The 72,089-nt window shown below is 43.2% G+C and overlaps 1 protein-coding gene across 1 annotated transcript; it reads left to right on the top strand.

Moving 5' to 3' along the window:
• Positions 1-32,766: 32,766 nt before the first annotated feature.
• FMOD (fibromodulin) lies at positions 32,767-59,809 on the top strand. The gene is made up of 3 exons (XM_056845120.1): positions 32,767-32,973; positions 38,688-39,683; positions 59,637-59,809. Exons 2-3 carry the CDS (start codon positions 38,711-38,713, stop codon positions 59,786-59,788), a joined length of 1,125 nt encoding a protein of 374 aa, XP_056701098.1. The 5' UTR covers positions 32,767-32,973; positions 38,688-38,710; the 3' UTR covers positions 59,789-59,809.
• The last annotated feature ends 12,280 nt before the right edge of the window (positions 59,810-72,089 follow it).

Raw genomic sequence — 72,089 nt, 5'->3', positions numbered from 1 at the left:
GTGTGTGGTATTTTGGAAACTATAACTTGCCAATTATTCAGAGAAGTCACATTTCCATTTAAATTTCACACATTCATTTCTTTTCAAATGACATCTAGCTCCCAAATTCTGTGATTTGTAGTTTCATAATTCAGTGCACGGTACCCCTATTGTTCATCTGCTTAATGAAGAAAACTGACACTGAACCAACTATCCAAGTATAACTGGATGGTATTTATAACAGGTATTTATACATGCCAACCACTGATACACGTAATGAGAAAATCGGCACAATTAGAAGTCCTGGGAAGGATGAATACAGAGACAGCCAGGTGATAATTTACCACAATGCACATTAGCAAACATGTGTTCTACATCATCCTACCAAAAGGTGAGGAGACTTTCACATTAGCCTACTTGAGATCTGGTACAGAAATGACAGAACTCTCCACTCAGCTTGATAGCATCATATAGACAACATCCACATCATTTGTAAGCAGAGTCAGACAGTAGCAGGGGGGAGGGAGTGGATATGTAATAGATCCTTGGGGTGGGTGCTGCAAATGGGGCCGCTTGGCTCAACTTGTTCCTGGACCTCTTTTATGAGCCAATCTGCTCCTGGGCTGAGAAGTGGAGTGCCACTATGAAGCTTTCTTTCCAGAGCTGTTTCAGCCTGCCTGAACACCACCATAGATCCAAGCTGCACTGGGCTTCTCTAGCCTATCATGAACTTCTAATTAATTGTGTCATTTGGAGACTCTTGGCTTCAACTGTAATTTTCCCACAAACCTGATTTTCACTCTTGTTTGGCCCTTTCAAGTAACCTATGATCCAGATCCTGTACACCAGTGTGGTACAGGATGGTAGGTGTGGTGTAATGATTTAATGTCAGGCTAGGACCAGGCAGAACCAGGTTCAAATCCCTGCTCATCCACAAAGTTTCTTGAGTGACCTTGGGCCAGTCACCTTTCCTCAATATAATCTACCTCATGGTGTTTTTGTGGGGGCAAAAGGGACAACCATGTGGGCTGCCCTGAGCTAAAAAGGCAACAGGCAGATAGATTTTGTCCAGGTATGATTCTGCATGCCTATTTTAAGCCCTGGAACCTTCTCTGTATTGCCTCAGGTGCAAGGCAGACTGCACCTTGGACCTGAACTGAATAGCTGAGGCATGGGTGCGGGAAGGCACATGCCTCTTCCTATCTCACCCCTGCCAATGTGGTGCCCCAAGTAGTTGCACTGGCATTGAACTGGTCTGCCTGTCACAGATGTACATGTCTTTATTCTGTAACGGAGGATGCAGGCAGACATGATTGTCCAAAGCAAAATGTAAAAACAAAAAACAGAATCACTATTATTGTATGTGTTAAGTGCCGTCAGGTCGCTTTCGACTCATGGCGACCCTATGAATCAAAGTCCTCCAAAATGTCCTATCTTTGACAGCCTTGCTCAGATCTTGCAAATTGAGGGCTGTGGCTTCCTTTATTGAGTCAATCCATCTCTTGTTGGGTCTTCCTCTTTTCCTGCTGCCCTCAACTTTTCCTAGCATGACTGTCTTTTCCGGTGACTCTTGTCATCTCATGATGTGACCAAAATACGATCACCTCAGTTTAGTAATTTTAGCTTCTAAGGTCAGTTTACGGTATCCGTAACACTCTCCTCCAACACCACATTCAAAGGAATCCACTTTCTTCCTATCAGCTTTCTTCCATGTCCAGCTTTCACACCCATACATAGTAATAGGGAATACAATGGCATGAATTAACTTAATCTTGGTGGCCAGTGACACATCTTTACACTTCAGAATCAAGCCAAAATAAAATCATTGAGCACGTTTTGGAGTTCTTCAGAACTCATCATCAGACTGGATGTAGGAGGGGGGAAAAACAGATGTTTCAGGACTGAAATATCTGCTTTCCCCACAACTACTTCTTTTGTTGTTATTTTTTAACATCCAGCCTAATGAAGTGTTGTGGAGAAGTCAAAATCTTGCACCCTGTTCTGTGTTATTTTGGTTAGTCCTAATAAAAGTTATTTTTGCTGTTGTTTTTCAATTGTACTGGTTATGGCTTTGGTTATCCATTTTGATATTTCCCTTCAAGTTCCGGTCAGTGCAAATAAAGATATTTTGGTCCACAAGCTACATTTGCCTTAGCAATGTGATATGTGAGGAATGTTTTCTGCCATTGTATTTGGCTTCTATAAAACATCTTGTTATTCAACTGGAGTTTTCCTATATTCGTTGTCATGAATATTGCTCACAAATGCCTTTGATCATCAGACTTCATGCTGCAGGCATTTTGGCAGCACCTGTAATGCTATCAACACATAGGAGGAAAGAAACAATCCCTGCTTCTATGCCTACATAAGGTAAGAATTTCAAAACATTACAGGATACCAGTAGTTGGTATAAGTCAAAACAGCCAGAATCATGGAATTAACAATCCAGTCATTGGAAAATATATAATTGTGAGACTATATGAGGGACATACACTTTCAGACCCCTAGCAGTTCTGTAAACTTGGATTATTGGTGCTGTCAATCTGAGATGTTTTGCACACCATCACAAACACACATGTAGATGGGCTTTCTGTAGTGAACAAATATACTTCCACTGATGTAGAATAGAATCTGTACCTTGATATTTTCTGGTCTATGACTGCAATACATTTTATTATTATTATTACTTCAGCTGAGGGCACTTCATAGATGCTTCATACATCTGGCTTGCAACAGACGAGGAGTTTCCATATGCTTAAGCTGAAAACAGTGTGCCCAATGGTCATGTAAATCAGCCTAAATGGAGACAGAGGTGAACTTGTTAAAACCACTTTATCAGAATTTCCCTGGACCAGGGAACTTTCACCATAATGCTGTTATGGAGCACCCCAGTGGGTCAAGAGAAGGGCATGCAGTGTATCAAAGAAGGTACATCAGCTACCCTGTGTGTGTGTTGCTAGACAAAGGTCTGAGCCAGGAAAGGAACTGTTTCCATCCGGATGCTTTTCAAAACACCACAACCCTGTCTGGGGGAAAAAATCTGTTAAATCTAATATGGCTGAAACCAATATTGACTCAAGTCATTGCATGTTTTGTAGTGACTCAATGGAATCTATGAGGCATAGCATTGGTTGAAAGTTCTGCAAAAGAAACACAGTCTGTCCAGCTGTCAACAAATCATATGTTGCATAAATATACAGGCAACAAATAGTGAGTTCATATATTGCAGATGTCCAGGTTCTGCAAGCAAAAGGTTTGACAAAAGGCTATGCAAAGCAGCAGCACTGACACAGGCCTTCAAAGATGAAGCATGGTTTGGACCATGATCCAGACAAAATAAAACATTGTTGGACCTACTGATTTCAATGGGAGAAAGTCAAGTATTTGCTTAACTCTTCCTTTTTACATCAACGGAACTAGAACATGCTCAGTTGTGACTGGATTATGTCCCTTATGACTTCTGAAATTCAACAAATGTAAACATTTGATTCATTCATGTAATAACCTGACCATTGTGGGGCTAAATTTGGAACTTATTATCATGGGGTGAAGTAAGACTCCATCTTTCCTCAGACTTTTCTTTCCACTTCCTTTCAGTTTCTATGCAAGTGTTATTTTTATTTATTTATTTATTTATTTGATTTCTAACCTGCTCTCCCCATCCGAAACCAGCAATAAACACCTCACACAGTCATCCTGAAAAGAAACAGTAGAAATTTTATTTGTTTCAGAAAAGATGCTCCTCCTCAACAACTTCAGCTCTAATTATACTGCAGTAGTATGTGACTAAAAAGGACATATATGAAACCATATAGCTTACCACTGTGTTTGTGTTTGATGCATAAACATTAACTCTACCTACCTCACCCCAATCTGTAGCTGGGGACAAGTCACAGTTTTACCACAAAAGTACATATGGAAGCTAGCCTATTGATAGTAAGCTGTGTTCTGTCATTTTTATTAAAGGCATAAACCAATTTCAAATTTGTTTTTTTAAATCAGGCATCCCTTCCCTACTTCTCTGATGGATAATTTCAAGCTCTGCCTTCCAGGAGCCTCAGCCAACTACTTTCAAATGGTGGACTGGAATGCTGGGGGGTAGGGGCATTTTCATTGCTGATCAACTGACATAGTCTAGGGTTGTTGGATTTTGGTGGGAGAAGGATTAAGAGGTCTGCTGGTTAGGGAGGGAGTCCCATTAGGGCCTTTAGGTATTTTGAAGATAGATCCAGTTTGGAAGCTGTTAAAAAGTCCCATGGTGCAGCGTAGTAGGCTGCAGTACTGCAATCAAAGCTCTGTTCATGACCTGAGTTCGATCCTGATGAAAGTTGGTTTCAGGTAGCCAATTCAAGGTTAACTCAGTCTTCCATCCTTCCAAGGTTGGTAAAATGAGTACCCAGCTTGCTGGGGGTAAAGTGTAGACAATAGGGAAAGCAATGGCAAACCACCCCATAAACATAGCTTGCTTAGTAAATGCTGTGATATGACGTCACCCCATGGGTCAGTAATGACCCAGTGCTTGCACAGGGGACTACCTTTCCTTTTTAAAATGGGGAGCTTATCTGTTCAACTTGATTGAATCACTAGCTCATGTATTATTTTATTGTAGATTTTATGTTCCAGCACACCTGAATTTACTGGAACTTGTTCTGGCTGATTTAAAAAAACATGTTTTCTTAGACTCTTAAATTTTTATTGGCTGAGGTTGACCAAAGTACAAGTAGCTAAATTTCTGTCCTTTGCTATAAAAATATGGGCTGAGATAATGTCTTGTGTATAATTTACTCTGATCACCTCTAACTCTTTTCATTGTCTGATGCACAAGACTGAACAATATATGTAGAGATATAATTTTAGATAATTAATGTCGTTTGGTTTTTTTTTCTGTATGGCCTGTGGACCATAATAAAGATTGACTGCTCTGTGTTATAAAGGGTTGGGCGCCGTTCCTCTCAAAAACAGTTAAAAGTTAAAAGCCTTTCCATGTTATGTGTGAATCAGCCAAACAAGAAACTTGCTTTGTAACTGTTATGCTTTCTCAGGCCCTAGCTTTCAAGCAACTATAATTCTGAGACAACTGGAAAAAGAGAAAAACAAAGATACAATGAACGTATAGATACCACTGAAATAAACCCGTTTCTTAGTTGTGTTTAATCAAGCCTGCTGTCTGGTTCCTTCAAACCAGCAATCCCCTCATAATAGGCCAAGTGAATGCCAGGTGTCACCCTGGGTCCAGGCATTGCCCTAACTGGGGACTGGAAGACTAAGCAGTCCTAAAAGCCTCAATTCTAAAAATAAATATATAAAAAAACACCAAAGAGGTTTGTAGGAATTTAAGTCCCTCATTTCTAGATCTGGAGATGGGGCGTCATCACAGCTTCCTAAAGAGTGAGTGTGACGGACAGGAGACTGTCCTGCCCCCGAAGGGGGAAATGGTCACTCACCTGAGCCTATGGGAGTGCTGCAGGATCCGGTCACCTCCCAGAAGGGGAATGGAATGTGAGAGGGAAGCACAACAGGAGGGAGTTCTGATCTGCTTCAGGGAAAGTGCAGTCATAGTTCAGGTCTGCCTCAGCAAAAGAGCAGACAGTTGGAAGGATGGCTCTGCCTAGTAGAATGGCAGAGTGGTTTAAACTCTCTCTACCTCTGGGAGAGAATAGAGTACCCAGTTACTAGACCTGTCTCTGGTGATGAGCAGACCTTGTACCGTTTAGTCTGACTCTTGGGAAAGGGCAGGCTGATGTGGGCAGCCTCCTGTGTGTGTAAGAGGATCCAAGCTAGGGGCTAGTCAGTAAAAGCCTGTTGGTCCTGGAAAGAATTAAAGAAAAATTCAAAGCACACTCTGAAGCCATAACTAGCTGAAATTTAAGTGTCTCTCCCAGGTTTTTCCTTTGACTACTTGGAGAGCTGTACTGCTGATCTGTTAGTTGAAACCAACCTGTAAATAAATACATTTTCTTTGTTATTTACATACAAGTCCCGTCTCAGTAGAAAAGGGCAAGAGTCCAGTAGCACCTTAAAGACTAACAAAAATATTTTCTGGTAGGGTATGAGCTTTTGTGAGCCACACTGTGAGGCTTCACTGTGAAGTCCTGTCTCAGTGATCTCTGTGTTCTACTTGCCACAAAACTTACCTCATGACAGCAAACTCAAAGCCTTTACATCTGCTACCATAAGAACATCTCATAACTGTGGGGGAAAATTACAGTTTAAAATAAACCTGGTCCCCCAAAATCATAAAAAGCTGCGTGGGCCCCTGCAGTTAGTAGAAAAGGCCTGTCCCAGTGAGAAACTCCAAGGGTAGCACCACAGGGTTTACCTTCCTTTAGATCAGTGGTTCCCAACCTTTTTTTGACCAGGGACCACTAGGACTTTTTTGTTTGGTGCAGGGACCTCAAGGTTCAAAATAAATTTCTGAGAATTTGAAAATAAACTTTAATCATAGCTGTTAGTTAAACATTAAACTTAGAATAATATTTGAATATATATTTTTATAATAGAGAACTTTTAATTGAAAATATTAATTTATTATGGGTTTATAACTTTGTTTCGCGGACCTTAATTTAGTTCTCGCGGATCCCTGGGGGTCCATGGACCCCTGGTTGGGAACCAGTGCTTTAGATGAAAGACCAACTAGACACTAAAAGCCAAAGTGAAATGATGAGGAGAAGCCATGTGTATTATTCATATGAAAACCTTGAGTGGGAGAGAGGTGGCTAATTAATTTTTACAGGAAATGGAGTGCATGCGTGAAAGGAACAAAATGATCCCCTCCCTTCCTTGCCTAACCAAATTACATTGCTTGAAAGAGTTCTCCAAAATGTGTGAAGCAACACCACTCAGAAAGCTAAGGAGGGGGCATGATTTAGTTCTCCTAATTGATGCATTAGAGTTTCTGTTTAAAAAAAAAGCCCCCGATCTGTTTTACACCCACACAAGGACATACATATAATTCTTCTCTTCTTCTTGCATCTCTCCATAGTAACTACCACAAACAATTGGAGAAGCATCAGAGAAAACATTTCTTTACCTGATCCTTTGCTCATGCCAGGATTTGCTCAAAGTCAACACCAAAGCTGGTCTAGGAGAGAGAGGTGGAGCAAGATATTCTCCCTGTGTAGAGTTGCCCCTTCCTAGTTCCAATGGTGGACCCCCAAGCAATGCTCCCTATCCCCTGCCCTCACTCAATGGAGGAAGTGACATCAGGACACTCTAGGACAGTGATGGCGAACCTTTTAGAGACCGAGTGCCCAAACTGCAACCCAAAACCCACTTATTTATCGCAAAGTGCCAACCCGGCAATTTAACCTGAATACTGAGGTTTTAGTTTAGAAAAAACAACACATACATTATTAACATCTTTTGCCTTAAAAGAAAAACACAATAACGGAGCTTTCAATGATACAAACAACTTTTTATTGAAAGGTAAAAGTTTGCATTTGGCATGCTTTTGAACAATTAATGTTTGTTCAAAGCCCCTAAGCTGGGCGGCGGGGAGTCCAGGGAAGGCAGACGCGACGGCTGCTCAACTTACCCGCGCGTGCCCACAGAGAGGGCTCGACGTGCCAAGTCCGGCACACGTGCCATAGGTTCACCAACAGGGCTCTAGGAATTTCCAAATCTTGATTGGGCAGCTAAAGAGCTAAACAGGCAATAGGTGGTATGTCCAGATTCTGGGTAAAACTTCACCAACGGGGCAATATAGCAGCCTTAGTTTGGGTGTTGGGTGTGTCTTTCTGAAGGCTAGAACCATCAAGGTACGTTTATCAAATCCCCACATATCTACACAAACAGAGATCAGAATTGCCAGGCTGCTGCTGGAGGCAAGGAATCCCCTGCTTCTGACTCAGTGGCTGTTGGGGCGATGGTACAATGTCACTTCCAGGGGAAATCTGGAAGTGACATCAGTCCTCTCTAAGTAATCACCAGAAACACTGTGGTTTTACCATAGAGTTTCCAGTGATTCCTATAAAGATGTGATGGCACTTCCAAGTTTTCCTGGAAGTGATATTACACTATCATTGGCTGTCTTCCTCCATGGACTCCCCATCTCTCACTGGTTGCCGGGATGTGCCTGGCTACCTTAACAGAGATACATCCAATCACTGTAATCAAGATGGACCAAACTCATAATAAATCCAGAAAAGAGGACCCGGATAGATGATTTTCAAATGAGTGAATGAAGCGCTAATTATGCTGTTTTAAAAACAACAGTTACTTCACCCCCACATTTTTTTCTGAACTAAACTGTTTTCTCTTCAGTCAATGGTGCTGCTGTGTCTTTGTGGGGACAGCATACACACAGTGGAGGTGGAATTTCAAAGAGGAGAGGGAATTGGCCTTACAAATAAGTTCAAGGAGCATGCTGGCTGTTTATGGAGTGCAAGTGGAGCAGGATGAGAAATTAGGTGAATGACGCCAGGGCAGAAATACACTTCAAAGGCATTTTATTTGGATATTTTGTTTTAACTATTAAACAGGTGCCTGTGAGGCACAGTGGAATTCTAATAACTTTTCCAGAAACCTGATGTTTTCCTTCGTGTCATATCTCAGACACTATTAAGAGAAGAGACATCCACTCTTTGCCTCGCTTCCAGGCCACGTTCTGTCCCATTTATGCTCTGTGCTGTGTTTTTTCCATGACTGCCAAGTAGCTCCATTCCAGACTAATGAAAACTGGAAATGCTATTTGGAGCTGTAGGACAGTAAGACATTCCATGAGTTCTGTGGCCTGAGGTGCCCGTCAACCTGAACTATGGGCTTTCAGCTGCCTGTAACTATGGGAGAATAAGCATAAAGCTCAGGAATTCTACTTAAGAAGTTAAAAGGACAACCTTCCTGAAATTAGGTAGGAATAAGTGCCTCAAAACAAGGCCTGTAAATTCACAGAACATTCTGCTGGGTTTGCCTTTCAGATTCTTCTGAAAGGGTGGAAAGAAAGAGCCTGCTTCCATTCTCTCTTCAGAGGGAAACATCATTCTTTGGTGGGACCGAAAGCACTTTGCTGTAGGATTTCTTATGGGTCTTTTGTACTCTGAAACCTGAAACACTGTCACCAGGCTCCAGGGATTCTCTGGAACATTTGGACACAATGTAAGGGTTTGCAGTAAAAAGAGGAATTGGTGAAAATTGCCCTTCCAATGTTTCAAATGAGCCATTGGACACAACCCACCATTAATTATTTAAATGTCTGTTCCTTGCCTAGGTCTAATGATGAGGTACATATTTTTTAAAAACCAGTCCATTAAAATCATTCTTATGGCATATTTTAAAAAAACAAAGGTTTTTGATAGGCACAACATTGTCCTGGTGAACTGAAATCACTCATTCACAATTCCATGTGTGTACGCAGGAGAGTATTCTCACTGTCTTAGCCACAAATAGAAATTTAATGGCACAGTACCAGTCAGGAGGGAAGAGAAATGAGGCCAGACACAGACGTGATAGGGGTTTCTGCATGTCCCCACGCATAATAGCCTCAGGATACATGAGCATCAGTTAAAAGGGAAAAACAGAGGGAGATGAGAAACTGACCTGATGGAAACACCCTCTGAAAGCAGGGAGGGGAAGGTTAGGGGGATTTCCTAATCATTTATTGTTCCCCATGATTCCAGACAAGCCCCTAACATGTTTCCTCCTCATGCTTTGGGGCTCATTTAGGGCCTCAGCTTGAAATCTTAAGACCGTCAGCCAGCCCATACACTTGAAGGCATCTTTGCATCCCTGCTACACATGTAAACTGGATGTGAGAGGCAGTAATAGCACAAATATATTTTATGTTTAATGCATAGTTAATTTTCATGGGTCTCTCTCTCTCTCTCTCTCTCTCTCTCTCTCTCTCTCTCTCTCTCTCTCTCTCTCTCTCGTCCATCTCTTTAAAGCAACATGACTGTGACCTACACAACCACTGGTACTATCTGGTACAATTCCTTGTGGTGTATGAAAGTTCTGCTACTAATACTGTTACTTAGTGCGAAATTTTCAGGTTCTGTGCCAAGGAATCACCAGGCCCTACCCCATGTCTCTCGGGGTTTAGAATCCCAAAGACTGGGCAACCGCTGTAGTTGCATATTATGGGGGGAGATTCCCAAGAGAATATTCCTCCCACTCAACTCCAGCAATTTCTTGCAGCCTCCCAACTTGTAAAAAATGTAAGAATGATAACATGCTTATGTCAAAGTAGAAAGGGCTGTTTATATATTACATTAAAGTCAATTTACCTTCATATACTGTTTCCCAGTACAGAATGTGCTATTACAAGCAGGGGACCCACAACAATTTGTGGGGGACATCTTATTTTCCCTTGTATCCCCCCCTCACTATGTCCTCTTTCCCTTCCCTGGCAGCCCCCACAGCACCCTTTTTCTGCTTCCTTCTCTTCTTTCCACCCACCAGCCTATCTAACTTTATTTGCTCCTCTATCTTCAGCTTTCCTTCCTTCCCTCCCCCTGGCAGCCTCTCCCTGGGAAAAATTTAGCCAAGTTGTCAGTGGCCGCTGCCAGATCAGGCCAGGCCCAGTTGCACAGTGGCTGCCAGCAGACTAGGCCAGATAGGGTTGCTTGCCAGGTCCCTCTTCGCCACCAGCAGAAGGTTTCTGGGGCAGAGCCTGAGGAGGGCAGGGTTTGGGGAGGGGAGGGACTTCAATGCCATAGAGTCCAATTGTCAAAGCAGCCATTTTCTCCAGGTGAACTGATCTCTATCTGCTGGAGATCAGTTGTAATGGCATATCTTCAGCTACTACCTGGAGGTTGGCAACCCAAGCAGGCAGCTGCCCCAGATGACCCCCCCCCGGCATGGGCAAGCAGGCAGGCATCCAACCGGTGGCACACTTGCCCACCTGGTGGCACAGGATGGTCTGTTGCACAGGCCGGGCGTAGCCATCCAGCCGCAAACTGGAGTTGCTCCTGCTCTGCATGGTCAGGGCCAGATTCTACAGCCAGCTCCTGTTACCTCCACCACTTCCGCCCCCAGCCCTCTTGTAGTACAGAGGGAATATGTTTCTCCATGGCCAGGGTGGGAAAGGGTTAACACAGTTTCTTAGGCGGTCCTAGCAGCTCCATAGCTAATGACTCTTCTGCAAGGAGGAAAAAAAGATTCCTTTTCTCGGCAAAACAAACTCACATCCGCCTTGAATAGAGGCTATTCCTGTCCGCGGGAGGGGGCGGATCACCAGTCTTAGATCCTTCTGAGCTACAGATCTGCCTTAAACGGCCCCCGGGCCTGACATTCCCCACCCCTGCTGTATGCAATGACATCAACTTTGGCGTAACATTCTTTTGTTGCTAGTGATGACCCCCTATTCCCCTGCCCTTTTTCCTCACACCACCCAGCTGAGTGGCAGCAGGAACAACCGGCATGGAGCAGAAGGTCTCCTGCCAGAGTGGGAGACCTGGCATCTCTGGGGCTGAGTACTGAGTCTCTCTCCAGCAAGTCCTCCATTATCAGAGGACATGACAGAAGATGGGAATAGAACCTTTCCCTGGGCTGGTTTTGTTAATCTGGTTCCTTTTTGGCCCTGAATTGGCCTAGTTGCAGCCTCCGCATTGAGCAAAACAGATTTCAGGCCCTGACTCTGTGTACTTTGCCATCAGAAACTTTGACTTTTGCTGAGACTTCAGCAATACAGCACTGGGTGATTGTTGTGCATTCTGTGAGGAATATCTAACCACAAGTAGCTGTAAGCACTGGGAAAACGCCTGTTAAGATTGAGAGAGGCATGGTTTCTCTGGGGGGAACTTTAATCCCACAATATGTATTTTTTAATTTCAGATTATTCTGCAAACCTGAGTGTTCTTTCAGGATTGTAGAAACACCCCCCCCCACCTATCCCCAGCTCCATTTTGCAGATATTAATAATATCCTCTATGGCATGGTTTAGAATTAGATCCATGATGAGCTGCTGTGATTTATTTATTTGGAAAGTGTCTATGAACCTGCTCAATGATGCCTTTATTTTATTTAAAATAGAAATGTTCTTAGAGGCAAGAGGTTTGTTCTGCTTGTACATACTCTGCAAAGTTGAAAGGATTCCACTGAAATCATACCAGCAGGATTGTAGGGTGCTCAGCATGTCATAGAAGAGTTTTTACAAGCTCACAGAACATTCTACCGGACTGCCTTCCAGAATTTTCTCAGCTGGCTGCCAGTAGGGTAGAAAGGAGCCTGTTTCCCTTTCTCTGTTGATTTAGGAAAGCGAGACTTCTCAGCTGGGCAAAATATTCAACGGTTCTTTGAAAACATGAATGCAAAACAGTTGGTAAGGAAATGCAACATTTCCCCCCTTTTTACTTCTTGAAGGCTGTTGGCAGTCATGAGTAGCCTTGATGCTACAGAGAATACATTGCAAGCGAGCGTTGCTTTTGTCTGCTGTGCGTATAACAAAAACGACCAAATTATCCCATAGGAATCAGACTATGACACAGGGCACATTTTAAAAGTCTAGTTACCTGGTGTTGTTTCTTGTCCTTCTCAATCCAGAACTTTTAGTATAGCCTTTTTTGGTACAAATGTGGGGCAGCCTCCAGATTTCACATAGCTAAGCTAACTACAAGCCCCTGCAGACAACCATTTTACTACACATCGATAGATGATGTGTGGTAAAATCCACTTGATAGGATGATAGGGATGAAAGAGCTCACTCCATAGTAGCTTAGCATTAGTTTTCTATATGCTCCTGTTAGAGAAAACACTGTACTATTTACACAAATGTGGTTCACATCTGAAACCACAAACCAACCAATCCAACCACTGGATAAGGACAATGACACTGTGCTATTTTAGTGTGGCCAAATGGAAAATCTGGAGTGCTGGTGTGCAATGAATCAAAATATTATCCTGATTACTTAAACCAGCTCATCCAACTCACTCTTTCCAAATCTCTTTACCAGCATCCTCACTTTTGAAATGTCTGTACTAGCACACTTCTGTGTGAAGTGAAGAATAAACTAGGGGTGTGCACAGGAAACAAAATGAGTTCAGCTATGATATAAGAAGAATCTGGGTTAAATGGAAGCAATCTAACCACACTATAGTAGTCAGGAGTTTGGATACACAATGAAAACCATGGGAGATAAAATTCAGCAGACCGTGATGAGAAGATCGAGGTAGTATATTTTACTGCATAACTGATGGCATAAGTATAATAATATTGAAGAATAACAAAACAGGGCAAAGTTGACTTTATAATTAACCAAATGACCTTGCATATACTGGTGCTTGATGAGGAGGAAATCAGTTAACAAGGCTCCTTCAGTGAGTAAAGTATGGACAAAGAAGGGAGTTTTCTTGGAAGATACCAGCCATGCTGACCTCCCCAAAGAATAATAATCTCTCGTGTCTTTTCAGCAGCAGCTTCCTCCCTTTTCAAGCCTGGTCTTTTGACCCTTCTCCTTTTTCATGTTTCACTCCTGGATCCAAAGCCACTGGACTCCTAGGTCATTTATGCATGGGAGTTTTAGCTGAGGTTCGTTGCTGGCTGGACCCACACTTTCCAGTTGGGAATCTCTGCACCAGCAGTCTCCAAGCTCAAATCAAGTCCCACCCCTTTAAATACTACTTTGTAACTGACTTACTTTGCAGTGCTCAGAAAATCCCCCCCCCCCAAAACCCAATTGCAGCATAAAAAAGCATTTTAAGAACAAAAAACAAAAAAACCCCAGAGCAACCTGAAAGGAGGTGGGGGAGAAATTCAAGCCTCGGTTTTAAAAAGCCTTCCTTTTACTCAGAAAGAGCTCCCAGGAAGCATTTGAATCCCCGCCTCATCACACGCTGCTTTGTGATTCGCTGCGAGAGAAAGCAATTTTCTGTGTCCAGTGCTTTGCCTTCTGCATGGAGATTTCAGCCGGGCTGAGCTCAGGGGAGAGGGAAGAGTCGGGTTAACAGAGGAATAGAAAGGCTCGGACATTGCGAGGGCTGGCAGCGAGGTCATTTCTTATGGACGGAAAACTCATGCAGAACTCCAAGGAACAACCGAGTTATGCATGAGTCCAAGTGCCTGACGTGGAAGCAAGTGGATTAGGAGTTCCTCCAGGACATACCACCAGAAGTCTTGCTTTATAAGAAACAGTGTCTTTAATTTACAGTGCACAGATAAAACATACCATCACGTACACTTCTCCACTACTACTTCCAGGCTGTAATTGATTTGTATTTGAGTGTGTTACAGAAGCACAGTTACATAGCCTTATATACACCCACTGCACCTGATCTGCATTAGGCCACCTGTGGACCTTCCCAAGCATTGCATCAGCAAACTGCCCAGATCCAGATTCCTGCAGTTCCCTTTGGTACCAGCAAGGCTATTGCTTCTGCTGACATCAACTTTGGCCTCTCAGATCTCTCAGATCTGACAGCTCTCACACAGCTGTTTCTGTCAGATTATTACAATCAACTTGATACTCTGACAGTACCCATGCATAAATGACCATAAACAGGTTGTTTGAAATGTGGGATATTTATTTATTTATGGCATGTATAGTTTGTCTTTCTTAGGAAGACTCAAGGTGGATCACAATTAAAATATTCAAAATCAATAAATAATGTTAAAAACAACTATAAAACGATATCATAACAGCAACCCACTTGCATGTCCTCCAAAAAAGGAATGTTTTATACAGTCTGTGGAGGGACAGGGCTTTTCTAACTTCCTCTGGTAAGTTGAAAAAGCTCGAGCATGGGCTGTAACACACTGTCCTTGCCTACAGAAGTGGCTCTTCAAAAGATTTTGTTCAGATGAACAGAGCAAACGGTGCTTTATATATGTGGGTTCAAGGCCATGGAGGACGTTATATGTAACCAGCACCTTGAATTGAACCTGGAAAATAGCAGCCAAATGAAACAATTGCTAAATGGGTGTAATATGATCATTCTGCCTTGCTCCTAATAATAATGAAGTGGCAGCATTTTGCACAAGATGAATTCAGAAGCAATCCTATGCAGGATACATTACATTGGTTTAGATGAACAGGGTGTGATCAGGAGGGCAGAATATTGTGTTCCTTCTTGTGATATAATCATTCACAATTTACCTTTACAATGTTTTCACTATGTGTCACAGGTTTTAATCATGTGCTATGTTTTGGTCATATGTTTCTTTTAGTTAGTTTATTATTTCATTCATTGATGATCTATATTGTGTATAACAAACTGTTTTAATTAATTTTAGCCAAACTATTATACCTGTATGTGGTCCTTCATGGTCAGTATTTGTAGACAAGGGCAAATTAGGAAACAGACTTTTACTTCCTTTCCCAGGATTCTCAAGTGGCAGGTGAGGGGTAGTCTGTTTTGCTTTTACAAAAATTGAGCATGTAGGTACATGAGCATAACCACTGTCCTCCTTACCATACCCCATTGCATGTCTTTCAGAATTTTTCTTGCTGCTCAAGAAAATGAAAACAGACAGTGAGGTATCGGAACAGATGGTTTCACTGGAAGGTTTTTCTGATGGCCCCAGAATGTCAGAAATAGTGACGTGTGGATTCAGAGCATTTCAAGTATCTACAGATGGGTGTTGTACAGGCTGGATCTCTCCTTAGGACATTTCTGACTGCACCTCCCTAGAGGAAACTAATTTTTATTCCACTCAAACTGTGAGAAAACACCTGCCTAGAAAACCAGATCATAAGTTTATAGGCTTATAAAAACAAATGTTGGACATTAAGGAGCTTCAGAGCTGGAGTTATTGGACTGAGCAGCTTTGTTGTAACTGTAAATTTTCCTTAGTTGTCTTGACAAGCAGACAGAGAGAGAGAACACTGAGGAGCCAAGATGAACAGACATATTTAAAATGTTGTAATCGGACATATAGTCACACCAAAGTTAAATAACCTTATGTACATATTTTTATCCATGTTTTAGTGTGGACATGGTTTTAATCTAAACCAATAGAGTTTACCAGTGGCTGTAGTTGCCAACCTGCAGGTGGGACCTGGAGATTTCCCAGAATTATAATTGATCTCCAGACTGCAGAGATCAGTTCCCCTGGAGAAAATTGCTGCTTTCGAGGGTGGACTCTGTGGTCCTTTCCCTCCCAAAACCCATCCCCTCAGTCTCCATCTCCAAATCTCCAGCAATTTCCCAACCCAGATTCAGCACCCCTCAGTGGCTGTGAGTACAAAACAAGTACATAGAGCCGTCAATTAACCTGAAATAAAACCATGCAATTATATGACTGCTGCATACCATGCTGTTTTTGCCTTTGCATATACAGCATTTATCTTTAATTTTTTTAAAAAAATACCTGCCTTTCACATTTCCTATGACTCATATTTTCTGGCACACATACCTCAAGGCCTATGAGCTATGTCCAATTTCAGCCACATTAGGTTACCTAAATATCCACTTTTTAAATTATCATATTTATAATATCTAAGCATTATACAAAATAGACAATTTTACTTAATCTAAAAATTTTATCTCAAAAGACATATATCTCTCAGGTCACATCTTCCCCCTCAGAGGTTTTGAGAGGAATATGTGTAGTAGAGTTTCCATTTATCTTGAAATTCTTTAATTGGTCTTCGGTTCATGAAGTTTGTCAGTTTTGCCATCACTGCATATTCTGCTAATTTACTTTTCCAATCCTCTATATCTGTGCATTTGTCTGACTTCCATTTTGCCATAGTGTGACTCTAGCTGCTGTTGCCATATATTTAAAGAGTTCTTCTAGAGTTTTTGTGATGCCTGTTTGTATGATTCCCAGCAAAATGTTTTTTGGGTCCATTGGGAACTTAAATCATACAATTTTCTGCATTTCCACATGTATTCCCATCAGTACTTCTTGACTCTTTTACAAGACCACCAATTATGATAAAAAGTCCCTTCTCCTTGCATTTCCAGCACAGCCCTCTATGCTCCCTGTTCATATTCTGAATGTCTTCAAGAGTTATATACCAGCAACAGTTTTCTCTCAGCAATTGCCTAGCAGTACATTTTATTGCTTTTGTCCGCAGTGTCTCCCACTGTTGCATCAGAATCTTTTCTCCTAAGTTTTGCATCCATTTTACCATGTCCCTTATTTTTGCAATTTTATAACAGGAATCCTCACTTCATGCTGTCTCTTCTTGAAGCAAGTGTACCTGTGTTACTTTTCCTTTAAGGTTTCATTTCATTTTCCTTTTGGGAAAATGAAAGAGACAATTTAAAGTTGGGGGAAATGGGTCTAAACAGTCTGCATCCAAGGAGCAAAAGGCCACAACGCACATGCAGTTAATGAAGCTGCTTCTGTATTATCAACTGCAAGGGCACACGTCGCTGTCAGTCTAGCCAGCAGTAGAAGGGCGAAGCTCTGGATCTTGATTTGAGAGTAATGCTACTTTCTTTGGAGCCCCAAGCCAAAAGAAGGAACATCAAGCACTCTGCATCTGCAGAAGGAGTTCCCTGCAGAGCTTACAGGAGGAGAAGTGGTCCCGTGTGTTCCTGAGTGCATCCTCTGGACCTTCCCTTCCTGATTTTACTGGGCACCACCTGGTAGGATTTATATCTATTCAGAGTATCCCTTCTGAAGGGTGCTAAAAATTATCCACAAATATAGTACTTGTATCTGACAAAGGGAGCTTCGACTCTCAAATACCCTGGAAATCTTGTTGATCTTTATGGTGCTACTGGACACTAATCTTGCTCTTCTGTATTCACAAAGGTTGCTATAGCACATTAGTTGTAAATTTATATTTCAAGTTTAGGGTAAAATACATTGCTTTGAAAACATACTGGGCTGGATCCTATTATTCCTTTCCACTAAGTCTTCCTTGGAAGGCTTCCTCCAAATGAGATAGTTTCAGAGGGTAGCCGTGTTGGTCTGTGGTAGAACAGTGAAAATCTTGTTGGTCTCTAAGGCGCTACTGGGACTTGAATCTAACTGTTCTTCCAACAGAGAATTCCTCTTTCAGATAGAGTGAAGCAAATATTTAAAATGTTAATTTCTCATATCTTTTCATCAGACACATTTTGGGAATGAAAGCAGCAGCTGCAAGAGAACCTGCTCTAGCAAGCAGCCAGTTGTTCTTGGAGGGTGTGAAGATGAAGGGTCCGCCAAGCCCCAGCGTCTTAGGAATTTCTGGCTGACTAGCCTCTACCGAAGCAAGAGCTTGTGTAGATGCACAAACTGCAGATAATAATAGCTAGCCAGGGTGCTTACACTCAGGTCCGACAGAGCTGAAGAATGGCACAATGAAGGGGTAATTTTCTTTCTTTCCCAGGGCTTCCAGAAAGCCACCACAAACAAATAAAAATCAACGTGAATTCCCTTTCCGACTTCAGATGGGTTAGTACGTGATTGATCTTGTATAAACAATTCTCCTGGCAGTTCTGCAAAACCGACAGTTCTTGATGTTATTTTAGCACATTGTCCAGCCCAGGTTCTTTCCTGGCCTAATCTGAGTTAAGTACTGAGAAGCATACAGGAACTTGGAACCCCTACATTCTGTGCTCAACAAGGAACTCAAAGTTAGGTCCATATAGTAAAGAAAATAGTTCTGGACAACAACAACACACATGCACAGTTAATGTCAAAAGAGGTGAATAGATATGGAGAGAAGGGAAAACTGAGATTCTACTATAGGAAAGAAGATTGTGTTCACATCAACAAAAGCAAACAGTAATGAGGGCCAAACTACACAATAAATTTTTAATGAGTTGGGTCTGAGTTGCCTGACTTGCTTTCCTCACAACCACACAGCAGCTGCATCTTTTATAAAGCCTGCTGGGGCCCACTTCAACTTGGGACTATGGTACGGTTGCCAACTCTTGAGTTGGGAAATTCCTTTAGATTTGGGGGTATAACCTGGGAAAGACACAGAGTTTGGGGAGGGGAGGGAGATCAACAGGGATGTGATGCCATAGAGGCCGTCCTCCGAAGCTGCCATTTTTTCCAGGGGAACTGATCTCTACAGTCTGTAGATCAATACTAATTCTGGGAGAACTCCACTCCCCACCTGGAGACTGGCAACACTGAAGGGTAATGTTGGGGGAGGAGAGGCTCCTGCCTTCCCCCGTGCCATTTTCCAGAGCCAAAACCAGTCCAACAGGGAGTAATTTGCACAATTTTGGAGCTGCATGTGGAGCGTTGCATGCGTGGGGAACGCAAACATAACTCACTAAATATTGGGCAGTTCAGCCCCAACATACTCCTGTAGAAACTATTCAAGGGTGCCATACTTTTCTTCTTTACTATTTGCTCACTCATTGACAGGAATGCATTCCCAATAAGCATGTTCTGTGAAGCCCTGTGAGATATCTCAGAGTCCCCTTCTGCTCTGCTTTCTAGAGAAAATTGTCCTGCTTTGTTTAAACCCTTCAGACCCAATCATTTATGGATTTGGATCCACTGGAGGATTTCCACAAATGGAAGGGATTTCCTTCAATAGAATGTGACTTCCTCACCTCCTCACTCCCACTGAAGTCCAAAATTCACCCTAAAACACCTTTTATTGGGGCCAACCAAAGTATTGGAAAACAATGTACAAGCTTTTGAATTATCTAGATTTCTCCGTAAAGCTGACTGTTCTGTACAAAAATGAGGGGAGAGAGAGAGATCAGGAATAGTGACAAAGCCTAAAGTCTGCAATTGTAGTCTTAAAATGAAAAACAGGATGTGCTTCAGACTGAAGTGGATTAGTTTAGATTAGAATATGAAAGGCAACAGATAATGCCGGAAAGACATTTGATTAACTGCTACCCTTTCCAATTCATTTCATATTCACAAAGTGAGAATGTAATCTTTCCCCCTGTACTTGGTCCCAGCCACTCAGTGCAGCTTCAACACTTTATTTTGGACCCAGCATCATCTGAACTAATCCAACTGTGGCTGCCATTTTCAATGTTATGTCTACAACTGCAGTGTCTGGGATTGGCAACCATGTGATGAAAATGCTTGTTTCCACTATTAGTCCTTTCTTGCTTCTGAACATCCAGCCTTATGGTTGAAAAGAATTGGAAAACATGCACACTATTTGCGATATTTTGGTTGATAAAAGGATATTGCACAACTTTTATTTTTGGAATCAAACATCCTGTGAACCATCAAATCTAGGCTTTCCCAATGGGGGAACCCAAAGCAGCTTACAACACTATTCTCCCATGCTGTGTTTTAGTCTCACAACAACAGCCCTGGGAGGTAGATTGGGATCAGAGAGAGCAAAAGGCCCAAGATTACCCAGTGAGCTTCCATGGAACAATGGGGTTTTGAACCTGGGTCTTCCAGATTCTGTTCTGACACTAACCACCACACCACACTAAGCTATGCTGGTATACCTGTTCTAGCTCCTTACTACCATCAGCTGCGATTCAGCATCTTTAACAGATCAGGACGCTTGATGTTCCTCATGGAATAGCAGAAAATAAGAGGGGGGGGGAGAAGACACGTGGAGGTCCTCTTTTGTTAGCCATTTCAAATTTGTCAGTCATCTGTATCTGAGTTGGAATCATCCCAAGCAAGATATATTTGGCATCTAAGTCAAAATTCGTATGAAGCATGGCCTGAGTCTCTTTGTGTTTTAGCTTCCAGTATTTTTGAGCTTTTTTACATGTCCACCATTGATGAAAGAAAGTTCCTTCAACCTCTGAGCATTTCCAACAATTCACTTGATTTGAGTTATACATCCTTTGCAGATCTTTAGGTGCGTAGTGCTACCTGTAGAACATTTTGTACCAATTTTATCTTACTGTTTGCGACCTCGAGTATTTAATTTCAACCTTCCGCATCTTTTCCCAAGTTTGCATAGGAATCCTCTCTCCAAAGTTCTGCATCCACTTAATCATACATGTTTAACCTGTTCTGGTGCTGTTTCGATAGACAACAGCAGCTTACATATTTTTGATAGTAGATTGTCTTGAGATTTTATGATCATTTGTTCAAAGTCCGTTAATTTTCTGGCTCTCTCCACGCATTGGTAGTCACTTTTTAAACCGTGTATAACTTGGTGATAGGCGTACCAGGAGATCTTAAAGTTCCCTTCATGTAGTTCTTGCAGTGTTTTAATTTGTCCATCTTTTTTAATCAAATCATTGTAAGTTAAACAATCATTCTTGGTTCTGCCTGCATAGTCCATATATGCCTCTGTTGGTGACATCATACCAGTAAGGGAAGGGCTCTCTCAACGAGTCTCTCTCAGCGAATTCCATACTTTCAATAACTGAGTTGTTAAATTTTCTGTGTGTTCCTTTTTAGAAACTGTCATTGGTTTCTTGGACCATAACCAATAGTGAAATCCTTGTCCTAATCTTCCGGTATTCTGGGCACAAATACAAATTCAGATACAAATCATACATAAAGAATTGTTCCAATATGCGATGACACCAGAGACAACTCTATTTGCAAAGAACTGGAAAGCCAGGAATACATCTGAACTAACAGAGTGGATTACAAAAATGCATGAATTTGCGACTATGTCAAGATTATCGAGCCTAATTCAAAGAAAGACGATTGAGGACCAATCAAAGATGGCAACCATTCTACAACAGATATAGATGACAAAATATGTGTTCATCATGTTTCAAAGTTAGAGTGAAGTTATAAATGTGAGATAACATAAGATTGAACTGAATATGTGGACAAGGGGTGACAGCAAATAGAACAGAATTTAGAAGAGTATAAGAAGTATAAGAAGACAATCGTTTTAGAGTAAAATAGTTTTTAAGTATAAATGAGTTTTAAGTAAGATATGAAGATTAAGAAGTTAAGATAAAGTAAAGATATGTTAGACAGATAAGAACTGTAACTTAAATGAATGGTTAATAAACACAAACATCATAAGTATTTTAGGACCAAAAGGTTTAGAGGCTAATACTGGGGGTGGGACAGGAGGGTGAACTATCTTAGATACGGATCATGACTTGTCGATATTGTTTTATCTTCCCCCCTTCCCCCCCTTTTAAATTCTGTACCCTATAAAAATACAATTAATTTTTTTTAAAAAAAATTGTCAATCATATCTGGTCTCAGCAGTCAAAGCAGCTTCATCCTATGTGATCTCAGCATTGTCATTACAGAGGCCTGGTTTCTCCAGCGTCTAAACAACCTGTGAGGAGACCGGGTCAATTACCCTAGGCTCCATTACCATCACTCCTTAGTTGAGCTATAATTAGGATGGATCAGCTCAGAGTTAGCACCAGTGAACTAGTTTCCCAGGACTGGGAAAGGGGAGTACCGTAGTTGTATGCACATTTAATGGAAGGCTTGGATATTGTTCCCTTCCCCAAAACAAGTTCTCAGTTCAGTCAGAAGCTTTGCAGAGATTGTAAATTCTAGTGACTTGCTTTTATAATGCACTCATTTGGTGGTCAATTGCTTTTGCCCTTCCTGTGTTTCTGTATTTAAAATGTTTATCATTCACCTTTCCAAAGATTGTCCAGTTTGCACTATGCGCTCCAACTCTTTCTCCCAGTGAAAACAATTCAGTCCCACAAGGTGTTGAGGGCGCAAGTCTTGAGAAATAAAAGCTGTTACATATTGGAACAAAGTTGTGTGATTTTGGTGAAATCACTCAGAAGGTTAAATTTAAGCAGATCTTCTAAGGCACCAGACTGGGATGACAAAATTCTATGAAATAAATAAGGGAGACCGTATGAGAAGTACAGCCAGGGAAAGTTCACAGTAGAGTTCAAAAATTTCACACACATTATCTCAGTAAACTTTACAGCAACTGCATAATTTAGGCTAGCCAAGATTATATACATAAGTGCTTGACAAAGCACAACTGATTTACGGCAACCCCAGCAAGGCTTTTCAAGGCAAGTGGGAAGCAGAGATGGTTTGCCGCTGCCTTCCTCTGCAGAGACTTCCTTGGTAGTTTCCCATCCAAGTACCGACCCTACTTAGCTTCTGAGATCTGACAAGATCGGGCTGTACCATGCCACCTGCCCTCTCCCAGCCAAGATTATTGCTCCCTTATTATTTATCAAGTACATTTATATCCTGCCCTTCCTCCAAGTGGCATACATAAGTGACCTACATAACTCTCCCTTCCTCCATTTTACCTTCACAAAAACTCTGTGAGGTAGGTTAGGCTGAGAAAACGACTAGCCCAAAGTCACCCAATAAATATGTTTCAAGGCAGGCAGGAAATTGAACTCAGGCCTCATCAGTCCTAGTCCATCACTCTTACCACTGTACCACAGTGGCTTATACAGGTGGGTGGTAGGCTAAGGATGGGAGGCTTGCGAAGGCTAGTTGTGTGTGTTTGTGTGTGTGTGTTAAGTGCCGTCAAGTCACTTCCGACTCATGGCAACCCTATGAATCAATGTCCTCCAAAATGTCTTATCCTTAACAGCTTTGCTCAGGTCTTGCAAACTGAGGGCCGTGGCTTCCTTTATAGAGTCAAACCATCTCATGTCGGGTCTTCCTTTTTCCCTGCTGCTCTCAGCTTTTTCTAGCATGATTGTCTTTTCCAGTGACTCTTGTCTTCTCATAATGTGACCAAAGTACGATAGCCTCAGTTTAGTCATTTTAACTTCTAGGGTCAGTTCAGGCCTGATTTGATCTAGAACCCACTGATTATTATTTTTTGGCAGTCCAGGGTATCCGTAACACTCTCCTCCAACACCACATTTCAAAGGAATCTACTTTCTTCCTATCAGCTTTCTTCATTGTCCAGCTTTCACACTCATACACAGTAATGGGGCATATGATGGCATGAATTAACTTGATCTTGGTTGCCAATGACACATCCTTACACGTAAGAATCTTTTCTACCTCCTTCATGGCAAGTTGAGGGGGCTAATAAACTCATGGTAGAGCTAGGGTTGCCAGGTCCCTCTTCGCAAGCGGTGGGAGGTTTTTGGGGTGGAACCTGAGGAGGGCAGGGTTTGGAGAGGGGAGGGACTTCAATGTGATAGAGTGCAATTGCCAAAGCGGCCATTTTCTCCGGGTGAACTGATCTCTATCGGCTGGAGAACAGTTGTAATAGCAGGAGATCTCCAGCTAGTAGCTGGAGGTTGGCAACCCTAGGTAGAGCTGAGATTTGTATCGCAGGTTTACATTTATAATTCATCTTAACCACAATGCTGCATCAGCTCTACTTTTGACTTCATTTATATAAGACCAAGCTGATTTGGAGGGCATTTGTGAGTGATTAGTACTAATCATAATTAGTCCCTCTTTTTTATTCTTGTTGTGTGAAAGTATTGTTCAAATTACCCTTTTTAATTCTAGATTGTGAGCCACTTTGTGTCCCTCTAGAGAGAAAAAATGGGCTACAAATGTTTTAAAGAAACAAGCCTGTAGTGCAACATGGTAACAGATTTTAAGTATCTCATGGTAATGACAAAATAGTAAGTATGTTTACAAGTGTATGATTGGCTTTCTTCTCTTATCATTCCATCCTTGCTCTAGAAAACTCCAGGCCCAAAATGCATGGGTCTTAGCACATTTTATTCAAAATGTTTTCTACAGAAGCCAGAGGACTCTGAAGGTCTCGACAACAAATACAGCAAAATCTTCCTGTTAGTGCACAAGAGGCATTTATTGCAAGAAGGGTCAGCTACCCTCCTTTGATTCAGAATTTCCAGGCACGAAGAAAGAATTGACTTCTGTTCCCACATTGTCTCCGAGCCTCTGCCACTGCCTTGAAGTAAAATTTCAATTCAAGAAAGTTGTTTGAGTTGACAAAAAATCTGTTGTCAGGGAAAGTGAGGTCATGGATGAACAGAATCCAAAAGGAAACCAGCTGTCCCGACCTTTGCATTTACTGAGAAGGTCAAAATAACTACTGGCTGAAGACGGTTTACTGAAATCAAGCCAGCGGCTCTTTCTTTCTTGATATGCAGCTTCTCATGAGCAGAGTGAGGGATACATAGCATTGCAGCACCCACATTTCCTGCTTGATGTTCCGACAGCTTGCTTTACTTGACTGTTCCTTTTCCTTCTTTCTCCACTGTCTTTGTCACTGTCACCCACCTCACATTCAAGTTCAATCTTGGGGTCTCTCATATATTATTCCTGCCCTACTCTCTTCCACTCATGGATCCACAGCCCTGCAGTGTCTCTATCCTGTCATGCTACATGTCAGAGCTGTGTATCGCACCTGTTGTTTCAATGCTCATATTTAATAGGCACATATCCTTGGAAACAGGACCCACTGAATTCACTGGGTCTTACTACCTGGTAAATGTGTATGGGATTAGTGTTACATCTTTATATATGAGTTTATGTTGGTTGTATTCTTGGTCTGCATGTTCACCCAGGCATAGGGTTGCCAGGTCCCTCTTTGCCACCGATGGGAGGTTTTTGGGGTGGAGCCTGAGGAGGGCGGGGTTTGGTGAGGGGAGGGACTTCAATGCCACGGAGACCAATTGCCAAAGCAGCCATTTTCTCCCGGTGAACTGATCAGCTGGAGATCGGTTGTAATAGCATGAGTTCTTCAGCCAGCACCTGGAGGCTGGCAACCCTACCCAGGCAGCCTCTTTGCTGTCTGTAGAAAAGGACATGTGCTTCCCCCAACACATACATATAACCTGCATGTTAACATTTTTTTCAGTGAGCCAGTGAAAGTGAGAGGCACTCCAATATGTTTGGGGAAAGGGCACTTTCTGCCAGTGTCAATACAAGAATATTTTCTATATTTCAGAGACGTTCAGGAGAGCAGCAGAACTGGCACGAAGGTGACTCCACGGATGAAAACAAGCCAGCCAGGAAACATGAGGCCTGTCTCCCATCACCATCTTCTGAATCTGAAGTCAATTAGCCTTGCTGCTTTTCTTCCTGCTGAAATCCTCCAGATCTGAAGCTCTGTTTATTCCAGCCACTCTTTGGATTCTTCCAGCCTGTCTGTCTAGGCATGCTTACAGTGCTCTGCTTAAATTATTGTACTTAAATAAACAGGCATCTCATGCAGAAATTATGATAAATGATTGGGAAACTCCCCCCTCCCATCTCACTCAGATCCACCAAAGGCAGAGTACTGTAATCTCTTAGGGATTTGGGCAGAACGTATTCCTTAGCCCCTCTATTTTCTCCACCACCACCCTTTAACCTGACACTCAACTGTCCTCAGCATTCACATGAAGCTGCCTTATACTGAATCAGACTCTTGGTCCATCGAAGTCAGTATTGTCTACTCAGACCGGCAGTGGCTCTCCAGGGTCTCAGGCAGGGGTCTTTCACATCACCTACTTGCCTAGTCCCTTTAACTGGAGATGCCAGGAATTGAACCTGGGACCTCCAAGCAGATGCTCTACCACTGAGCCTCTCACTTGCCTTGAAAGCCCCTAGCTGAGGTTTCCATAAGTTGGCACATGCTCAGTTCATGGAAAGTACTGGCTGGGCCTGTTGTGGCTCACACTGCTCCCCATAAGCTAAGAATGCAAGCTAGAACACACTTCATGCTGTCATGTAGCTACAGATTGCACAGGGTGACTGGTAATCACATAAGCTGCCTTTCAGAAGTTATCTACTATTCCTAGTAGTAGAAAAGGGCAAGAGTCCAGTAGCACCTTAAAGGCTAACAAAAATATTTTCTGGTAGGGTATGAGCTTTCTACTATTTCTACTATTCCTGACCTTTTCAATGGGGAACTCCTCATAAGCTCCAAAAGAACCAAAGGGTTCCCCAGAACATCATTTGAAAACCACTTAATGAGGGGATAGCGACCCAGTATGCCAGTGCATGTGTTTCACGGCTTTTGAAAAGGCCCGAGGAAGCAGTATTACTTTTTTTTTTTGGCTGGAAAGTTCAAAAGTTCCTAATTCACACAGAATCTCAAAGCAATTTGGGTGGTTAGACTCTTTGAAGAAAACCCTAGAACAAACAGAGCTATTATCACTGGGGTTCATTAGCATTTGGACCTTTCTATTTTCAGAAGCAGACAGATTTTTTAAAAAACCAACGGTTTTGTCCTGAAGCTTAAAAAATATCACATACAACCTATGCTGGTGGAAGGCAATGGCCACGGACTGTGGAATTTGCGGCTTATCCTGAGGCAAGCTGTTGGGGTATGGAATGGAATTTGGGAGAGGCTTTGACCAACGCAGCCCTTCGTGTAGATAAACAGTAACATCACTAGATTAGTCTAGAGCAGGATATTCTCAGCCTTGCTGTTATGAGATTCCCTCGATAATAAGACAAAACAGACTGTGGGAAGTTTAGCGAATGAATCACAGGACTATGGAATTCTCTTCAGCTGTGTAGTTCCCTCCTCATGGCGTGGTGGGCATTTAAATTTCCATGAGCACAAATTGTCAATTTTGCACACCACCACAAATCAAAACAACAGGTAAATATAACCACGTTGGGCTTTGCCATCTAATAGCTGGCAGAGCTCTTTTGGAGAGTATACCTGTTTCCTGTCCACTTCCTGCTGCTTCCTGTTTGCCTCATCTGCATAGTTCCACCGTTCCATCTGCGTAGCCATTTTGTGATGGTGGTTAGTGGCAACCCCCCTCCTCTTTCGGCAGCTGCAAAAAAGTGGCAATCGTCGTAAATGGATGAGAAGTAAAGACAACAAAGGTGCGGGACATTTGTGGCGCAGAATTGGGCAAGAAGTGTTGGGTGAAAAGAATAATTAGCGTGTGGCTCTCTGTGCAGTTGGTTGAAGAGCACACTTTCTTCCTGCTGTGGAACAAGAGAGCTAGAATTCACTGGGCTGTGGGTGCCATCTATGGGAAGAGCAGTGAATGATACATGTGGCTGCTCCCGCTTGTGGGAAGGAGCCGAGAATGCTGCAAGCTGAGAATGTTGCAAGCTACTGATCTTTCCTAACTACAGAAGTGCAGTTAACCTCTGGGGTAGTCCGACTAGTGTTGCTTTTGCTGAATTGGCTGTTAGTGCCCAAGAGCGGTCTTGCCAGTTCTCCATGAGCACAAATGGCCAGTTTTGCACACCATCACAAATCACATTGACAACTATATGTAACCCTGCTGAACTTTGCCACCGAATGGTTGACAAAGATAACAACTTGCACTTTTGGCATGTTCGTCCGCTGCAGTAAAACCAAAATGTGGCGCTTATATAAGTATGCTTATGCTTTCGTGGCGCTTATATAAGTATGCAATCCTAAGACCATTTTCCTGTGAGTAAGCCCCACTGAAAAGACCTGAGTAGGATTCTGAATACAATTGCGTATTTATCTCAAACACACACACAAAATTAGGCCTTGCACAAAATGTCACAGATTGTACCTCTTGCATTTCTTTGCCTTTGGGCACCAATATTGATACTTTTTTCTTTATCCAATGTATGTATCTGCCAATTGAGAACACCATATACAGTTGATGGGTTCTAGCCTACCAAACCTGATGCAGCAAAAAAGCTATTAGTCTTTAAAGTGCCATAAGACTAATTTATTATACTTTTTCTGGATTTCTGCCTATACAGCCTTGCTCAGCTTACATAAAAACCACAGATATTACAAAAACACCATTAGTCACCAGCACACTTCACAAAGATGCTATCCTGTATAAGGCTGTTCCTTAAATTTCCTCCTTACGTTGGGGAGAACAAAACACTGTTGTCATATGTTCAGTCGACCAACTAAACATGATCAGTGGAGCTGACAACAAGCAAAAATTCTCTGGACCTTGGTGTTGTCAACACATAAGCCACACAGATGTTCCAGCTTCATCCTCTCTGTACTTAATTTTGTGATGGAGAAAAAGAGATAGCTTTGCTTTAAATGGATTCGACCAGGAGACTCCAAAAAGTACCTTTTCTGAAAGCAATATAAAAATATATTTAAGTATAATAAGCCCATTTTTTAAAGATTGTTGTATATACACATGGTCTTGAGAAACCAAGTTATCAGAGTGAGTTTTGAAAAACTGCTGAATTGCAAAACAGACTAATATTATAGATAGCTGTACTAGAAAACTCTGAAAACAATAGTACTGTGTGTGTGTGTGTTAAGTGCCGTCAAGTCGCTTCTGACTCATGGCGACCCTATGAATGAAAGTCCTCCAAAATGTCCTATCTTTGACAGCCTTGCTCAGATCTTGCAAATTGAAGGCTGTGGCTTCCTTTATTGAGTCAATCCATCTCTTGTTGGGTCTTCCTCTTTTCCTGCTGCCCTCAACTTTTCCTATCATGACGGTCTTTTCCAGTGACTCTTGTCGTCTCATGACGTGACCAAAATACGACAGCCTCAGTTTAGTCATTTTAGCTTCTAGGGTCAGTTCAGGCTTGATTTGATCTATAACCCACTGATTTGTTTTTTTGGCAGTCCACGGAATCCGCAACACTTTCCTCCAACACCACATTTCAAAGGAATCTATTTTCTTCCTATCAGCTTTCTTCATTGTCCAGCTTTCACACCCATACATAGTAATAGGGAATATGATGGCATGAATTAATCTAGTCTTGGTGGCCAGAGTCACAGCCTTACACTTCAAAATCTTTTCTAGCTCCTTCATGGCTGCCCTTCCCAGTCTCAATCTCCTTCTAATTTCTTGGCTGCAGTCTCCCTTTTGGTTGATGGTGGAGCCAAGGAATAGAAAGTCTTGAACAATTTCAATTTCCTCATTGTCAACCTTAAAGTTGTGTAATAGTACTGTAATACCTTTTTATTAAAATCAACTAAAATTTCACATAATAGTGAGCACAAGGTTTTGAATTCCCTAGAACTCTTTATCATCCTGGATGTTTATTGCAAAATGGAGTAGCTGGGAAAGAGAGAAGGGCCTTTTATGCACAGATGTTCCCATCGCAGTCACACACTCCCAACTACTTCAGGGCTTCATTTTAATTAGGCATGTATTTCCGACCTTCAGAATTTGCCTTGCTCGCCCCTTGTATTTCCCCCACATTTTCAGGATGCCGTTTTACCCCAAGTTTAAAGTCTGCCTCGATCCCAAAATCCCCACACCCATTCTCGCTTCTCCCTCCCATGTGTCTGCCCCCTTCATCCAACCTCTCCCCTTGAAGCCATTTGCAAGTGCGTTAGCGAGAAAATAATGCTGGAATACCATGAGGCTGCTTATTTGGTCAGTTTCACAGTGAATGTGGGTCAGTTTCAGATTGAACAGTTGAGAGATAATCACAAACATCTATGCGGCTGATTATTTTGTCAGTTTCACAGCAAGTGTGAGTCAGTTTCAATTCTCGGCAGGATGGAACAAAGCCCCTTATATGCATCCTCTTGTGAGTGCAAGACTACTGATGGAATGATGAAATGGTCACAAATGACTGTGTGAGTGTTTTTATGTTCTTATGACCCCTGCATTGAGATAGCCAGAAAAAAAATTGGTTGGGGTGTGTGTGTCCAGACCCTTCTCTGCTTTGGCTATAAAATGGTCACTCAGTTCAGATCAAATGAAAGAATCCTGCTGTGAGGCTGGTGGGGACTGGTGATGTATTTTTTTAAAAATACACTACAGCCAATTACAAAGCAGCATTTGTTTGGGGGGAGACTCATATGTGGTTCAGAAGTTTTGCATTTTCGCTGGGGATGCATAATTGATCACAAGGTACTCCTGGAATTTCTTCGGGGTGGGGAGCCCCTGTGCATAGTGTTTTGAGAATTTGGCTGCAAACACTGTGTAGTTACAGAGCAGCAGATCTAGCATAAACAGATCATGCATAAAAGGCCAAGATGCTTCATGGCACAATGCAGGAGGCCCTGCAGTTTTTACCACTTTAAAATGAAATACAGGATATTTTACATATTAAATTGGGTTAGAGTGTGCTGAGTGCAAAACAGGTTTCAAGAGGCACCAAAGGCTACTGAGACAGAGAGAAAAAAATGGCAAAACATCCTGACATAAAGGGATGCAACTTGATCTAAGTGTTATCTAGAAAGACTGTGGACAATATAAATACCTGTTTAGTTATGTAGTGAGGTGAAATTCCTCCCTGGTTGCACTTTTTTAGCAAAATGCATACCAAAGTGGTTCTACTACGTTGTCATACACAATAACTCAATACCACATGGAAGACAATTTATCTTCACTGAAACAGAAAAGTATCAATACAAAGGCCAGTTTAGTTGATGAACTTGAAGTCAGCCTCAGCTTCTTGCTTCAATTTTCTCTAACCTTTTTGGGAGTGAATCATGGAATCACAGAAATAAAAAGTTGGAAAAGGCCTACGGAGCATCCAGTCCAGCCCCTAGAACAATGCAGGATAACCTAAAGCATCCCTGGCAAATGATCATTCAGCCTCTGCTTAAAAACCACCAAGATGGGAGTGGGGGAATGTTTTTCCCATGCAGTGAGGTTGAAATGTTTCCTCTTGTGTGTATGTTTTTTAAAGATTAATTCGTGTCCATTCATTTTCGTATATAGACACAGGGGGTTACCGCACTTGTATTCCCAGCAATGTATTAAGAGTTTGAAAATGTTATAAAAAAATACTGTTCGCACTTTGTTTGGCCCTTTTAGCTGTGAAGACATCTTCCAACCATTTATTAGCCGTGGTATCCAAAAACCCTTTTAAAGTGATGTTTTTTATAACATTTTCAAACTCTTAATACATCACTGGGAATACAAAGTGCGGTAACCTCCACTGTCCTGTTTGGCTGTGTAAATGGTAGGCCTTCATTGTTAGCAGGAGATGATATGTATAACACCGGAAAATGTCTGTGTCAGTGCTCCGTGACAGTATGACAGATGCTGATTAGCCAGTAATTTTCAGTCATTACAGCTATAATGGCTGATAAGCCATTTTCAGTCATTACAGTTATAGCCCTCAAACCGCACACAAGAGGAGATTGCACTACTTGCAGTTATCCCAGTATGTGTGGTCACCATTATGTATGAACAGGGAAATTAATATTTTCTAGCTTCAGTACACACTAATCTTAACACAAATTTGTTCATAGTAGGTGTTTACTCATATCCAAACTGGAAAATACATGAACACATGAAGCTACCTTATACTGAATCAGACCCTTGGTCCATCAAAGTCAGTATTGTCTACTCAGACCATCAATGGCCCTCCAGGAGTCTTTCACATCATCTATCTACCTAGTCCCTTTAACTAGAGATGCCGGGGATTGAACCTGGGACCTTCTGCATGCCAAGCAGATGCTCTATCACTGAGCCATGGCCCCTCCCCTTAAAATAAAGTGCCTTATTCATTAAAAAATGGCAGGTGCACTTATCAGCAGGGTCACAGGTAGCATTATCTCCCTTTATATGTGGTCTGAGAGCCAAAATTATAATGACTGAAAAGGTCTAGAGTTGTTGAAATATATGAAAGGCAGAGCTTGTCCTGGGCTATATTTACGGTATGGCTTTCAGGTTTGTTTGACCGACCACTTTTGTTATTGAGTAGCTGTTTCGGTTTAGGGGGCTCTTCCTTCTATCTCAGAGAATAATTATTTTCCAGGATGACTAAAGAACTTGCTGTACCTTACTAGAGAACATCTGGACAGAAATTGCAGTAATGGTGGCTGGTATGGTGGAAACATTATGCAGGGTGGTGCCAAGAAGGGAAGAATTTGGGGTCAGGAATAGCGAGTAGAGAAACAGCATATGAGACGGATGAATCTTGGGCCAAGCATCCTATAGCGACAGGCATTTTCTGCAAAATTTGGCCTTGCCAACTGCAAAAACATAATGTCTCCACACTTTTCCTTCCTCACGTGTAGTGCTGAAAAGATCTTTCATTTCTAAGCAACACATTCCTAAATCTCCCCAGTTCAGCCTCCTCCCTACATTTTTGATGTCTTTCATTCCATTCTTCCTGATGAGAAACACAGCAGCGTTCGCAATAGTCTGTTAAAAACAACATCCAGGGTTCCACTAACTTGTTAAACAGAAAGAAGCTGAAACTGCCAAGCCCTCAGTAAGGGAAAAGGAGAGAGAAAAGCCACTAGTTATTTATAACACCACACGGCATTAAGGTCTCCTCACTTTGGTTTGCAGACCGCCTGCTGCTTGGAGGTCACTCCAAAAAAGAAAAAGTCCCAGCGGAGCCCATGTCCTTCCAGCTCAATATTTGATCAGGAGGCTGGGCGGGCACCAGCCTTGGCAAATTGAAACTTGCACACACACACATGCTCTTTAATACACAGGAGGATCACACGGGCGAACACTGAAGCTCAGGGGGAAAAGGTCTTTAAAGCCCGGGTGAGTTGATTTCTGAATTACATATTTTGTCAAAGGATGTTGCTAGATGTCCTCCGCATCTGCATGCCAAAGAGGTACCTGAAGCTCCTTTGCTATGGTTGGCATAGTTCTAATTTGGGGTGTCATCAGGTGAATAACACGGCAAGTGCATGGGGAAGCAAAGAAGTGAAGCTGCTGTGGTTACTGGGGAGGGAAAAGCTTTGACCTCATTAATAATGAGTTGTCTTCCTTCATGATTTGTGAAATTCTTGGCAGCAAAAGGTGAGATGAGACAAACACCAAATCTTGGCAGTTCCCATCCCTCAGCATCCAGCCATTTAGTTCCCTGGACACTCTCTGTGTACCTGGTTGCACTGTCGTTGGCGCCTGTTCACCATTATTGACAAAGAACAGAACAAATGAAACTACAGTTCATAATTGCTGGATTATCACTATGGCAGGAAGGCTATCCTTAGGAGCCCAGCACTGTACAGTCCCAGGTGTATATCTCTGTGTGTGAATGAAGGGTCATAATCCCAGGACAGCCGACAAAGTAACTAAAGAGTATGAGATGTTACTTTTTAAAACCTTCATAATCAGTGTGACTGGACTGCAATACCTAGAAAGTGTACAGCAAAGGGGAATGAATCTTCAGTCTATGAGGGTAAAAAGACACCCCAAGCAGAAGAATTCTTACAGGGACAGTGTGAAGGGAAAGAAACCTTTCTGAAACACATGGAACTGTAGAGCTCTTCTGCAAACAAAGCTCCATAGACACCATTGATTTTTGGTGTTGGAAGAAATGGCACATGCCTATTTTACATGCAGGGGAAAGAATGTGTTGTTTTTTGTCAAGCCAGGTGACGTTAGAATGGACTGAGTAACAATTTTTGAAGAGTTGCCCTGTGCCAGGCTTCTAAGTGCATATTATCTAAGCACAATGTAATGCTTCAAATACACATAACGAGCATGCAAATATTACAAAGTTCTTTCCATCATATGTTTTGTGCTTGTGTGTGTGTGTGTATGCACAGTATTAATTATTCAGTGGTTAGATGGGATTCAAATGTCTTGTGGCAAAGGTAGCCCTTCTGTTGGCATAGTTCTAATCTTCCAGCTCTCAAACAGCAATGTTTTCTGGTTGAGAAAAGGCTGGATCGTTTGTTTGTTTTTCACTCCAAGCAATGGAAGGAAGCTATGGCCATTGTGAATAGTATGTTGAATGTGGTTTCTTGAGCCTTGCATAGTGCCTGTGTCATCTTGATGACAAGCAACGCAAGAAAATCCTACTGCGATTTTGTAAAAAGTTCTGTTTTTCCTATTGTAAACCCTTTGTAATCTCTCCCACCTCCCCCATTATTTTTAGAAAAACTGGATAAGGTTTAAATATTTTCTTCATGGGCACAGAGAGATCTGCACAGAGAATAATGGAACCCCGCCCGTTCCCCCCTCGCCAACTCCATGCACATACAGGAGCTTGTATTTCTTAACCAAGCAAAGTAGGGAAGTCTGGATGTAGATGTGGGAGGTGAGCAAAGACAACTCCTTCCCTGCAATGGGCAAGGATCGTGTCCTTCATGTTCTATTGTTATTCTTTTTGACTTCTTTAGAGGCTCACTTTCCCCTGCTGAACCACTTGAGCACAGAGCATACACAAGCCCCTTTAGAAAGAAATGAAAGCCAAACATATCATGAACACACATGAAGCTGCCTTATACTGAATCAGACCCTCGGTCAATCAAAGTCAGCATTGTCTATTCAGACTGGCAGTGGCTTTCCAGGGTCTCAGGCTGAGGTCTTTCACATCACCTACTTCCCTAGTCCCTTTAACTGGAGAGGCTGGGGACTGAACCTGGGTCCTTCTGCATGCCAAGCAGATGCTCTACCACTGAGCCACAGCCCCTTCCCATCTGGTTTGTGTGTGTGTATAAAGTGCTGTCAAGTCGCAGCCAACAATCCCCTGCCATTCTGTAGACATATCTGTCGCCTTTTCCCCATGTTTGCATGTGGAGTGGTCCTTTCCCCCATCTCTAGCATGAGAATGCTTATTTCCTGTGACTCCTATTGGAGCACATGAAGCTGCTTTATACAGAGTCGGATCAATGGTCTACCCAGCTCAGTACTTTCTACTGTATGCTGACTAGCAGCAGCACTCCTGCTGAGAGACCTGTTTTCTGAGATGCTTTATCTGAAGATGGTAGGGGTGGAACCAGGGACCTTCCGTGCGCAACCGCGTGTGCTCTACAACTGAGCCACAGCCTGTTATTTTTAATAAGCAGCAAACAATCTCACTCAAACCTCCCCTCACATTCCACGGGAATGAACTACCTTGCCAGGTAGTATAACAAGGCTAACACTAGCATAGTCCAAAAGTGGACACAATGCATCCAAAATTAAACACTTTTCAAGTGACAGATTTTGGTGGGAGAGAGTAAATCATGCACTGAGTTCACTCTTGTTGAAATCATTATGACTTAATACATGTAGCGGATTGTGCTCTGGATTTTCGAGACAGACATTTCCTCCTTCCATCTTGAAAAGATCTTTACAGCCCGGCACCAGTGTTTCCATCTCTCTTCCAGCAGCTGTGCCAGGGAGCCAGCAGTTTTCCCCAAATTAGGTACAGCTCAGAGGAGCCAGCGGACTATATCTTCTTTGTCTGGCGTGCCAGGATTTAAGAGCAAAAACGTAATAAATGTGCTTCCTTACCAGGCCACAGGATTGTGTATCAAAATAAGGCCCGTCTGCAGTCCATTCTGCAAAGTTCTGTGGATAATTGTTCATTTGTGTGCAATTAGCAATTCAGTTCTAAGGGTGTTTTCATATATGGGACTCCCAAGAGATTCTTGCTTCGGTCAGTTTGTAGTGGGAATGCAAAACACTGGATTGACCAAAGTGCTCATGCACATGACAAGTGTTCCTTTCCCTTCCACATTTACTAAGAGCAGACATAACCACGAAAAGCAGAGGAGAGGCTCAAACTGGATTTAAGCCTTGTATGTGGAAGGTGAAACTGCACCATCATATATGTGTGCTCTTTTGGTCCAGAACCTGCCTCGCCAGCTGATCCAGTTACCTCTACTTAGGCCCAGGTGATAAGATCCTCATTTGTATGCAGGAAGCCTTAATTTAGGACTCCCTTGATCAAAGCCTTATGAAATTCCAGCAAGCAGAGTTGGGGCAGGTGACAATGGGTGCCCTAGGATTGCCAACCTCCAGATAGTAGCTGGAGATCTCCTGCTATTTACAACTGATCTCCAGATGATAGAGTTCACCTGGAGAAAATGGCCACTTTGGCAATTGGACTCTATGACATTGAAGTCCCTCCCCTCCAAACCCCTTGCCATGTCCCTCTTCACCACCGGCAGGAGGTTTTTGGGGTGGAGACTGAGGAGGGCGGGGTTTGGGGAGGGGAGGGACTTCAATGCCATAGAGTCCAATTGCCAAAGTGGCCGTTTTCTCTAGGTGAACTGATCTCTATTGGCTGGAGATCAGTAGTAATAGCAGATCTCCAGCTATTATCTGGAGGTTGGCAACCCTAGGGTGCCCTGATTCTGAAATCCTCCAGACGGGCAATGCCAACATAGGAAGGACAAGTATCTGAAGAAGTGAGCTGTGACTGACACAAGCTTGTATGTCTTTAAGGTGCTACTGGACTCTTGCTCTTTTCTACAGCTACAGACAGACTAACACGGCTACCCATCATGATCTATCAGCATCGGAAGGGACCATGTCATATTCATCCAAGGCTCCTGTACCTAGAACATTTCCAGAATAGCATGGGAAGCAGCCCCACTGAATCAGCTCAGTAACAAATCCATCATGCCTGAGCAGAAAGAAAAATCAGTTTGCTAGCAAAAATTACCCAAGCCAGATTCAAATCTGGCCTGAATACACCCCTGAAACAATTATTCATTCTGTAGCAAAGATAGGAACTGAAGCTCGGGCTTCTACTGATAAACTCATTTCTCTGTCATTGTCCAGTTTCACCTACTATGCCCCTACTTCAGATTCTTTGTGTTTATGATTTGAATCAGGCAACAAAAAGATGACGCCTTCTTACCTTGCTCCCTCATTCCCATTGTTCCTGTTTGCACATCATTCACAAAGCAGCTTTGATCGCTGCAAATATCTTTGCTATTTGGAAAAGTCTTTATGCTGTTGCATGAAAGCCTCTGAGCTGGCTCACTGAGTGCCATGATCTCAACTGGCACTTCAAGTCTTTGCTAATCAGACTGCATAATCAGTCACACAGAATTAATTCTGCTCTTGGGTTAGATAATGCTCATTGAGATTTCCAGGGCATCTTGAAACTGTTCTTGCTATAAATCCTTGAGTAAATGTATTGTGCATTTAAGATAATGCACAGCTACAACTGCTCTTAACATTTCAAAGAATGCATGTTTACTTACATGAAGAGTCAGTGTTGGTTAAGACACCCATGAAAGAACAAACTTCTATGCTGCTTTTACCCCTGTTCGGTGCCAGACTTGTGGTTGCAAAGTTCTAAAACATTTTTCCCTGTCAAATTGTGACAGATTCATGGCAACCCCATGAGGTTTTCAAGGCAAGAGACATACAGAGGTGGCTTGTCATTGCTTACCTCAGCATAGCAACCATAGAATTCCTTGATGGTCTTCCATCCAAAATCCAAGTACTAACCAGGGCTGTCTGACAAAATTGGGCTAGCCTGGCCAGGGCTTCTAAAACATAACTAATGATAAATATTGCTAGGGATGGCAAAAACCCTTACAACAACCCGATGAGATAGGTCACCTGGCATGTTCATGGGGGATTGGGAATCTGAACCCTTGCATCCCTAGTCCCAGTCCAACACTGCAACCACTGTACCATGCTGGCTAGTTCCCCCTCCTATTTTTGGCCCTCTCTACTATTTCTGAGACAGAAAAGGGAAAGCTAGTTTTACCACCTCTATCTGGCTCCATCCTCAATCCCTGTTTATTTATTTTCCATTTTCTAACTGGGCTCCACTTCATTACCACCAGCTCTGTTTCCAAGTGAACCAGATCCCACCCTTTTTAAATAGGGGCTTCACCTTGGCACACCAGACTCTGCTCCTTTACCAGTGGGTACCACCCCTTAATTCTTGCTGTGGGCTGCCCCATGACACATCAGGTATCACTCTGGGCTTTGCCCAGGCACCAGAATTTTGTCTTTCAGAGTGGAGTCCTCAGTAAATGCTGTTTGCCAAAAGCATCTGTCTTTAGATCTTGTCTACCATAATGTTTCCCATCCGCATGTAGTTAGTATACATTTGACCTTGCATTGGCAGCATTTAATGTATCTGCTAATCATCATTGGTGAAGAAGTGCTGCACTTACGTGATACCCATTTGAAATGGAGCAAATTTCCCTCCTCCCCCTTGCTAGACTGGTATTGCGTGTATGTGTCTGTTCTTTGGATGCAAATGGAAAAATAAGGAAGAAGCTTTCAGTGGAAGGTGTTTGCATTATTTAACCAGCTCTCAGGCCTGTCAATGCAGGTGCCAGTGCACAGTTTGGTGATTTCCGATACCACGCTTTTTGGAAACTCACTACTGTAAGCAGAACCTATGGCTAGCTACCACATATTCAGATATCCGTGAAATTAGTTTTGTTGAATGTGTTTATGATGCCCTCCACCTCACCCAAAACAAAAATGTGAACCTACTTCTTACTCATGTATTCTTAATATTTTCCATTTTTAAAAATTTCTTTTTCCAGCACTCTTTATAGGTTGGACCAAGATTTGTGGCAAGATGCACTGGGCTTCTGTTCTCCTTGTGGTTGGCCTCTGTGGAGTGTCCATGAGCCAGTACGAAGACTACGAGGACATGTTCTGGCTGCAAGCATACATACGCAGCCAGTCCTCATCCTACAGCTATTCGCCATATTATGATGAGGTTCCTGCATATTCCTATGTCCCAGCTGGATCTCCTGATGGGGAGCCTGTCCCTGAACCCCCTGTTTCTAGGGAATGCCCTCATGAGTGTGAATGCCCTCCCAACTTCTCTTCTGCTTTGTACTGTGACACTCGCAATCTCAAGTATATTCCTTTTGTGCCTTCCCGGATGAAATATGCTTATTTCCAGAACAACCAAATTACAACTATCCAAGAGGGAGCTTTTGACAATGCTACAAGCCTGGAGTGGATTGCACTCCACAGCAACCAAATCACCAGTGAGAAGATGGGCAAGAGAGTCTTCGCCAAGCTCAAGAATCTAGAGAGGTTGTACCTTGACCACAACAACCTGACCAAGATGCCTACCCCACTGCCACGGTCTCTAAGAGAGCTTCACCTGAGCTACAACCAGATCTCGAAGGTTCCCTCCAATGCTCTTGAGGGTTTAGAGAACCTCACTGCCCTGTATCTCAGCCACAACCAGATCTATGAAATTGGAGCAACCCTCAGAGGATTAAAGTCTCTGATTGTTGTGGACCTGAGCTACAACCAACTGAGGAGGGTCCCTGATGGCCTTCCCAGCTCTTTGGAGCAGCTCTACTTGGAGGATAATCAAATCTACAGTGTCCCTGAGGATTTCTTCAAGTCCTCTCCCAGGCTGCACTACGTACGAATGTCCCACAACAGCTTGACAAATGACGGACTCGCCGCCAATGCTTTCAATACCAGCAGCCTCCTGGAACTGGATCTCTCTTACAACAGACTTCAGAAGATACCGAAGGTCAGCACGAGCCTCGAAAATCTCTACCTCCAGGGAAACAGAATAAACGGTGAGCATTCTAGATGGTGAGCTCTTAAGGAACGATGTTACAGCAGAATATGCCATGTATGGGTGGGACATTTTTGCAAAGGGAAGAAAAAAGGAATCAGTGAGCTCTAGACCCTGTTCTCTTAACTGTGCGGAAAGACAAACCAGCTGAGAAAATGGCTGCTTTGGAGGCTTGAGACTCTGGCATTATACCCTACTGAGGTCCTTTCTCTCACCAAACCCCACTCTCCCCCAGGCTTTGCCCTCAAATTTCCAGGAATTTCTCTACCCAAAGTTGGCACCCCTATATGGGTTCCCTATGGGTTCAGGTGGCACTGCATGGCCTGTTTGTTTGCCAGGGCTTTTGATGGGCCATGAATAGCAAGCATCTTTGGGGTGGTATTTTGGGGCTTATTATTTGAGGCGATTGTATTTTGATCACATTATGAGAAGACAAGAGTCACTGGAAAAGACAGTCATGCTAAAAAAAAGTTGAGGGCAGCAGGAAAAGAGATGGATTGACTCTATAAAGGAAGCCACAGCCCTCAGTTTGCAAGATCTGAGCAAGGCTTTCAAAGATAGAACTTTTTGGAGGACATTGATTCATAGGGTCACCGTGAGTCAGAAGCGACTTGACGGCACTTAACACACCCATTTGAGGCAAAAAAGAATGGTGGGGTAAAAATGTTTAAATAAGACGGTTGGATCAATGACAGAAAGAATGTTTGGTTGTGCTGTTGCCAAGTAAACAAAGCTTTAGGGCAGAGCTTGTTACTGTCCCGAGGCCGCTGCCCGGAGCGCACCCTCGGGACTGTGCCGCGGTCCCACGGCCTCCCCCGACGCGCCGGGGGGCCCCGACCCCCGGGGGAGCGGGCGCGCTGGCCGGGGCGACGGGAGGAGGAGGCGAGCGCGGCCGAACGCGGCGGCGGCGCGGCAGAGGAGGGGCCGGACAGGCGAGCCGGGAGGAGGCCGGGGCCCGACCTCTCGGCGCAGGGAGGAGCGAGCTGGCCAGTGGCCGCCGATGCGGACCCTGGGGCGACGGCCGGGACGGCTCCTTCCCAGGAGCCGGGGGCCCCGAGGATGAGTGCGCCGGCAACCGCCGAGGCCCCTCCCCGGGGACCGACGGGAGGAGGGAGGCCGGGCGAGATGGGGGACGACAGCAGAGGAAAGGAGGGGGGAAACAGGGAGGAGAGAGGAGGTGGGGACGGGAATGATCGGCCCCGGGAGCAATGGGCCGGTCGGGCGCGGCAGAGCACCCGCGGGAGGCGAGGGGGACTGAGCCAGCGGCCGGCAGAGGGCGGGACCCGAGGGAGCCTTTAAGGGGAGGGGACGCCCATAAAAGCGGCGGATGCAGCAGAGGCTGAGAAGGAAGTGGAGGCAGATTGGGTGTGCTAGGCGGCAGCCAAAACACCCTTCTGTCGGGAGAAGGCGGTGAGAAGAGCGTTCTCACGTCAAGACTCCAGGTCTGAAGCCCGGGAAGCTGACGCCCGCTGGGCTGTAGAGCGCGGTGGACCCGTCGGTGGGAGAGGGCAGCGGGGAAACCCGTCAGAGTTACTAAGAACATTTAGTAATAATATTGTATGACATGATGCTAATCATCACGAACACCAGTGACACGGTCATGTTCAAGGAAAAGAAATTATCACAGGAATCAGTTGGTATCATATATCTAACTGCCATGTATAGCCCCATCATGCAAATAAAAAAAGTCTATAGGGGGCACCCAGAGCTGAGGTATATTTCTCTGCCCAGGTTTGCACAAATATATAATATCTGGGGAGAGGGGGTATAAGTAGTTACGAAGGTTTGTGCTTTGCAACCATCGCAAAAACATTCAGCTGCCATCTTGAGTTGTGAGGCAACCAATTTTTAATATCATCAGACTTGGGGAGGGTGGTGGATGATCGGCAAATGTTCAGGTTGGGGAGGGAGGAGAAGTGTCACAGGTGCCTCTTTTGGGGAGATGTGACAACTCCCAACTTCCAGCAATTATGCATTGATAGCTGCTCAGAAACAAGAGCAAGCCAATCTTTTGGCCATCCAAGGAGGATAATCCTTTCATCAGATTATTCTCTTAACAGAAAATTAAAAAGGGGTCAAAGCATCCTTTTTAACATTGTATTTAAAAAAATTAAACAAAATAAAAATGGCAGGATAAAAGGCAAGCATGAACAAGCATGATTAAGTCAGAGCAGTTTCTCTGGAATCATTTCAGGCTCACTCAAAAAAAAAGTTCTTTTTCCTAAGCAGGAACAAGAGTTGTTTTGGGTTCCAAACTGGCAAAACAATCTTGAGCAGCAAAGTCTGTTCTCCTAAAAGAGTATCCTGACCCTAGATGTTACACAGATATCTGTTCCTCAAGAATGTAGGCATATCTTACAAGGCTGAATCAAGCTGAAGGCTGAAGTGTATCTGTCAGAGATCATTCTGGAAATCTTTTGAGGCCTGGGAAGGCTAAAACAGTCTAACTGTCACAGATAGAGTTGCCAGCTCTGCGTTGGGAAACACCTGGAGATTTTGGGGGCAGAGCCTGAGAAGGGCAGAGTTTGGGTAGGGGAGGAACTTCAGTGGGGTATAATGGCATAGAGTCCACCTTGCAAAGTGGCCATTTTCTCCAGGTGAACTGATTTTGGTCGCCTTAAGATCAGTAGTAATCGCAGGAGACCTCCAGCCACCACCTGGAGGTTGGCAACCCTAATCACAGATGGACAATTAGGTGGGAGAGCAGGAAGGGGAAAGAGTCGTAACAAAAGTGGAGGAAGCAGGGGCTTGGGCTGGGAATAGGATTTCCCTTTCTTTACAGGTCCTCACAGATATCCTGTGGTATTAAATGCAATGGATGGCATTCTCTTCTCTTACATACACATGCATATTAAATCAATGAAGATGCATGATGGTTCAACAAGAAAGAAGAAAAGGGACTTGGCCTGGTTCTCACATGCAAGAGATGTGACAATGAGGTGACAGAGTGCCAAGGTAGTAGAATTTGACAATCATTTCAAACTGAGGTGAAGAATTCTGGAAGATCACGTTGTAAAATGCTTCCCTATGTGATGGGAATTTTACCCTTAATAGAGGAAATGGATCGTTGAATATTAATGGAATCACCGGCAGAAGCTAATTAAGGTTGCACGCACACAAAGAAAGACACGCAGTCATTTCTCTTAGTAAAAATCACCTTTACTTACTAACTTCAGGAAAGGGTAACTTGGATGTAAAATAATAAATCTCTTTCTACATTCTAAGTTTCCTATCACATCCCAAAGTGGGAGTTCTATAGTTTACATCTTCACATGGTCAGATCTAAAGTCTAATTCTAATGGCGGAGGCTTCTTCTAGGTAAGACAAAGAAGAAGCTCCTGGTATGCAAATACCTTTACAACTGTCCTGTTTAGCCAATGGCTATTTGACACATACTGTAGGTCACATCACCTTTGATCTGGTCAGCTTGGTTACAAACAGTTTAACCCTTGAGTGACTGAAATACAATGAAACTCGCTATTCAAAACCCAACAAACCCCTTTTCGAGTTTACATAGTATTCAGGCATACAAACATAAAGCATCACGCAAATATTCAAATTGTTGCTTGTGTAGTGGCTTTGTCAAAATGTCCGCCACCATCTCTTTGCTCTCACAGTACTTCACTTTCAAAAGTCCTCTTTGTTGCTTGTCTCTCACGGAGGCAGTCTTGTATTGAAGAAATCTTCTTCCTTTCCTGGCGCTTTCGCTGCTCAGTATTGCTATGCAAGCTTGATTGTCCTCAAACATTGTTACAGGTGTCAGTCCATCTATTCCGAAGTCACGTAGTAGTTCAAGTATTTCCTCTAGTTCCGCACATGCGCTGCTGGCTGCTTCACATTCAGCATCTGTTGAAGAGGTTACAACATTTTGCTGTTTCTGGCTTGTCCAGGAGATTAGGTTTCCTTCAAAGAAGAATAAATATCCACTTGTGGATTTGCAGTCTGTTCTGTCTCCACCTAAATTAGCGTCCATGTATCCTACGAGTCTTGGTTCATCGCTTGGAGTTATCTTCAATTTCAAGTCGATTGTTTTCTTTAGGTATTTTGTCAGGTGTTTTATCGCGTTCCAATCGTGTTCTGTAGGTGCGTTGGTCTTTCTGCTTAGAATTCCAACTGCAACAGCTATATCTGGTCTACTAACATTACTCAGGTATAGTAGTTTTCCAATTGCTTCTCTGTATTTGTGATTGTCCTTCAATGGTTCACTTCCTTCCAGACTCATATATGATGGGTCAAGTGGAATATTTTTGGTTTTGCACTCCATCATATCCATAAATTGTAGGAATTTCAGTATTTTGCTCCTTTGGCTGATTGAGAATCCATTATCTTGATCTCTTTCAATTTCCATTCCAACATAATTTTTCACTTCTCCAAGTAGTTTGACTTCTACTGATTGGTTCAGTTTGTCTGCTATTTGCTTAGCAGCTGTTTCTGTATCACAACAGATTAGAATGTCGTCTACAAAAATTAAAATATATTGCCATCGATCATCCACTTTCCTGCTGAATAAACATCTCTCTATGTTTCCTTGTTTGAAGCCTTGAGCTTCCAGTAAGGTTGTAAGTTTGTGGTTCCATGCTCTTGCAGATTGTTTAAGTCCATATAAAGTCTTTTCAAGTTTACAAACTTTATTCTCCGTATTACTGTCCATTAGTCCAGGAGGTATTTCCATGTATATCTCCTCTGTTAATTCTCCATTTAGAAATGCTGTCTTGACATCCAGTTGTAAGACAATTTTGTTCTTAGATGCAGCTATACTCAGCAAAGTCTTTATAGCTGTTTGTCCACTAACAGGTGCATACGTTTCTGTGTAGTCAGTCCCATATTTCTGGGTAAATCCTTTTGCGACTAATCTTGCTTTGTACTTGTTGATCTTTCCATCAGCATTTTCCTTCAGTTTGAAAACCCATTTACATCCCACTGCCTTCTTTCCAGGTGGGAGTGTGGTTAATTTCCAAGTTTTATTTTTCTTCAGCGATTCTAGTTCATCTCGAATTGCGTCAAGCCATTTGGTCCGCTCACCATCGGGAAGCTTTTCCAGCTCTTCCCAACTTGAGGGCTCCATCTGACCTTTCACTTCCGCATAGAGATTCAGTTTAGGCGCTGGTATTCCTTTTGTAGTCCTTGTGGATCTTCTTAGGATTGGAGAGGGTGAGGTGGTTCCATCAGCACCGGGGTCATCCCCTTTTGTTCCTGCAGTCTCTGGGTTGTCTGCAGAATCAGGTGGTATGATTTCCCATGCTGTAAACGGAATTCCCTTTTCTTCCTCTTCACTGTCCTCTGGATTAGATGAGTAGCTGGTTTGCTTTCCATTCATGACATCTCTCTCATCTATGTACACTGCATTCAATGCTTGAACTTTGAATGTCTTTGGATTCATTACACGGTATCCTTTTGGGAGATATCCTACTAAGATTCCAAGTTCTGTTGTAGGACTTAGCTTTCCCCTTTTCTCTTTCGGGATGTAAGTATATACATGACTTCCAAAAGCTTTCAAATGTCTTAGACTAGGCTTTCTGCCATTCCATCTTTCATATGGAGTCATGTTAATGGTACTAGAAATTGACCTATTGTAGAGATAGGCTGCTGTACTAACACATTCTCCCCAGCAGGGGTCAGGCAATCCTGCCTGCAACAACATACATCTCGCACTTTGCATCAGAGTTCTATTAAATCTCTCTGAGAGTCCATTGTGCCGTGGGCTATATGCAACACTGGTCACATGTTCAATTCCTTCAGATTCGACAAATTCCTTCATTTGACTATTAACGTACTCAGTTCCTAGATCTGTGAATAACACTTGAATTCCTTTATTAAATTTGTTCTTCACCATGGCAGCATACATCTTAAACTTATCAACTACTTCAGTCTTTGATTTCAATAAGTAGACATATGCATATCTTGAATAACTGTCTATAAAATGCAGAATATATTTAGATCCTCCAGCAGAATCTTTGATTGGCCCAATAAGATCAGAGTGAACTTCATCAAGAATTTCTGCCTTAACATCTGTGCCTCTCTGCACGTGCTTTGGGGCAGTTCCTTTCCCTCTAATGCAAACGCTGCATCGCTCCTGGCTGGCAAAGCATTCTTTTACTGCTATATCACAGTCATTCAGCAGTTGCTTCACAGATTTGAAATTTCTATGCCCTAATTTCACATGATATCCATAAACACAGTCCTTATGATCACATTCCTTAGTTTTCATCTCATTTGATTTTCCATTATATGCAGCTAAATGCTCCGTTTCTGAATTGCAGGCCTCATCCTGCGCTTCCTGCAATGCCTCATCATTGCAATCTGAATCAGAAGTGTCTATTTCATCTGCTATGTTAACCAAACAGTAATGAGATCCTTCTGCTTTAGTTGGATAAATCCGTCCTTTAGGGTCAATTAACCAACATCCATCTTTCTCCATAGTCACTTTAAAATCTGCATTATTCAGTTTCCTTACAGACATCAAACATTCTTTGGCATTAGGCACATGATAAACATCAGTCAAATTCAGTTGCATTACATTTCCACATAGGCTCTCTATATACACAGTCACAGATCCCTTTTCCTTGCAAGTGATTGACTCTCCATTGGCAACTGTAAGTTTCTCATTGCATGCTTCCATATGGTTAAAACATTCCCTGTTAGACCATAAGTGGCAATCCGCTCCTGAATCAAGAATAATGTCTCTAACATGCTTGGATTCAGTTTTAGACTTTAAATCAGTACAAGAAGCTTGCTTAACCATAAGCGTGGTCATCTCATTTGGCCTTTTACTTGTACTCTGGTTCCCTCTTGTGGCTGGTTGGCGCGATTGCTGCCTTTCCGGCCTTTGTTTGGATTTCGCGGGCTTTTGGTGAGAAGAAGAAGAGGGGGAGGGGGATGAGGGGCCCCCCTTCGCCATGTTTTCTCGGCATTGAAAACTTTTGTGACCAATTTTCCCACACGTAAAGCATTTAAAAATCTTTCTTTCATGCACATTCATCACTGAGATCCCACTTGATACTTCATTTAAACGTTTCTGATCATTTTCAAACTCTTTCAGTGCACACACAAGATCATTAAGGTTCAGGTCCTTTCTCCCTAGCAAGTTTCTCCTTTCAGACTGAAATTTGGGATGAAGACTGGCTAGGAAAATTGTTATAAAGTCTCTTTCTGACACTGTTTCGCCTGCAATACGAATTTCAGCGGCCAGGGTCTGTAATTGTCTTAGATGCTCAGTCAGAGAAATATTTTCTGGCATCCTGCTTGAGAATAAGTTTCCTTTCATTGCCATGAGCTGATTTGAGGAAGTTACAGAATACTTTGCAGATAGCTCTTTCATTATATCTTTGGCCGTTTCATTATTTAACAGAATATCAGATTCACTTTGGCTTAATGCTCCCATTAAGAGGCAGACTGCTTGTGCATTTGCCCTCTTAAAATCAGGGTACTCTGGGTCATCTCTTCCTGGCTTTTCTTTATCTAAGACCCATTCAATATCCATAGCTTCAAAGGCAAACATTACATTTCTCTTCCATAAAGCAAATGGTGTTTTTGCTATGGGAGGTATAGTCACAGTTTGGGGGCCTTTTGCACTCACGACTTGTGGAGTTGCGTTGGGAGCGGCTGGAGTTCCCGTGCTCGTTGTAGCTCTGTCGTCTGGGTTCGACATCCTCGCAGCTTTCCTCCTCTCAGATTACAGCACGCTGGGTCTGAGTTCCTCAGGTCTCACACGAATAAACCGCTGAGCTTTTGCAGAGAAAAAGATCCCTTCTGGCGTTTTGTAATCCGTTTGGCTTCCCTGGAAAAATCCTAACTTAAGCTGTGCGTGTTTTGGCTTCTCCAAAATCCATTAATAATTCATATTAATATTCCAAACCATCCTCTGCTACCAATTTGATGGGAATTTTACCCTTAATAGAGGAAATGGATCGTTGAATATTAATGGAATCACCGGCAGAAGCTAATTAAGGTTGCACGCACACAAAGAAAGACACGCAGTCATTTCTCTTAGTAAAAATCACCTTTACTTACTAACTTCAGGAAAGGGTAACTTGGATGTAAAATAATAAATCTCTTTCTACATTCTAAGTTTCCTATCACATCCCAAAGTGGGAGTTCTATAGTTTACATCTTCACATGGTCAGATCTAAAGTCTAATTCTAATGGCGGAGGCTTCTTCTAGGTAAGACAAAGAAGAAGCTCCTGGTATGCAAATACCTTTACAACTGTCCTGTTTAGCCAATGGCTATTTGACACATACTGTAGGTCACATCACCTTTGATCTGGTCAGCTTGGTTACAAACAGTTTAACCCTTGAGTGACTGAAATACAATGAAACTCGCTATTCAAAACCCAACACTATGTTAAAAAACAACAACAACCCTGCTAATATAAAACTTGTACAGCAAGCAAAGAGAGGGGAGTAGACCGTTTCCCCCAGCTGGACTAGTTTTCTGTTTGAACTAATCTTTTAATGTGGAAGAGCATTCACAGCTGCCCCAGAAGCCTGAAGTGGTCCAGTTCATTCTACCAGCTCAGGGCTCTGCTTCCACATCACCATCTCATGCCTTGGCAAGTGTGAACCAGCAACTTTGCAGAGAAAACAAAGAGCAAAACAACAAATCGTTCCATTCTCTTAAACTGACGATTATTAAATTAATTATTAAATTCTTCAGGATTCTTGTAGAAGCACTGGTCCCATAAAATTTGAGGCCCTCTCAGTCTCAGCCAGACCCATTAGCATATATTTACGGTTGTTGTTTTTTGCTCCAGCGTGCATATCTGGAATGAACTTCATTTGGCATGTCGTTGCCCACTCACCCTATTTAGAGAGCCGTCTTGTTAGTGGCTTCCTAGAGGCACCTGGCGGGCCACTGTGTGAACAGACTGCTGGACTTGATGGGCCTTGGTCTGATCCAGCAGGGCATTTCTTATGTTTTTATGTTCTTATCCTTCTGGAGCTCTTCTCGATCCAGCTTTGTTTCCACCATTTTAAATAATTTGGTATCATCCACAAATTTGGCCATTACACCCCACATAGCCAATTTCAAATAATTTATAAACAAATTAAATAGCACCAGTCTCAATACTAATCCTTGTGGGACCACTTCCCTCCCTTGCAAGAACTGTCCATGTATTCCTTCCTGCCCACTCATTCCTTCCTGCCATTTAACCAAGATTTAATCCTTAAAATGACTTGTCCCCTTATCCCATGACTGCTAAGTTTACTCAGTAGTCTTTGGTGAGTTATCTTGTCAAAAGCCTTTTGGAAATATATAATTTCTACTGGATCACCCTTATCCCCATGTTGTTAACCTTCGCAAAGAATTCTAAAAGGTTGGTGATGCAAGGCTGGTGCTTTTCCCTCAGCAGGCTTTGTTTCTCTACATGCTTATTAATTCTATCTTTAATCAGCATTTCTACTAATTTATCTGGAAGAGATGTTAGGCAAACTGTCCTGTAATTTCTTGGATCACCTCTGGACCCCTTTTTTAAAATCCGTGTCACATTTGCTGCTTTCCAGTCTTTTGGTACAGAGGCCAATTTTAGTAAGAAGTTACACCCACTGGTCAGAAGATGAACATTTTCACATCTGAGTTCTTTAAGAAGCCTCAGATTCATGCCGTCTGTACCCAGAGACTTATTAAGTTTTTAATTTGCACAGTAGTCCTAGTTGCATCTCTTGTTACCTCAATTTTAAAATACTTGCTTAGAGATTTCCCCAGCATGGACTACATTTTTACAAGTCCATATTATGCTTTGGGTCTTTTGGGGCACAACTTTTAAAAGAGTTGTTGAAATCCCTTAAATCAACATGTTGTGCAGGGACAGGAGGCATGCTGCTGGCCTTAACCAAGCCAGGGAGTGAAAGGGCAACCAGCAACAGTCTAATCTTGTGCCTGCTTTGTAGCAAGGAGGCAAAGGACTGGGGAGGCATACCAGGTCTGATCTGGATTAGGCGCGCAGTGGCCTCAGGAGCTCTTACACACACAGAGAGAGAGAGAGAGAGAGAGAGAGAGGCACCTTCTCAGGTGTACTTACAGTTGAGGACAGCAACAGTTTCCATCCTGCTGGCCTCCCTAGGGCTGTTGAATTAAAAAAAATTCAGTATAGTTCGGATTCGGCTGAATTCGGCCCGTTTAGATTCGGCATATGCCGAAGTCCGAACTCCCCCACTTCGGGTCCGTGCAATTCGGCGGAAATTCAAAGTTCGGGGAAAAAATTCGGCCCAATAAAGCCATTAAAAACACAACTGCGCCTTTCCACGGCTCTGGGGGGGGCATTTTTGGGGGTAGAGGTCCCAAACTTTAGCGGAGCTTCAAAGGACGTTTCTTGAAAGACCCCCCAAGTTTTGTAAAGATTGGGTCGGGGGGGCTGAGATATGGGCCCCGAAAGGGGTCCCCCCCACCCTTAATGTGCATGTCTGAGCAGAGCTTGCTGCCCACGCACAAAGCTCCCAGCCCCGACAAACAGCTGAGAAGTTTGCAAAGCATTGCAACACGACTGCAAAACAACACAACCTTGTAAGCAACACCTTTGCAACTGTGCAAAGCAACACCTGACACCTGGGAGTTTGCAAACCATGGAAAGGCAGCTAGCTATGCATAATGAGCAGGAGGGGTGGAATTTCCCCTTTTGCATGGGACTCCAAATGCATTCTTTAAGTCACCATTTGAAAACCAGTTTTGAGCAAGCATCCAAATAGACCTAACCGCTCTTTTGAATGAGGGAAAACCTGAAGACACACAACTGAACCCCCCCCCTCAAACCAGGGAGAGAGAGACTCGAGGGGGAACACACCCCCAGGCAGAACCGGCAAAAGCCCCCTTTGGCTTCCCCCCCACCCACAGAAACTGCTCCCTCCCCACACACACACAGACCCTGCTTTCCCCCACACACACACACACACAGGAGAAAAATTATAGATTAAAGCCCCCAAAGGGGTCTTACTGTGGCTGTCTTCTGTTCCATCAGGAGGGGCTGGGGAGGACTTGTAATCCAAGACGATTCCAATTAGGCACGGGATGTTTTGCTCTGGAGATGCATACAGGATCAGCTGATCCATTCATCCCAATAGGGAAAAGGGGAAAGGGGAAAGCCCATATCTCGGGACCCCCTGACCCAATATTTACAAAACTTGGGTGGTCTCTTAAGAAGGCTTGTCTGAAGCTCCGCTCAAAGTTTGGGATCTGCACCCCCAAAAATGCGCCCCCTGCAGCCATAGAAAGAGAAAAGGGGGGAGCCAATATTTCTGCCCCCACTGAACCCATCTTTACAAAACTTGGGTGGTATCTTAAGAAGGATTGTCTGAAGCTATGCTGAAAGTTTGGGGGCTGTATCCCCAAAAAAGCGCCCCCTGCAGCCACGGAAATGGAAAAGGGGGGAAGGGAAAAGGGGTGGAGCCCATATCTCGAGACCCCCTGACCCAATGTTTACAAAACTTGGGGGGTATCTTAAGAAGGCTCATCTGAAGCTCCACTGAAAGTTTGGGGTCTGTACCCCCAAAAATACACCCCCTGCAGCCATGGAAAGAAAAAAAGGGGGAGCCCATACCTCGGGACCCCCTGACCCAATGTTTACAAAACTTGGGTGGTCTCTTAAGAAGGCTTGTCTAAATCTCTACTGAAAGTTTGGGGTCTGTAACCCAAAATATACGCCCCCTGCAGCCACAGAAAGGAGCGAATGTGCACAAGCACCCCCCCCCCCACACACACAAGAGGATTTCCTTCTCTCTCTCTCTCTCCCCGGCCGGGCCGCACATCAGCTGATTCCTCCAGTACTCAATCCTGACCGATTGGCCAGAAGAAGACCCAGCTTGGCCACCGATTGGCCGGGGGAGGAGAATGCTGCTTACTGACGGTTATGCTGCTTACTGACGCCCCGAATTGGCCGGATTTATTCGTGAACTCCCGAACTCGCTGAATTCGGCTTCCCCGGTTGCCCTCCATTTTTGAGTTCGGTTTGTCCCGAACTAAAAACCACCGAATCAGGGGAAATTCGGCTGTTTTTCCGTTCGGGCCGAACCGAATCAACAGCCCTAGGCCTCCCTTCCCTTTCCCTCCTTTCTGGCGATTTATTTGTTGTATTATGTGGTTTCCTTTCTCTCTCTGTATGGTTCCTCTGTCCTTGTTTTTATGCTGCCTAGGTTTTTAAAGTTATGTAATCTAGTTTTAACTGTAAATTATGGTTGTTTTAATTGTACTGCAGTGGTTGTAAGCTACTCTGAGCCTGACCTGTCTTGGTCAGGAATGGGCGGGCTAAAAGTTTAACAAACAAACAAACAGTGTCAGCCCGCCTTCATCTTGCTCCCAGGAGCTGGAGAAACTGGCTTTCAAGAAGGAACAAAGATATCCAGTCAAGAGACTGCGGGTCCTCTTTCGTTTTGGCACTTTCCCCAGCCTCCCACTACATTCAAACTTCACCTGCACACTAGGGCTGTAAAGGCCTCTTCTACCAACTCCCAGGTGGGTCCTCAAAGAATCAGCCCCCCATTGAATATAGGTGTTCATCATGAACACATAGGGTTACCAGGTCCCTCTTTGCCACTGGCGGGGTTTTTTTGGCGTAGAGCCTGAGGAGGGCGGGGTTTGGGGAGGGACTTCAATGCCATACATACAGTCCAAATGCCGAAGCGGCTATTTTCTCCTGGTGAACTGATCTCTATCGGCTGGAGATCAGTTGTAATAGCAGGAGATCTCCAGATAGTACCTGGAGGTTGGCAACCCTATGAACAGTTTGTTGCACCCACTGCTGTTGCTTTATTAATTATTTTCAAGCATCTCCAGTATAAAATAATACAATATCATTTGCTGTTTGATCTTATAAAGGCTTGAAAACAGAGATAAAGAAATGGCTGCATTCTTGTTTGCTGCTGTTTGCTTCTGAAAGTCATGATTCTCTCAACAGCTGTGGAATTTGGAACTAACATAAAGCAAAGTATCACCTCATTTATTTATATATGCAAGGCGTGACAGAGAACTTCACCCAGCATTTCTGAGTTTTAATTCCATGCTCTAGCCACAAAATTAATTTCGCTTGTTAATTTATATTTCTAATTTGGAGAGAGCAGCCATCCTTTGCAATACTCACAACCTCAGTTAGATTGCTGGTACTTTTAGAGACAGACATAAGATATGTTTTACAGGCCTGCTCATAAGCTCTGCCAAGGTAGCAGTCAACCAAACTTTATGTTTAGCCCCTGGTATCTTCACCTCCAGAGATGGATCCTACTTGCATTTCACAGAAAGTTCTATTTGTGATTAAGAACATAAGGAAAGACCTGCTGTATCAGACCAGTGGTCCATCCAGTCTAGTATCCTGACTCATGCAGTGGCCAACCAGTTTCTTTGGAGGTCCAACAACAGGGCATAGAGAACGAGGCCTTCCCCTGATGTTGTCTCCTGGCACTGGGATTCAGAGGCTGACTGCCTCTGAACATGGAAGTTCCCTTTAGTCACCATGGCTAGTAGCCACTGATAGACCTATCCTCTATGAATCTGCCTAATTCCCTGTCAAAGATGTCTATGCCTGTGGCCATCACTACATTCATTGGCAGCACATTCCACATTTTCATCTCTCACTCTGTAAAGAAGTATTTCCTTTTGTCCATCCTGAATCTACTGCCCATCAGGTTCATTGGATGCCCTTGAGTTATAGTATTTTGGGAGAGGGAGAAAAAATTCTGTTTGTCAACCCTCTCCACTCCACACATAATGCTATAAACCTCTGTCATGTCTCCCCTTAGTCTCTTTTCTAAACTGAAAAGTCCAAGAATCTTCGGTCTTTCCTCAGAGGGAAGGTGCTCCAACCCCAACCCCCCAACCCCAGTCATCTTGGTTGCCCTCTTCTGTGCTTTTTCCTGCTCTGTTACGATGTCCTTTTAGAGATACAGTGATCAGAACTGCACATAGTATTCCAAATGAGGCTGCACCCTAGATCTATAGATCTAGATCTATACAGGGGCATTTTATTTTCAGTCTCTTCCCTAATAATCCCCATCACAGTTTTTTCCTTTTTCACCTTTTTCACCGCTGCGGGACACTGGGTTGACGCTTTCATTGCGCTATCTACTACCACCTCAATTTCCCCTCTCAATTAGTCTAGACCTCATTAGCCTATACTTGGGATTTCCCCCAATGTGCATCACCTTGCACTTACCAACATTGAGCTTCATTTGCCACATTGTTGCCCACTAACCCAGTTTGTGGAGGTCCTTCTGGAACTCTTCACAGTCGTCCTTGGGTTTCACCATCCTGAATACAGTTGTGGAATCAACCCTTTTACTTCAAGTCAACATGGCTTTTCTCCCCCACCTCTACATGCAGTCCAAACCACAAACAAATCAACTATAGATGCTTTGGGGGGAAAACCCCAGACCTCTTGAAGGAAATATGTTCATCCTTGGCTCTCACCTGCTGAGCTTGTCAAGGTTTAGATTATGGCAAGAGGCAATAACATTGCAGAGATTACTTTCTTCGCTGTTTTAATTAAACATTACGGATGCCATCCGTTCTTGGAGGGGCAAAGCACAGCTTTGCACCTGAAAAGGTCTGACAAATATTGCAAACTGTCTCACAGTGTTGCTTCAAACCGCCGGTAGCTGGCTCGGTAAGGCAGGGAGGCCATTAAACCACCTCCCTCCCTCTCTGGAATTCTCTTTATTTATTCACTCATTTTTCAAGCAGCTCTGCAGCTGACCTTTAAAGTTTTTAAGGAGTTTCTCAGAAGACCTTTACTTTTTTTTCCCATGGTAAATGAGGAACGCTGCAGAGCAACAGACTCAGTAGTTGAATTTGTTTTATATATAGACCAGGTAACCGCTGGGCTTTTAAAGATAATTTTGTCTTTATCTGCTAGGCAAGATGCTATTCTTCAGAGGCACATCTCAGATGAAGAATAACCATTTGTCTTCCTCCAGCTCCTTTTCATCTGAAGATTTGAAAGAAACCCCAATCACTTCTGTATAGGCGGTGGGGGAGGGGGGACTGTGGCTACGAGACTAGAATGGAATTTAGAAGGCATTGGCTAGACAATAGTTTCTGCACATAAATGAAAACAGTTTGAAAGAATGGTCAGTGCTTGGGCTGCGTACAGTCATTCCAGTTTTGTTTGGGGTAAACAAGTTTTGCATGTATGTGCACTGCTCCAAAAACCTGTGAAACCTATCTGACCGAAGATAATCTGTAAGACAGAAGGAAAATGTGTGTGTTTATCCAATGGTTGCCAACTGTCCTGGAGAAAAATGTCCTGTTCCGTTTATAGATGATTAATGGGATGTTATTTACCAGGTGGTGTTATTTACGTCCATGCCATGAAAAGTTTCAGCTGCCCTTTTCCACACATTAAGCTTCTAATGGGGAAGCCACCCTCTAATGGCTTTCAACTCTCTTACAAACTATGGCTCAAGCCAAGGAACATTTCTAATTTTTTTCTTGCAGTATAATGACTATGAATCACAGTGTGGTCCTAAGCAGAGTTACACCCTTCTAAAGCCATTGGACTTAATGGGATTTGAAAGTGTATTTCTGTTTAGGATTACTATTAGCCAGTTATTTTTTGGGACCGCCTCTCCTGGTACACCCCTTGAAGGACACTACATTCAGCTGATAACAACTTGTTGGTGGTCCCCAACCCTAGGAGTGTGCAGCTGTCCTCAACGAGAGCCAGGGCCTTCTCAGCCCTGGCTCCGGGCTGGTGGAAGGCTCTGCCTAGTAACATCAGGGCCCTGCGGGACCTGAAAAAGTTCTGCAGGGCCTGTAAGACAGAGCTATTCCACCAGGACAGCCGCAGGTGATATGAATGCTGGCCTCCCTAATCACCCCCACACACACACACACACTTTTACAACTGATGTTATGGGGGGAGTTGCGGACTTGGTTTTGATTTGGTTTCGGCACCAATTATGTCGAAACGGGCACTGTATAAACTGGCGGTCATTTTAATAACCTGTGAGATTGTATTTATGGTTTTAGATGTTTTATTATTTGGTTATTTGTGGTTTTAGTGTTGTTACCTGCCCTGAGCCTGGCCTTGGCTGGGAGGGCGGGTTACAAATTTACAAACAAATAATCTCCCTTCTTACCCCATAGCAAAAGGCAAAGGTTAAGACTGGGATATTTCTGCATATGCACTTAAATTATTTTTAAGCATTTCCTTTTCATGAAAGGAATGTGTGCAAAGTGATAGACATCAAGATGAGTAATCCTAAATACACTTGGACATGAATAGATGCTAAAGTGGCTACCTTGAAGTTATTGTGAAAACACTGACTCCTGTGTACTACAATCAGCCCAAACCAAAGAAAAATCCATAATCACAGAAGGTATCACGAAAGAACAAAAAAAAATTTAAACTGTATTTGTATTACTTAAATATGACTCCTTGATTAATCCATATCTGGGACATCGTGTACAATTCTGGGCCTGAGCACTGCAGGGAGAGAACTGTGAACCAGTGTAATCATAAGCAGAGTTACACCTTCCTAAATCCATTGACATTAATTGGTATAGAAGGGAGTAATTCTGTAGTTCACCGCCATCACCCTGCAAGGAAGGGTTTGGAAAAGTCCCACAGGTTGGAAGACAGTTGAAAGCAGTCAGAGTGAGGCTTTGGTTGTAAATAGTAATGGGCAACTAAACCAATGGGTAGATGCTCCCTTCTACTTATGTAAAAAGGAGTTTGTTGAAAAGGGATCAGATACAGCGAAGGTGATTGAACGTGATTGGAGGTTCATGTGTTAGTAGCATGAAGGGAGCATTAACAGTGCCATCTTAAGCAGAGTAGCAGTGTGCAAAAAAAATCTGGTAAATTTTAGATTCAGGTTTATTGGGCCTGATTTGTTTTGGTAAACCCGAAATAAGCCGAATACCCATACCGGTAAATATTGGTGTTCGGCTTATTTCCGGGTTTACCAGAAACATTTGGGGCCATTTATGGGGATATTTTTGGGGATGCTCCTGGGGGGGGGGCATTTTTTGAGGTAGAGCCCCAAAATTCATAGCATAGCTTGAAGGGACTCTCCTTGCAAGACCCCCAAAGTTTGGTGAAGACTCTTCTACTCATTGATTTCAGTGGATTTAGAAGGGTGTAACTGTGCTTGCCCTGACCTGGATGGCCCAGGCTAGCCTAATCTCGTCAGATCTCAGAAGCTAAGCAGGGTCAGCCCTGGTTAGTATTTGGATGGGAGACCACCAAGGAATACCAGGGTTGCTGTGCAGAGGAAGGCACTGGCAAACCACCTCTGTTAGTCTCTTGCCATGAAAACCCCAAAAGGGGTCGCCATAAGTTGGCTGCGACTTGACGGCACTTTACACACACCTCTGCTTAGGTTGGCACTGACACTCTGAAAATACAAAAATTTGAACTCGCCCACTGGTTTTCGACAAACAAAAGGAAATGTACTCTACCAATCAAATATTTAAACTCAAATGTTTATTACCAGAAGGTTTTCCTGTGGCAAATACAGTATTTTTTTTTAAGAATCACATAAATATACAGGCAACAGGTTTATCTTTACATGATAGTCAAAATAGTTGCAGCATCTTAAAGAGTTACCAGTTTATTGTGGCATAAATTTTCCAAGAGCTAGATTTAGTCAGATGCATGAAGCACTTACTTCTTGTTGGCAATGTGACTGTTCATGCATCTGACAAATTGGGCCCTGACTGACAAAAGCTTATGCCACAGTAAATGTGTCGGTCTTTAAGGTGCCACAAGTCCCTTTGCTGTTTTGATTGCAACCGACTAAGAGAACAATCCTAGACAGGTCTACTCAGAACCCTATTCAGGTCTATTCAATGGGCCTTACTCCCAGGGAAGTGTTTTTTAGGATTGTTTTCTTAGGCTGCTATGCTAAGAACATTTTCCTGGAAGTACACGGCACTGAATAAAATGGAACTTTCTTCTAAGTAGATCTGCTAGGGCTTGCTCCCTAAAATATCTGTTCCGCTGGAATATATCAATACATGAAAAGTCAGAAGTATAGTCACAATGTTTGGAGATAGCATGCTGGTCCCAAACCAATACAAGATGTCTTGCCTTGGTTGTGAACTTGCCTGTGATATCTGGCTGGCCTTTGCTAGAAGCCAGAATTCTTTCAGGAGGGGCTCATCAGTCTGATCCAGCCCAGAAGATTTTATATGCTTGCATACTTCTGCATCCCATGTCCAAGTACTAATCTTGATCCCCTGCACTTTACTTTCCATACAAAGGGGTTTTCGTCAACATCAGCAATTACACGAAGCATCCAACCCTGTCCCATTCCACTGTCTGAACTCCCTCCTCCTGCTGGTGTATGAAAGGACTCTTGCAATTCTGAATCGATCACCAGTGTCTCTGTAACACATATGATCCCTTCCAGCTTCAAGCCAGGAAAAGCTGTTTTTAGAAAATCTCTCTGGGTGTCGCGCTCTCTATTTGCTGGCAAGCTCTAACCTTGGTTGCCCTCTGGTGGCTTAAGAAGGACACTGCAGTACGGTCCTCCCAGGATACATACCTCCATCAATCCTGACTTTGAGCCTTTCAGAGTTCACTGGAAAAACAGGAATGATTGCATGTGGGCAAAACGCAGGGAAATGCAGGGGGAGAGCAAGGCGATCCCTGACAGTCGGAACAGCATGCATAATCAACACAAAGACTTGAAGTCTTCAAAGGGGTGACCGCGAGGGAAACAGCCATGCATAAAAGGCCAAAGAAAGAAAGATGCATTCATGTTCACATAACTTTTCAAGCAACATTACAAACACCTTTTGACCTCTCTTTCAGCTTGTGGTGTAAGCACTTATGAATGACTGTAATGCAGCCTATCACATGCAGGGGTTTAAAATCTGATCGAGGGCCAGCAGGAAGGTGGATTTACAGTCACGCACAATGTTTAGTGTACTATTTCAGTCGCTTAAGAATGGGTACAGCCTTTTTTAATAAAAGTCTTCACATTTATTTCATTTGTAAATGTTATTAAAACAAATCAAATAAAAACAAGGGTCTAAAACACAAATTACTGAATACACAGATATTAAACATACCCGCTCGAACTAACTGCTCATTCTGAACAGGAAAATGTTCCATTTTTCAAACTTTTTGGACTTTTGGCCGAGTGGTTGGAGAAGTTGAAGGAGTGTATTCGACTGTGTAAGCTAACCTGTCTTTTACAAAGCCAAAGTATAGGCGTGGTCTTGAATTGGCACTATTACTGAAAATGAAGTCTCCGGACCTAATTCCTTTTGAGGACACCCCCTCCCAGTCTAAAAGATGGTAACAGATGGACTCAGAATGGGAAAATTATGAAATGTAAATTGATGCTAACTTTTCATGTTTCTGGTTTATCATGGAGAACCATGAGATTTAAAATAAACAGATTTCTGCATCACCAGTAAATATTAGACTTTTTAAAAAAGCTACTACAAAACCTTCAGGTTACATTGTAGTTAGGGTTGCCAAGTCCCCCCTCTCCTCCAGCGGGAGGTTTGGGGGCAGAGCTGAGGGGATTGCTTGCATCACTTCCAGTTTACACCCGGAGGTGCCGCATTGTGAGGGGCCTTTTACCAGTGGTAATGGGCCCCTCGCAATGCGGCACTTCCAGGTGTAAACCGGAAGTGACGTGCTGTGGTGTGCAGGCGCACGTGCATGTTTGCTCACCGACCCTCAGCTGGTCGGCAGGCAGCGGGGTGGATTTACAGGGGTTTGCCCACCACCTGGCACTTGGCAACCCTAATTGTAGTGCATGGGCATGAATGTCACACTGCCTTTTTGGGGGGGGGGGACACTTGAGATGGAGAGAGAATGTTGCTATGCTTTTCCTACAGAGTCTGCAGCTTTAGGGCGTCTGTCAGTCTCCACTAGTTGGCTTGTTCCTAGCAGCAGTGGGGATTAGATACCAATGAGGCATATAATACTTAGTGCTGCTTGAAAAATCATCAAATATAGATAACGAAAATGGTAAATGACACAGGGTTGTTGTTTTTTTCCCTCTTCACAGAATTCACCATCAGCAGTTTCTGCACCATGGTAGACATCATGAACTTTTCCAGGCTACAAGTCTTGCGGCTGGACGGGAATGAGATCCGCCGGAGTGCCATGCCCTCAGATGCCCCGCTCTGCCTGCGATGGGCCAGCGTCATAGAGATCTAATCATTGCCCTTGCTCCCTTTCTTAAACTACACCTTCGGAAAAAGGCCAGACCCCTTCCTGTGATTACACAGGAGCAGAGGCCGATGCCCTCCGTTTTAAACGCAGCTTCGTTTGATTTGGCTTCTGCGATTATATAATTTGGAAGGAACTGCTCACTTGTCCCAAGAGATGCTGTTCATTGTAGCCAATCAGGTGACAACAAATATGCCCACCACTTTCCCACCTTCTCCCTCCTTCTGAGCTTTCAGCAACCAATCCGTTATCTTGACTTCATAACACACTGTCTCTCTCCGGTTGGGTGGGTGGCGGACAAGCTTTTGTTTCGCTTCATGCACATCGATTTGGAAGGTTTAGAGCCAGCTGGGACGCCTATGGGATTTGTTTTTCCATGTAGGAGGGTAGCTATGAAAAAGGGAGCGTGTGTGTGTGTGGAGGGGGTGGATGAGATTGAAGCCAAACAGAATGAAAACAGATTCAACAGTTGGCCACACAGCAAGGAGCCATTATAGATAGAGAATGAGGAAATGGGGAAAGAGAGAGAGAATTACTGATGGAAGCCAGCTCTTCAGCTGGTTTTCAAAAGATGAACATAGCTCCCCTGGTGTCAATTTGCTGACTAAGGAGCATCCTCGTAACATTTCTCTCTTTTTCATTTGCCACACTGATTACAACACACAAAGGTACATGAGAGTACTCCACAGCCCTAACACCTTGCAAACAGACACAATACCATATTAATGTAACAAAGATCCTTCATATCAAATCCCACGATGAAGTTATCACATCATAGTAAATCCCTATCTCATGTATAATAGGTTCTTAATTTAATCCCCAGAAAAACATATCCATCTCTAAATACTTGCATGGCTCCAAAGAGCAGCATTTTGAGTCTGTCCCAAACTTTGAACAGCTATGTTTTCATGGCTGGCCGCCTTCTTCCACTGTTGTGCATCAGAAAGATTAAAAAGCACATAAAGAGGTTTGAGGCTGTTGCACGAAGAGAGCTAAAATGTGTAATGGGACCAAGTGTTAATGGTATTTCATATAGAATTTATAACACTCAGGCAAGTCTACCATATCTATAGGAAATCTTCTCTAACACATCTGTCCAAAAAAGACCCTCTTTTCCCTTTTTACTGACAAAAGGGAATTTTTTAATGGATGCATACATTTCTGATGGTATTGGGCTGCACTTGGGGCTTCAGGCACATAGCATATATAACCTCCTCCAACTTAGGCAGTAGCTATCTCTGCTAGCAGGAAAGAGATCTTTCTACCTCCAGCTATAGGCAGTTCAGACTATTAACCAGTGCTTGCAGAATACATATTTCATGGTTCTTTCCATGCGCTGCTTGGCTGCATATAAAGAAGGCTGCTTTTATGGAAGCAACATTCCTAGCGAGTTATACAATGTGATGTAAGCCAAGTTGGCTTTAAAATACCTGGCAGAGCTCACCATCAGCCAGCCAGGTAGATGACTTGCCCTGCCGCCATATCATGAGAAACCTGGGGGGCTTTATGGCTACGCTGCTCTGTATGTGCAGTGCACATTCAGGGGCTGGCAATTCAATAAGAGTTACCTCCTCAATTCATTTTTTACAGAGAGTTCCATTCTAACTTCCCATGCATTTAACTGCTTCTGTTGTAACCTATTTGCTTGACTGTGGAATTGTTTGGGCTGAATTTCATACAAGTCGCAACACAAAATGCTGCTGTAAGAATGTATGATGCTTTTAAACTTGAAGCTCTCATCTCTCTCTCTCTCTCTCTCTCTCTCTCTCTCTCTCTCTCTCTCTCTCTCTCTCTCTCTCTCTCATTAAATCTTTCCCTTTCCATGTGATTCACAGAAGGGAGGGGGAGCAGGTGGAGAATGGGGAGCAAGTAAGCTTTATGAGGATCCTAAGAAACGCTGCCATCAAAACCTTTTATATTTAAAGTGCATGCTGACAATATAAAAGAAATGTATAGAAGCATTAACTGTAGGGGTCATTACTGATCAATAAAGCCCTTTTTATAATTGCATGGAATGCCTTGAGAAGTACCAATTACACTGTTTAAGCTTGGAAGATCTGGTAACAACTTAACACAGGAGGGAATGAATGAATGAATGAATGAATGAATGAATGAATGAATGAATGAATGAATGAATGAATGAATGAATGAAGCGCACCCTGGATCTTTGGAAGGATTTGAGGCTGCATTCCCGAAGGGGAGGGGCCGTGGCTCAGTGGTAGAGCATCTGCTTGGCCTCCCAGGTTCAATCCCCGGCATCTCCAATTAATGGGACTAGACAGGTAGATGATGTGAAAGACCCCTGCCTGTGACCCTGGAGAATCACTGCTGGTCTGAGTAGACAATACTGACTTTGATGGACCAAGAGTCTAAGTCAGTATAAGGCAGCTTCATGAGTTCATGTGCTTTTGCATAAGGCGTTTAAGGAATCTGGTGTATGCATTTAGCTACTGCATCTGTTCACTGGAATTTAGACATGTGGGAAGCAATGCTCAGTAGGCCCAGCATGGGCATGATCAGCGTAGTTCACAGAATTGCCTGGGAAGCTCCACACTACATTGTATTTTCTGAAGAAAGGGTTGTTGTTGCATCTGCTGAAGTTCCAAACTGGAAACACAGGAAGTGTCCATGTAGGCACATGTCAAAAAAGGATTATTATGACTATAAAAATCTGACTTCTTTGAAAATCCTCTCATTCTTCAAATTAAACTCTCTTTAATCAGAAGTCACAATGGGATGTAGGCAGTGGGCCAAGGGTAACTGCTGTAAGAACTGTCTTCAGGCAAGGGTGGTATTAGGCATGGGGCAACTGGGGCAGCTGTACTGGGACCAATGTGAGGGGGGGCTGGGGGGGCTTGACTGTCCAGCTGCCCTGGATGCCACCAAGGACAGCAATGGTCCTACGGCATCGCCATTGCCTCCAACTGCCCTTTGGGCTGCTGCCTGATTCTCAGACAGTGGCTGGCCATCAGCTGCAGGGGGTGAGGGGTAGACTGCCCGATTGCCAGTCACTGCTGTGAAGCCAAACTCCTGCCTGCCTCGCCAAAGATGAAGACAGCCAGCTTGCACACACCCACGTTGTGAGGCACACACCTGCTGGTTGGTGGCAGCTTGCATGCACCTATCTTGTGTGGGGTGGGAGCTGCTGGCCCACACACATTGTATATGACACACCCACCTGACACAGGGCAGGGGCAGGGTTGTCAGGACCCTGCTGGGGTAGAGGATCCCAACTCAGGGGAAAGAATTAAAATCAGGCCAACAGTGAGACATAACTTTGGCAAAAACTCAGACGGGATGTCAGTCCTCTCTAGGAATCACCAAAAATGCTATTATTTTTCCATTGAGTTTCTGGCAATTCCTAAAGAGGTGTGACAGCGGCTCCCTCTATTCCCCAGTCTCCTGCTGGTCTCCCACTGGGCCTGGCAACCCTTGACTGGGGCCACCAGATCGTGCCTGCTTGCCTTGTGCATAGCTTGTCTGTCTGGTGGCAGCTCACATACACCTGCAGGGGCTCATGCACGCCCACCTTGCGTGGAATGGGGTCCGGCAACTCACATCCACCCACTTTGTGCCTGGGATGCCTGTCAGCTGGCAGGGGCTTTTGTCTACCCAGTCAACCTGGGGTAGGTGAAGGATGGATGCCCATGGATGCCCAACCCAGTTGTGCCTGTAAGAAAGACACTGTAAAAAGGCGGGGTGGGGGGCCCATCCAGTTGCCCTTGCCCAGGACCCCAGAATGACTAAGACTGCCACTGTCTTCAGGATTTAGAGGCAGGGACAGACACATCTAGCAGAAGAAACCTGTAAGATTCCAAAGACCTGACTACTGCTCCTGCCTTCACCCTGACCTCCTGTACAGTCCTGGTAATATTACTTAGGGTCTTTTATGCATGGCTGTTTCGCTCACTGTCATCCCTCCAATGATTTTGGGTCTTTGTTTGGATTATGCATGCTGTTTCCGACCATCAGAGGTCGCCTCGGTCTTTCCCTGCACCTAACGATTTACAACATTCACGATAAAGTCATATTTTAAAATCATTAAAATGACACTCCCCTTTTGAGCTCCCTTCCAACTCTATGCTTCTATACATGAATGCATCTAACCCCTAGAAATAAGCATAATGCTTTAAGAGCTCCCAGCAAGCCTGAGAACAGCAACAAACCACAAACCACAGTAGTTTAAACTTTAGTATATTCCTGTGATCCCAAGTTATTGGGACAGTCCCAATTTTCTTGTACCAGTTCCCAGGAAATCACTGTTCCTAATTTGGCTTTTGGAGATGACTTTAAAAAAAATATTGTTAGCATGAGTCATTAGAATCATAACTCTTCAGCTTTTATCCCCCTTCCCTAGATTTTTGGTAGCAACATTGCTGGGGTGGGGAGGGGGTGTTTAGCACGCATGCACAAATGAACAGTAAGATGCCCTGAAGCAGCACTAAGATGCCATTTCACAATTTGCATCTGATGAGGCTCATCTTGGACTTAAAGAGGGTACGGCAGGTTTTTCTACTTCATTTCCCCCCCTTTTTTTGCCATCAAGTCACAACTGACTTATGGCGACCCTGTAGGGTTTTCAAGGCAAGGGGCGTTCAGAGGTGGTTTGCCATTCCCTGCCTCCATGACACACCCCTGGTATTCCTTGGAGGTCTCCCATCCAAATACTTGCCAGGGTTGAGGCAGAGAGAGTGTGAATGGACCAAGGTCACCCAGCAAGTTTCCATGACAGAGTGGGGATTCGAACCTGGGTTTCCCAGAGCCTAGACCGACACCTTAACCACTACATCACGCTGGCTCTCATCCTCACCAACAAGAAAAACACCCTCTTTGTTTTTAAATTCATGCTGGAAAGACAATTGCAGAGTAAATGAAGAAGAGTTGATTCTTATACCCCCTTTTTCTCTACAGTTAAGTAGTCTCAAAGTGGCGTAAAATCGCCTTCCCTTCCTTCCCCCCACCCACAACAGGTACCTTGTGAGGTTGGTGAGGCTGAGGGAGTTCTGAGAGAACTGTGACTGGCCCAAGGTCACCCAGCAGGCAGTAACAGTAAACAGTACCTTTTGTGGCATTAAACCCAGCTGCCTTCATGTGGAGGTGTGGGGAATCAAACCTGGTTGTCCAGAGTTCACCGCTCATGTGGAGTAGGGAATCATTCCGGTTCTCCAGATTTCAGTCCACTGCTCTTAACCACTACACCATGCTGCTATAACTGATTTCTAGGGAAAGAGTTGCCAGAGCTCAACGCTGTCTGGATGCAGTGTTTATTTATTTAAATATTTGTATCCCATTTTTCTCCTCAAAGGAACACAAAGAGATTCACAATAATTTAAAAATACCAGTATTATTAAAACAACCAAACAAACAAAATCACAAATTATATCTTGGACCAGTCCTGGCTGCAATGGCTGACTCCTCTTTGGCTCTTGCTTTTTAAAGACGTTATACTTATTTATTTTACATATTAATAGGGGGGGAAAGGAAAAGTTACAATAAAACAGACAAAAAAGGATGATATAGATAGGATTACAACTACTCATGGGAATACTGAATAAATTAAGGACAAAGCCATAATTAGAACTTAATGCTTTAAACTTATTTAGCATAATATTAACATAGCATAAAAGAAGAGATATCACACTTTAAAAGTATACCACATTTCAAAGCATCTTCACCGATTATCTGATAAATCATTTAAGAAATAATTTAACCAATGAATGTGATCTATGGCCTAATTAAATTATTTCTATGAAGCCCATCATTATTTTTATTCATCCTAGCAAAGCTGGAAGGGGAAAGCAAACTATCAGCAAGATATTGTCGAAGGCTTTCATGGTCAGAGTTCATTGGTTCTTGTAGGTTATCCGGGCTGTGTAACCGTGGTCTTGGTATTTTCTTTCCTGACGTTTCGCCAGCAGCTGTGGCAGGCATCTTCAGAGGAGAAACACGGTGTCCTTCAGTGTTACTCCTCTGAAGATGGCTGCCACAGCTGCGGGCAAAATGTCAGGAAAGAAAATACCAAGACCACGGTCACACAGCCCGGATAACCTACAAGAACCAATCAGCAAGATGTTACAGCTGGCAAACCTTTGCACTGGAAGCTTCTACCCCGTAAGTAATTTAAATAAATAATGCTGGATTATCAGGACTTTCTATACTTATTCAGTGGTGAGGAAAGGAATGAACACATGAACACATGAAGCTGCCTTATACTGAATCAGACCCTTGGTCCACAGGGTTGCCAGGTCCCTTTTTGCCACCGATGGGAAGTTTTTGGGGCGGAGCCTGAGGAGGGCAGGGTTTGGGGAGGGGAGGGACTTCAATGCCATAGAGTCCAATTGCCAAAGTGGCCCTTTTCTCCAGATGAACTGATCTCTGTTGGCTGGAGATCATTTGTAATAGCAGGAGATCTCCAGCTAGTACCTGGAGGTCCCTTTAACTGGAGATGCCGGGGATTGAACCTAGGACCTTCCACATGCCAAAAAGATGCTCTGCCACTGAGTCCCAGTCCCTCCCCATGCATTCTGCACAGGTTCAGGGGGAACTTTTATTCACATTTTTCGCAATGAAGGTCTGGCACTGAAAGCAGATGCCAGGGCTAAGGCTAAGAACTGGCACAAATTCAGCCCTGCCTGCCAATGATCTTTTGTTGAGATTGGCAGTATGGCAAGTACACAGGAATGTTCCTCTATGTATCCGTGAATTATGGAGGATATGGCATTGCTCAACAACAGAAAAACATATGATCTAGTTTTGCCCTCTAGTGGCCAAAATTGGGCAATTCCAAATGGCCTGTTCTCTACAAAACCATTGATAAAAGGAATAATTCAATACAATTAGATAATTCCCAAAATTCTAGAAATTTAGATTTAGTACAGCTACAACATTCAATTTGGCTTGCAGCTCACACATGACTGATAATGCTGAAAACAACACTAGGTGATAGAAATGTGCACGTGTGTGCACTCTTGCTTGTGATTATATCCAGAGTGACTTGGATTTGTACTGAAATAATCAATCCAAACTAGGATAGCTCCCTAAAAGTAAAAAAATTATAAGGTTACTTTGCATTATTAATATATTGTTACAATTTAGGCACTTCAATAAAAGACAGCTCTTGCTGCACCAACTCATTCTATAGAAATAGCCAGACATTTATTTGTTTATTAAAATATTTATATCCCATCTTTCCCTTTTGGCTCAAAGTGGCTTACAACTCCAAATTTAAAAACATACAATACAGCCCCAATGAATGCCCCGCTCTCCAAGAAACAGTGTGCACGCCTACACCCCATTCAAAGTAGGAGCTCTCCTGGAGTTCAACTACCTCCAGACTAGAAAGATCAGTTCCTCTGGAGACAGTGGTGGCTTTGGAGAGTGGAACTCTGTGCCGTTATAAACTGGTTAGATCCCACCCCTCCCCAAACCCTGCTCTCCCCAGGCTCTGCCCCTAAATCGCCAGGAATTTCCTAAACCCAGAGCTGGCAACCCTAATTCAAAGCCCCAGCACATAGAATGGCCTTGAAGCACCTCCTAAATACTTCTTGAGATGGTGCCTCCCCCCACCTACTCAGGGAGCCTATCTCATAAGGGTGGGAAGCAAGGGCTACAGCTGAATTCACTGGGCTGAGATTGGTGCAAGTCTGTTTAGGATTGCACTGTGACCATAGTGCTTTGACTGTATCCAAATCTTTGGCTTCTGCTGTTCTGAAATAAATAGAATTGAAGTAGTAAAAAAAATGGTACCTCAGCAATTCAGAGGCTTTCTCACGGCCATGTTTTATGTGGCAGTAACAACTACCAACTCTGGTCATATTTATTTAGTTATTACTTAAGGTATACCCCAAAGTTCTCCCCAAAACACCTTCTCCTCTCCACCATTTTATCCTCCTAGTAACCCTGTGAGGTAGGTTAAGATGAGTGTCTGATTGGCCCAAGGTCACCCAGAAAGCTTCCATGGTAGAATGGGGATTCAAACCTGGTCTCCCAGATCCTAGTTTGACACGGCACCACTGGCTCTCTACTGCCTTATCATGAACACAGCCTTTCCATTTTCATACATGGTCCTCCAATGTCATGCAATAATAAACATTTCATGCAAAAATGTCTGCATGAACTACACTGATCAATCCACCTTTATTGTCTCCTCCCCCGTAACGGTTATTATCTTCCTGAACTACTACAACTACAAGCCGCTGCAGTATATATTCACCTTAACACCAGGCCCTTGGAGATAAAATGATAGGGATAGGGTTGCCAGGTCCCTCTTCACCACCGGCGGGAGGTTTTTGGGGCGGAGCCTGGGGAGGGTGGGGTTTGGGGAGGGGAGATTTTTGGGAGGGGAGAGACTTCAACGCCATAGAGTCCAATTGCCAAAGCGGCCATTTTTTCCAGGTGAACTGATCTCTATTGGCTGGAGATCTCCAGCTAGTACCTGGAGGTTGGCAAACCTAGATAGGGAGTGTGTGTAAAATGTCGAAAAATGTCCTCACTGAAGTTAATTGGGACATCTGTGCTGACTCAGAAGGGCAATTTGGCCTTGGGAGTTGCATACTGGGCAGCCCACTCCCTAGAGTTTCACAGCTGAAATGCTTCTATTCTTCACTCTCTTTAATTAATAAACTTAATTAGTGGAACTTGAGTTTGATCATGGTGTTACCCCAGAAACAAACCCCAAGGTATGGGTAGCATGGCCTGTTAGTAAGGGAAACTACAGGCCTTAAACAAATAGGTCAACGCCCCTTTGACTTGTCCATTTCTGAGGTGGCTGTAATCAGCATTCAGATCAAGGATTAGGGTTGCCAGGTCCCTCTTCACCACCAGCGGGAGGTTTTTGGGGCAGAGCCTTAGGAGGGAAGGGTTTTGAAAGGGAAGGGACTTCAATGCCGTAGAGTCCAATTGCCAAAGCGGCCATTTTCTCCAGGTGAACTATATCAGTTGATCAGTTGTAGTAGCAGGAGAGCTCCAGCTGGTACCTGGAGGTTGGCAACCCTAACAGGGATCAAGGAGAACCTTGACCCATACAGCCATCATTTTTTAATGAACTTAGATCTAAGTCCAAATGCTCCTGTCCCCTTGACGGGTACAAGCCTGATTCAACCATTCAGAGAAGCATGCGCCTTTCGCAGAGACATGTTTCAGCTGAGAACTCATGGTTCAAGATTCAGGCCTATGTGAAGTTACTTTGCACTTCTTTCTTTCTGCCATTAGATGTCAATAGTGCATTTCTCATTCATTCCTCAACCTAAATTCAGTGTTAGTCCATGTTACGCTGGCAACAACAAAAAGACTGGTATATTAAAGACTTACAAAAATGTATTTGCTTTTGTAGGCAAGAATGTACTGCAACTAAAGCAGAAATGTAATAAAGACGTACACCAGTTAAAAATTGACTGAAATTATGGCCCTTTGTGAAGCTACAGCTGCTTTCTTTTTAGAGCTTTCCTAGTGTCAGCCATACCACGTGGTATTCCTAGCAACACATAATGGAAGGGGGTTGAGCAGGGCACATCTTTATTTTTATGTACTTATTTATTCTCACTGAGACTCAAGACTGCTTACAAATATTTTTAAAATGCAATTTCTTTTTCACTTTCTCACTGAGACTCAAGGCTGCTTAAAAATACTTTTTTAAAAAAAACAATGCCATCAGACAACAGCTATCCAATGGACAATGAAACAGGGCTATGATTAAAAAATAGAAAATAATGTGAACAACAACCTAAGGCAGGCTATGGCATAAACAATGCAGAAAGGACATCACAAAGGTAGAAGGCGATGCAGTAAAAACAAGATGACACCTACCATAAACACTGCAGTAGTTGACAATCCTATTCCCTTACAAAAACACCCTCCTGAACTGTTCCCATTATACCACTGTTCCAATCCCTTTCTAAAAATGCCTTCCTGAACATTTCTGTTTTGCACAGTCTGTGGAATGATAGAAGTATGGCAGCCTTCCTGAACTCCTGGGTTTACAAAATAAGAAGAGGAAACATGCAATCAAATATTGGAGAGTAACATATATGGGGCAAACAGGAAAAAATGCAAAAAGTATGTGATAGTGGGATCATTCAAAACGGAGCTAAGTAGACAGGGGAAGGACTCCATGCCACAAGCACAAACCCAGTAAGATACAACAGGCACCTTCCTAGTAAAATAAAATTGAAGCTCAGTTAGTGGTTTGTGTGCTTCCCCCACAGCAGGAGTGTTTGCTGGGGTAGTTCCGTTAGTATAGCTGCACAGTCTCTCTATGTTAGTTGCCAACCTCCAGGTATTAGCTGGAGATCTCCTGCTATTACAACTGATCTCCAGCCAATAGAGATCAGTTCACCTGGAGAAAATGGCCACTTCGGCAATTAGACTCTATGATTATACCCTCTAGAGGAAATATCAAGACTGAAACCAAATACTGATAGTGAAATAAGATCATATAGAGAATATTTGGTTAAAGAAGCGGATCAATGGAAGTTAAAAGGAAGGGAAGAACTAGGTATCAATGACTGGTTTAAATATCATCAACTTTACGAACTATATTTGAAAGATAAACAAGCTGGATTCTCTAATAGAAGCTCTGAGTTAGAGAACATACTGGATAAGGGAAATAAAGGATCAATCTCTAGATTGTATAAATACATTTTAGAGTATAATCTAGAAGATGACAGAATAAAACCGGTAATGATTTCTTGGGCTAAAGATCTGGGGAGAAGTATAGATTTAGAGAGGTGGGAACAGCTTTGAATAAAAGAATTCAAATTTACAATTGCAGGTAGTATAAGTGAAAATATGTACAAAATGTTCTATACAAGTTATATAACACCTGTGATAGTAGCAAGAATAGATAAGTCAAAAGGAGGAGAATGCTGGAGATGTAAAGAACAAAGGGGTACATTCTTTCATGTTTGGTGGACATGTCAGATTATACAAAGATTTTAGAAGAGTGTAGTAAGGGAGGCAAACAAAATGCTACATAAGAAGGTGAAAAAGTCCCCAGAAATGTGTTTACTGGGACTATTCAAAGCAGAAATAAAACGAGAGGACAAAGAAATTTGTCAATATAGTTATGCAGCAGCAAGATTAACAATAGCTAAATCCTGGAAGGGAGATAAAGATTTATCTAAGACAGACTGGAGAGAAAAATTTATTGATTAGATACAGATGGCCAAACTGACCAATGGGATACAAGGCAAAAGTAATAAAGATTTTGAAAATAAATGGAAATTGGCATTTGTATATATACAGAGAAAGACAAAGATAGACTTCAAAATAGCAGCAAGGGGAGCATATTGAGTAAAAGACAACATTGGTAAACAAGGATAGACAAAGAGAGCCAGAAAGGATATCACGGAATTCACACAGGGGGGAAGGAGGGGGAGACACATTGGTATGGAAGGGGGAAAACTTCATTTTTTTTCCTCTTTATGCACACAGTTATATTTGTTTATTTGTTTTTTTCCCTTCTTTTTTGTTGTTCTTTGCTGTTTTTTGTTCTTTGTTTAACTGATAGAGGGAATGAATACAAGGGAGGATAAGGAAAATAATGAGAGGTAAAAAGTGTAATTAAGAAATGTGTTACAGAAAATATGTATGTACAATTTGTATGTAGGAATAGTATGTATATATAATATAAATAGTAATTTATTTATTTTTACTTCTCCCTTGGTCTTGTTTTGATTTGTTTGTTTGTTTGTTCTAGTTGTGTCTGTTGTTGTTATTTTGTAAACACTTGAAAAATAAAAAATAAAAAATAAAAAAGAGGGGGGGGAAACGGAGCTAAGTAGACAGGGGAAGGACTCCATGCCACAAGCACAATCCAGTAAGTGCTTGTAATACAACAGGCACCTTCCTATTAAAATAAATTTGAAGCACAGTTAGTGGTTTGTGTACTTCTCCCACAGCAGGAGTGTTTGCTGGGGTAGTGCCATTAGTATAGCTGCACAATCTCTCTAGGTTAGTTGCCAACCTCCAGGTATTAGCTGGAGATCTCCGGCTATTACAACTGATCTCCAGCCAATGGAGATCAGTTCCCCTGGAGAAAATGGCCGCTTCGGCAATTGGACTCTATAGCATTGAAGTCCCTCCCCTCCCCAAACCCTGCCCTCCTCAGGCTCTGCCCCAAAAATCTCCTGCCAGTGGTGAAGAGGGACCTGGCAACCCTACTCTACGTCCACACTACAGCATGCGAATGCTGAAGATGACATGGTAGGAGAAAATGGTAGCTAAGTATATGAAAAGAGTAAGTGCGTTTTCACAGGGTCCAACTAGATGAGAAGGAAGCAGAGCCACCTAT

This window comes from Euleptes europaea, chromosome 2, assembly GCF_029931775.1.
Source record: "Euleptes europaea isolate rEulEur1 chromosome 2, rEulEur1.hap1, whole genome shotgun sequence".
NCBI classification, from domain to species: domain Eukaryota; kingdom Metazoa; phylum Chordata; class Lepidosauria; order Squamata; family Sphaerodactylidae; genus Euleptes; species Euleptes europaea.
This window is presented reverse-complemented; position numbering and strand designations above follow the sequence as displayed.

Bases quoted from the DNA above. Each gene is read 5' to 3' on its own strand.
- FMOD (XM_056845120.1), top strand. From the start codon at position 38,711: ATGCACTGGGCTTCTGTTCTCCTTGTGGTTGGCCTCTGTGGAGTGTCC. The intron at 39,684-59,636 runs GTGAGCATTCTA...CCCTCTTCACAG, and splicing joins CCAGGGAAACAGAATAAACG to AATTCACCATCAGCAGTTTC.